This window comes from Telopea speciosissima, chromosome 4 (genome assembly GCF_018873765.1).
Source record: "Telopea speciosissima isolate NSW1024214 ecotype Mountain lineage chromosome 4, Tspe_v1, whole genome shotgun sequence".
Lineage (NCBI taxonomy): Eukaryota > Viridiplantae > Streptophyta > Magnoliopsida > Proteales > Proteaceae > Telopea > Telopea speciosissima.
The window spans coordinates 68,893,455-68,965,543 of record NC_057919.1 but is presented as its reverse complement, the minus strand read 5'-3'; the positions used below and the strand labels follow the sequence as shown (position 1 = coordinate 68,965,543).

The following is a 72,089-nucleotide window of genomic DNA, read 5'->3' as shown; positions in this document are numbered from 1 at the left end:
GTGTATCGTTTCGAGGGGATTATTTCCTACCTGCTTATGTATGTGGATGATATCATCCTTACTGGGAATAACCCATCTCATTTACGCACTCTTATATCCTCACTCGGCAAGGAGTATGCCTTAAAGGACTTGGGTCCACTTCGGTTTTTCTTGGGTATAGAACTCACTCCAAATGATACTGGTTTGCTACTCACTCAGCAAAAATATATCTTTGATCTACTCACTCGTGAGCATATGGAGGGCTCCAAGCCCCTGTCCACTCCAATGTCCTCTACTATACGATTGTCACGGACCTCGGGGACTCCCCTTACCGATCCATCGGAGTATCGGAGTATCGGAGTATTGTTGGGGCTCTACAGTATGTCACTTTGACTAGACCTGACATCTCCTTTGCGGTCAACAAGGCCTGTCAATTTATTGCTGCTCCTACAAATGAGCATTGGTTGGTTATGAAGAGGATATTACGATACCTTAAGGGTACCATTTCTATAGGTCTCCAACTTTTGTCCTCCTCATCTTTGACATCGAGTACCTTTTCAGATGCTGATTGGGCTAGCTGCCCCGAGGATAGGAAATCTATAGGAGGATACCTTATATTTTTGGGCAGCAATCTTGTGTCTTGGCAGTCTCGAAAGCAAAACACTGTTGCTCAGTCTAGCACGAAGAGTGAGTATCGTGCACTAGCATTAGCAACTACAGAACTTACTTGGCTACAATCACTTCTGCGAGAGCTTCATGTTACCTTGGTCTCTCCACCAGTCTTGTGGTGTGACAATGTGGGCGCCACTTATCTCATAGTGAATCCTGTCTTTCATGTCCGAACGAAGCACATTGAAATTAACTTTCACTTCGTCCGGGACAAGGTTGCTAAGAAAGATTTGGTGGTTCGATTTCTCTCCACCATCGACCAACTTGCGGACATACTCACTAAAGCTCTTCCCTCCTCTCGGTTTGCTTTGTTGCATTCCCAACTCAACCTCCATCATGGTACTGCCAGGTTGGGTTTGGGGGGGGATGTTAAGGGTATCACAGCCACATAGGCATTCTTGTCTGTACAACTGTATCTTCTAGATCATTCTTCCCACTTGTCTAACCACTTGTGATTGTGATGTAAGCATGGTTAGTAGTCTGATACAGATTATGTATTATTGTAATCAATTCTTATATAAATACAAAGACAGCTCTCCTGGGATCTTAAGGGGAGAATACTGTTCTTATCACAAGATGTAACCAACGACTTCTGTGAAGGATGGAGTGGGATAACGGTCTGGGCTTGGGATATGGCCCATATGGGTAAGACACAATTCTATCTTATGAGAGACATCTCTGAGAGCTAGAAAGCCTTCTTGGGAATCACTCCATTGAAGGATAGCAGATAAGGTTTATTCTGCATATCTACCTGAGATTGGCATCTCCGGTGGAGTTACTCCAAAGTTGACGTGGTCAAGGGATTTGGAAAGAGTAGGTGTTCCGACAAATCATCATTTATTGTGTATCGCATGTATATTTAAAAAAATTTAAAGGACAATAACAACTTTTGATAATGACATAATGATAAACCACTTTTAAATTAGTTTTGTTATTCTTAACTTATAAAAGTTAAATGAACAAATACCCAAATAATGATATTGTACGTGCAAATGCATGTGTAGGCAAACAAGCAAAAACACACATTGTTCAAAACCATTAGTATATGATATTGTTTTAATTCTTGAAGCCTATTTAAAGACCACCAGTGCATATAATGACTGCACCTTAGGGGGAACTGTTAAAACAAACACCAATCAAAACACGAACAAAAAATGAAAACAGAGCATGATGACACGGAGATTTAATGTGGTTCATACACCAGTATGGTGTGCTATGTCCACGGGCGAAGGCGAAGTTGTTTCACTATGTAAATTGGAGAAAATTACAATGGAAATCTCTCTCGCTGAAACCCTAAATTGAAAACCCCAAATCTCACTCACTTTACAACAAAGCGGATAAAGAATATAAATACTCTTCCATTGGATTGGGTTGATCCACCGAGCTTAGGTCCGCAACCATCACAGATCTCAGAAAAAGTTTCATTTGGGTTGCTACCAAAAATGTGGGAGCGGGTACAAGAATTCGAGACATAATAACAGGAACCACATCTTGCATGTAAATTGATTCAATGCAGTCCCCGTGCAAATTGGTAAGAAAATTTCGTACTACCCTCACTGAAACTGGATACCCCCTTGAAAATGTCATGAACATGCTTCTTTCCTCTTCTCGTTCCTTGATATTCCATTGCCTTGTCATAGCACATAAGTTTGATTCGTAGAAGGGCAATAGGGCTTGATTCATCTCCCTTTCTCTTGCATCACCCACTCTACTACTACTACTACTACCTTCACCAAAGGGCCTTGTCTGTCTTTCTCTATTATTCTCTAGTACATACACATCGTTGTTTTTAAGTTCTTTCTGAAACAAGAATCTCAGTGTCTGAACCCAACCCGAGATTTTCATAATAGTTCAAAAAGGAAAAGTGAAACAAAAAGAAAAACAGAGTTAGTAAAATGATTCAGAACTTAAAGGCTCAAAAAACAACAAAATAGAGAGAAGAAACCACCTTGTGATCAGATGTTGTAATGATTTTGTTATCTTCACCATCGATGTTGTTAGCATTGCTGGGTGTAGCCGTAGCAGGGAAAGCTTGTTCGTTGCTTATCAGTGCTAGAATGGAGAAGTTGAGTGAAGGGGAAGAAGAAGATAAATAGCCCGAAGAACCCATTCTCCTTGCTATCCTTCTCTTACTCTTCACTGCCTTTGTTATCTAAGAAGAAGGCCATCTGAAAACCTAAGAAGTTTGAACACACAATTGAAGGAAGGTATCACTAAAAGAAAATCAAGCTTTAACAAGTTAAGGTGATCAGAACAAGATAAATATACCTAGAAGCAATATTTGGAAAGTAAGCTTCCTCAAGACCACATGGACTCTTTCAACAAACTGGTGATTCTAGATCTCGGATATTTACAAACACCATCCTGGAGATGGAGCGGACCCTGCTAAAAACAATTTGACGAAGGGACTCACATCGGTTATCTTAGTCGACACTACCAAGAATGATGAGGGAAAAGGAGAAGAAACACACTTATTTATAATGGAACTTGTGATACACTTGCCATCATGCATGTAGACTTGTCAGTCTCCCTGACTATAACGAGGGAGAGCCTGTGATACACTTGCCATCATGCATTCAGACTTGTCAGTCTCCTTGACTTTAACGAGAGAGAGCTTGTGATACACTGTATGTAGACTTGTCAGTCTCCTTGGCTATAACGAGAGAGAGCTTGTGATACATTTGCCATCATGCATGTAGAATTGTCAGTCTCCTTGAACGTAACGAGAGAGCTTGTGCTACACTTGCCATCATGCATGTAGAGTTGTCACAAGACTCTCATTCATAAAGATGGCGAAATATAGTTAAGGACAATTTAGTAAACGTCATTGCATACATAGATTGAGCCATCCTGGAACTGATCCATCCCATGACTAAATGGGATAGGATGATTCTAGAATGAGCTTTCCAACGGCTCTAAAATCAGAAGGCCAATAAGAAACTGGCTGAAACTGGAACTGCTAGGACCCATTTAAGATATATATTTACTTATTTAGGTTAGTTAATACTTAATAGTTATAACTTAATAAAAATTATGTTATATTACACACACACACACACACACAGAGACAGAGAGAGAGAGATTATGTGCCAAATACTGGAACTACTAGGACCCCATTTAAGATGCATGTTTACTTATTTAGGGTTAGTTAATACTTAATAATTATAACTTATATAAGAGTTATATATATATATGACAAATAAACACCTATATTTGAGTGATTTAAATATTTGAGACTATGAGGGCCCAAAACAGTTAAGGAACTGGATCTGTACCCAAAAACAAAACCAGGTTATGTCCAAAACCTGATCATCTCATTATTAAAATGGAACCGGATCCCAGTTTTGGGACCGTTTAGTATATGGTACAAAACCATATACTAAACTATTACTACCCAAAAAAAAAAAAAAAAAAAACAAGGGATATTAAAGAAATATCCCTTAAGATCCTAGTTTTGGGACCCAAAAAAAACCAAGGGGTAATAAAAAAAATGTCAAATTCTAATACCACTAATGATGTGTCATTTAGACATTCTTTTTTTAATCATCAAGTATTTAGTTGCTTTTTACGGTTAGTTGATTGATTAGTTTGTGCCTTGCTTATCACTTGGGTTTGAGTCCCCTCCCACACACTTAGGTCGTGTTTGGCTTAAGGTGTCGAATGAGTCAGATCCCGTCGAATCTAGATTTTGTTTTTGTTTGGTTTCTTAGAACACGGTTTTGTGTTTGAATCCATAGATTTACACGAGTCCACGTTTAAGGCTATATTGAGAATCCAATAGAATTCACCCCAAGGGGTAAATTCAGCAAGGAATCCACGCGAGTCCACTTATCGAGATCGAAACTTTCCAAAACCCATCGTTCGTGCAGGTCTCCTTCAACCTCTCTAGCAGTCTATCACCCCAACCTCAAGAGATCGCCTTCAAACTCTGGATCAAGGCTTTCAAGTTTTTCTGCCACCTCCTCTTTACATCATTCAAGCTCACTTGCGAACCTCCCGGAGATTCCTCTCTCGCCAACAACCTCCTCCTTTGTGTTCAAGCTCGCCTGCGAATCCAAGCCCTTTCTTCTCTATTTGCAAACCGAATAACCAACAAGTAACTTCATTTTCAACTTCTACTACTCCCATTCCCTTTTTTTTTTTTTGGTCACTTCCATTATGAAAAACCCCTAATTTTTTCCATAAGAATAAAACCCTAAAATTGGATTTGCTATTCTGCTGGGTTCAAATTCTCTTTTTTGTTTTATGTATCATTCAATCTACATACATTCTTGTTTACTCTGCTTGCGTGAGTGAGAAATGGATTGATGTGCTCTCTCTATCTGCTTCTTATCTATGTTAATCTCTTTGGTTGGTTGAAGACTCGGGATAACCAAACAGTTTTACAGATGGATTCAGGATGATTCCATCAGACAAACTTAAGGTAACCCAACAATATTTTTTTTCTCAACGACAAATCCACATGAACCAGATTTGTATGAAGCAGATCCAAAATCAGAATCTGACTCATCTGACACTTTCCACCAAACACGACCTTAGGTGCCTAGCCAAAGCGCTCCTCCTTTCTTTATCCCCCTTAGGAAACCTGTCCTTGAACTACATGCCGGCCTACCCAGTCGTCTGATGCGCACTAGAGAGGATTCAGTTCTAGAAGGAGATGGAGCTCATCTTCAATGTCGGGGGGCAAAGAGTCCGCAAGGCCTTGTTTTTTTTTGTTTTTTTTATTATGTTAAAGGGTAAAAGAACATTACCTGGTTGCGTGGCCTCTGCTTGCGCCTAGACACAAGGGCACAAAATGACCATCCCACCCCCGGATTGAGCTCCTCTATAGCGCTAGGGTGTGCCAGACATCTTCCAGCGCAACGTAGGGGAGCCCGATCCCCTTGGAATGGCAGAAATCCCGCCCCCATGATGCTTGTACTCATGTTCCCAGTTCCCATTTGTTACACCCGCACCCCGGATCATAATTAATTATTATTTCTTCCCCGTGACGTGTGGTTATCACTGCCACGTATGCTGGTGAGCTGTTCTCACTGGTGGTCAAACCCAGCTACAAAATTATTGACCACAGTGCGGGTTTACCTGTGGAGGAAACTATTCGGGGTCATGGGGGACAAACCATGACAAGGAAATAGTAAGTTCTAGCCCTTAAGGTTATTTATTTACCCTTTCTCTTGATGCCCTCGAAGTACGGGTCAAGATTTGGACAGCCCGGGCTATTTTAGTTGAGTTGGGAATATTCCATTTGTGGGTCCCACTTATTTAAGGGAGCGTGTGATGGGCTTATAATCCCATGGTGGATGGACCCATCCCCAAGTGGGTTCTTTTCTATTTGAAACTTGTGGGCAGGCCCATTTAGTTAAGAGCCCATTTGACTCTATTTGACCCATCTAACTTAGAGTACCCATTTAACTTGGGTGACCCATTTAACTTAAACTACCCATTTAGCCTAATGACCCATTTATCTTGGATCCACCCATTTAACTCTTGACCCATTTAACTTAAACTATCCATTTAGCTATTTGACCCATTTAACTTAGAGGATCCAAGGTCCATTTTCTTTAAATAAGACAAAGGGTGGGGGGAGAAGCATTCATTTCATTTCTTCTCCCATCTAACCTAAATCGTGGAGGAGAGAAAGAGGAGAGAAAGAAGAAAGAAGAAAGAAGGAAGAAGGAAGGAGAGAAGGAGGAAGAAGGGTGGAGAAACTTGGTTGGAGGTTGGAAGAGCACTTCTTGGAGCCTCAACATGGAGCCTTCTATATTGGGGGTAGGTAAGCCATTCAATCCCATCTCTTCATCTATTTTGATTTTTGGGGTTTGGGAAATGGGAGAAATTCGACCTAGGGTTCTCTTGGAACCCAAGGAATCGATGGAACCTCTAAACCTAGACTATGGTGGAGTTATTTCACTCCATTACAAGCCCTAAGCCTAAGTAATCTCTTTCCATTTAAGAAATTTAAGGTTTCTACCATATTATGTCCTAATTTAGGTTCTCTTTGTTTTCTCTTAAATCCATGGGATTACATGGACCTAATGAGGTCTTAGAACCCTAATGGACCTAGGAGGAAGTTTTTTGAAGCCTCCCTACCTTTAAACCCCTTGGAAAATGAATCCCTAGTGAGAAACCCTTCAATTTTCGGTTCTGCAGGCATGTGGTTTTACACTCGGATTCGATTTTACAAACCACACCGCAACCGACCTTGACTAAAACTATCCTAAGCCCCTGGTTAGCTAGGATTTACATGTGGTTTCGACTGCAAGAAACCACCCCGAAATTACCTTCCCGAGAAGGATTCTGTGAAGGTCGGATTTACACTGGATTCAGTTTTAAAACCACATCCGCATCCGACCTTGACAAAACTGTCCCGAACCCCGGTTTCCTAGGATTTACATGTGGTTGCGAATTTGGGCATAAAACCACACCCGCAACCACTTCACTTCGAAACCTTATACTTAAATGATTTATGAGAGACCTTTTGGGGATCCGTCCCTTTACTTAATTAACCCTATTTACACTCTTTATTTAGGTTTAAAGTTCTCTTCTTGTGACGTGTTACTTGATTGCGGCGACAACTCATAACATCGGGACATAACACAAATTGTGAGTGGGTTTGGTTGTTTGGGCTTGATATTATTATTGCATTGTATATTATGTCATCATTATAAATTATTAAGCATGCTTACGATATTGCATACTTTTTATATATGAATGTTATGATGTTAATTGGAGATGCTTTACTTTGATGGGTCTCTTGCGGTGGGTGCCAGGTGCGAAACCCGGATAATATATATATTTATGAAGAAATTATGTTGAATGTCATGTTGAATCAGTATCGCTGCAGTCGTCTGGTAACCGGCACTAAACCGGATGAAAAGTTGATGCGCCGGGATTACCTCTCGGGGCGATAGGACTTGCATGTAGCTGTGGCTAGGATTTTACACCCTTATGCTACGACCCTTACCAACGAGGGTTTAGGTGTTGGGTAATCGATACCGGATTCGTGGAGGTGGGAGAGGCCATCATGGTAGTATTGGTTATCGTGGGTCGCCACCGAGTGGTCTTGGAGGCTTCGATCCGGCGTAGGTCCCAGGTGACAATTGAGGTTTCATTGTGGCGATAAGTTAAGTGACCCACAAGATCTCCCGAGTTGTCACAATGAGCATATGCCATTGACTTAGTTGTGATGTTAGGTGGAAAATTTACTTAACATATGCATGCATCATTGACTATGTGAATTGTGTGTTTGTGCATCCCCATCCCCTCACTGGCTCGGTGGAGAGCTAACCCCCTCGTGTACACAATTTTTAGATTATGATGCAGTACGGAGGAGCCGAAGGCGTGTTAGAGGAACATGGCAACGGGTGTCCTTGTGACAATTGCGCTACGGGCCGTGAGAACTCTAGGGGACTTGTTTCCTTTTTTTTATTTTAGGGCGTAGGCCCATGTAAAAACATTTATGTTATACCCTTGTTAATCATTATTAGATGGTAATGAAAAATGGATTAACTACGTATTTATCATCTAGGCTTTGATCATCTTGTAATTATTGATTTTATACGCTTCCGCAAAACTATGATCATTTGGAATGTAATATTTTCCTTTCCGCACTCGATATTATATTGTTTTAATATTAGTCATGATCGTGCGTGGGACACTGTGTCGGTGATCCTGGCAACTTAATAGGATGACAAGCGTTGTCCTAGTCACCCCTTATAATGTATGTCATCCCTTTGCAGGATGGGGCGTGACAGAGTGGTATCGAGCAATGATGCTCGCGCACCACCACATCTCGCGGACTCTTGATTTACTCTCCACAATTAGGTTCTAAACTAAAAATCTTCAAGAACATAAATGATTGTGTGCGGACATAGGAGAAGACTGATTGTGGTGAAACAAGAACTTAGAAGATAATAGGTAACGTGGAACTTAGGACTTGAACCATAGGTCGTTAAGCTACAACTTTGAAATTGCTTGGTTGAGCCTTAAGTAGGTCATAAATGAGTAACTATATGTTAAAATTCATAAACAATAATGAACCAATTATAACCAAGCATAATTATCAATACTGATTTAAACAAGAAAGAAGTAAGCAAATACATAGAGATACATATAAGATTAATTACAAATATTCAATCGTTCCAAATCTTCTTGGGAGGCGATCATATCCTTCCCATTTCAACATTCATGATTTCATCTATTCCAACAAAGACATATGATTCTATCCGCTCAATCAAAAGATACTTATCTAAACACTATAATTATTCCGATTCTCGCTTGGCATAATCGTGCCTTTCCCCAACTCGAAATGCAAGATCTCATCTGTTCCAACTCAAAACATTTGATTCTATTCATCTCGATTAAATATACAAGTCTATCATTTCTAAAAGTCCCCGATGGTTCATCCTAAGACAGGAACTAGAAGAAGCTGATCCGAGATAACTTCAATTTGTTGAGAGAAAGTGGGCTAGTCATTTACACCACCGCCACCACCGCAACCAAGAAAGGTGTCGATGTCACCTACCCCTCTCTCGATACCCTCTAGGCGCCAAGTCCGGTTGGAGAGTTGCTTCGTGACCTCATCGGCCATCCACCACTGCGAGTTCGGTCCCCGATGGCCGTCGAATGTCAATACCTCCCACTTGATTAAGGTATAGGGATTCCTTCTAAGTGAACAATAGGTCCTTGCTCCTCCAATGGACACGTTGATAACGCCGCCAATCGTGCTGCAATGAAGGCTATAGGAACCCCTCGACACATGAAACAACCCGATAGTTTTGTGTGCTCGTGTTCTCGGTATCCGATTTGCATAGAAATGGCGAATGAGTTTCGGTAGTATGGTTCAGAAGGTTGAGAATGTTGGTCCACCCCAATGCCTCGAATCTCTGCCCCACCATGTAAGCTTTGAGATCATCCAACACTACATCCCGCCCTTCCACTATATTTTTGAAGCGGAAGTAGTCTTGGTAAAGCTCTTGGTCCTCTATCTTTTGAAACCATAGTGAATCTAGGACAGTTGGTGCAACTTATTCAACGCATGCACGCCATGTTCTTGGAGCCATTGATTATTTTAACCTGCAGCCAAAAGCTAAGATTGATAGCAAATTAGTACCTTGAATGCTAAGGCCTAAGTAGATGATCAATGTAAGATTGTGAAGTTCAAAACCTAGCCCTTGATTTTCCTTTCAAAGCAAATTGAATTACAAGAGATTCTTAGGCTAGAAAATTGATTTTATCCAATTGTGATCTAAGAAGTTGGGAAAAAGGGAAGGCATGGCCATTATGTGAATGACATGATAAATAATGAAGATTCATGGTCATATTATGCCTAGGACATGATATTTTATACAAAGTAGTAAATTCAAACAAGAAGTAGACTTGTTCGATCATGGAGCATGCCTTAGGCTTCAAAAAAAAAAAAAAAAAAAAAAAAAATTTTCAGATTTTGTGATTGGAAGTTTGAATCTTGAGAAACAAGTAAAGTTGGCTTGTGACAACTCAAAGGATGTAAACTAAGCCCTATCTAGTAAGACCGATTCATACATGGCAAAAGAGAAGAGGAAAATTTGAGTAGGTTTTGGTTTTTTCCAAAATCCAACCTAAATCCTTGAGTTAGATGCCAAGATCGTATGCAAGCCCTTGTATAGGTTGCTTATGGTGAGAAAATGGTTAAGATTAGATTGTGAGCAGTCTCGAGTAAAGAAAGCAAAACCCCCAAGTTTCCACAACCTAAATTGTGTTTTGGGGTTTCTCCTTGAGAGAACTTCGATGGGAGAGAGAAAGATCTTACCCGAATGCGATTGGATGTTGTTGAGGAGTAATTTGGAGCAATAAAATCCACCGAGGAGGGAAGTGAGAGCAAGAACGATCGCGGCTTTTGGTTTTTCAAATGTATTAGAGTTGTGTTTTGAAGGAGGGAAATAAACCTCTAAGTCGTGGGTTTTAAAATTTTAATTTTTGGGCCATGCGGTTTCATCCGTGGATTCAATTTTGTGAAACCGATGAGAATCCATGAATTTCTAATAACAAAATTGGTTCTGTGAAAGCTTCGGATTTACCTGTGGTTGCAACTTACCAAACCACACCTAAAACCGCCAAGCCATAAAGGGTTTTCTTGCCCTGTCTTGATGAACCAACCTATGTTAGGCTTTTATTACCTCTATTTGATGTTTCCCTCGCCCTCTTGTGGCATATCTTACCCCGGTAACTTAAGCTTTATCTTGGCAAATAAAAGTATAGAAGTGAAAGTCTACAAGATGTGAAAATTGTATTGTGACAAGAGCATGTAAGGGAAATGAGACATGATAACCATAGGAAGATGTTTGGAGTGAAGAGAAATGAATAAGATCAATGCACATGTAAAATCCGTGTGAAATCCCTAGTACATGGACGTGAATAATGAGATCAATGTGAACAACATATACTTTTGGCTACTTTACATCCCAACGAATATGAAACAAGCAAGTTATTGGATGAAAATACCTCAACAAGAGACAAGAATTATTTATTTGAGGAAGAGAGGAAAGATTCTAAGGATTTTTATCAACGATCATGTATACAAGAGAATATGCTTGAAGATAAGACAATGTGATAATTTTCTATGAGATTTTATGGCATGTAAAAGGATTAGATTTGAACTTGAAGAGTTTCTTCAAAATATTGTGAATTGAGGACTTTACCACAACCAAAACCTGGCATAATCCAAGTAAAATTCAACTAGACATGACAAGATAGTGATAATCTCTAAAATGCTTGCAAAGACTTGAAAGTTTATAAAAGATGCAATAATCAAACAAGGATCCAACAACTTAGTGCCATCGATCAAATAGGACTTGATTTACACCCAAAAACCCTAGTTCCAATCGGTTTGGCATGGATTTGGTGTACATGGTCATGGTATTACAAGCAAAGTCAAGACATGATCACAACTTGAAATGATTCATCCCAAATCCAAGAAAAGAGAAAGTAGGAATGAGAAGAAAGCCATATCTTGAACAAGTGAGAGTTAAACCTTGAGGCTTAAGATTACAAGAAAACCACCCGAGGGAAGCTTGAACGGAAGTCCTCAGTAGAGCTTTTTTCCTGTGGTTATGTTCCTTTCTTTGGAGCCAAAAGTGAGTTTTAAAACTCGCGGCTCTGTTATGTTAAATTTCGCAAATGAACGAACGAGCGAATCCACTTATCGTGAATCCGCCTCCGCATAAAACTTGAAATTTTCATTATAAATCAGTAGCGGATCAACGAACGGATCCACACTCATGCATCCGTCCGTAAACCGCTTGACTTAAACCCTCTCGGCCATTGAGACTTTTGAGATTGGACAAACGAACGGATTCGCATTCCACATCCGCCCGTTAGTCCGCTCTCCCTATTTTCGTGGAGGAGCCACGAACACCCGATCTTGACACCGCTCGTGAGTCCACCCAATTTCTTTTAGGATTTTTAGCTTGTTTTGGAGACCTTTGACTACACTTATATGTGATGATTATGTGCCTATACCCTAGATCGGACACCCCAGTGTGACCCATTTGTGGGAACCACCTAAGTCTAGTCAATACCTTGAATTGAAAGAGGTTAGGACTTGTACCGATCGGGCCAGCTAATAAGAACTAGCAGGCATTGGTAATCATTGTGACTCCTCTCTTACATAAGAGGAGAAGAGTTACCTTTGAGGATGAAGACCTTTGATCCTATGAATTTAAGGACCCAAACCTTATGGGTAGGTACTAAGAAAGGAAAGTAATAGGCTGGTTTGGGCTGGTCTATGTGATTGAGCCATGAAGGTCACGTGTATTTGGAAGTCATTCATAACACCTCAAGCTAGTGACGACTCTATTTGAACTTTACTTGGTTTATCCAAACCTTGTTTAGACTCATAGAGAAAGTCCTACACCGTGATTTGACTTTCCAAAAAAAAAAAAAAAAGACTTAGTGAACCGTGCACTGAGAACTTCTTGTTCTTGTGGATTGACCTAGATGACGATATGTCCATAGGGATTTGAATGTAATTATTGAATCTATGCCTACATATTGGTGTGATAAATATATATAGATATACCTTAGAACCTTGGACTTGTGTGACTAGAGTGATTCTCGGTACTACAAGTATGACTTACCTCGACCTTGCCGTGAAACTAGTTGGAGCCCCGACCTTGGTTGACCAAACCTTAGGGTAATGAATAATGAATTTAATGACCGGATAGGTTAAATTATGGAGACCGCTTGAAGAGTTGACTTGGACAAAAGCTAGTAAAGGTTGTTGGTTCTCGAAGAGAGGATCGATGTGGATTCTTCCCTGTGGGATGACGTGTAGTAGGTTTAAAGGTTGTGAAAGCTAAAATCGAAGGATGTAACAAGACCTTCTCCAACGATGATATGAATGGGGTAATGGATCACCAAATGCGTTCCCTCCGTCGGGAGTGAACAATAGGAGATTCTATCAATATTCCAAATCATTCTAAAGTTGGGTTAGGTAATGAGACAACCATATGTGAAAGCCTTCTAATGTGAACCCTATGTTGGGGCATGGAAGGGTTAAGTCCTCAGAACCCAAGAATGACCAGAGTAGTGAAGGCTAGAATGGTATCACCGATCCTGGAAGATTTAGGGAACTCGTTCCTTGAGACTTAACTTAGTAGTTGGAACCCCGTTTTCTAGGGTTATTGTGAACCACACCCCGTGGTAATGTGACCGTAAGGAAAAGAGAATTGTGGAACCCGACTTGCTTGTGCCACGTAGGCACCGCCTCATCTTGACCCGACCTTTGACTTAGTTCAAGATGTGGGTGACTTGGGATGTTGTTATCCAACAGCCCTTCTCACTTAAGACCCTAGTTGCCTCAAATTTCGGGGACGAAATTTCTTGTAAGGTGGGGAGGATGTTACACCCGCACTCGGATCATAATTAATTATTATTTCTTCCCGTGACGTGTGGTTATCATCGCCACGTATGCCGGTGAGTTGTTCTCACCGGTGGTCAAACCCAGCTACAAAATTATTGACCACGCAGTCGGGTTTACCTGGGAGGAAACTATTCGGGTCATGGGGACAAACCATGACAAGGAAATAGTAAGTTCTAGCCCTTAAGGTTATTTATTTACCCTTTCTCTTGATGCCCTCAAGTACGGGTCAAGATTTGGACAGCCCGGCTATTTTAGTTGAGTTGGGAATATTCCATTTGTGGGTCCCACTTATTTAAGGGAGCGTGTGATGGGCTTATAATCCCATGGTGGATGGACCCATCCCCAAGTGGGTTCTTTTCTATTTGAAACCTGTGGGCAGGCCCATTTAGTTAAGAGCCCATTTGACTCTATTTGACCCATCTAACTTAGAGTACCCATTTAACTTGGGTGACCCATTTAACTTAAACTACCCATTTAGCCTAATGACCCATTTATCTTGGATCCACCCATTTAACTCTTGACCCATTTAACTTAAACTATCCATTTAGCTATTTGACCCATTTAACTTAGAGGATCCAAGGTCCATTTTCTTTAAATAAGACAAAGGGTGGGGGGAGAAGCATTCATTTCATTTCTTCTCCCATCTAACCTAAATCGTGGAGGAGAGAAAGAGGAGAGAAAGAAGAAAGAAGAAAGAAGGAAGAAGGAAGGAGAGAAGGAGGAAGAAGGGTGGAGAAACTTGGTTGGAGGTTGGAAGAGCACTTCTTGGAGCCTCAACATGGAGCCTTCTATATTGGGGGTAGGTAAGCCATTCAATCCCATCTCTTCATCTATTTTGATTTTTGGGGTTTGGGAAATGGGAGAAATTCGACCTAGGGTTCTCTTGGAACCCAAGGAATCGATGGAACCTCTAAACCTAGACTATGGTGGAGTTATTTCACTCCATTACAAGCCCTAAGCCTAAGTAATCTCTTTCCATTTAAGAAATTTAAGGTTTCTACCATATTATGTCCTAATTTAGGTTCTCTTTGTTTTCTCTTAAATCCATGGGATTACATGGACCTAATGAGGTCTTAGAACCCTAATGGACCTAGGAGGAAGTTTTTTGAAGCCTCCCTACCTTTAAACCCCTTGGAAAATGAATCCCTAGTGAGAAACCCTTCAATTTTCGGTTCTGCAGGCATGTGGTTTTACACTCGGATTCGCTTAAACCACACCGCAACCGACCTTGACTAAAACTATCCTAAGCCCCTGGTTAGCTAGGATTTACATGTGGTTTCGCACTCGCAAGAAACCACCCCGAAATTACCTTCCCGAGAAGGATTCGTGAAGGTCGGATTTACACTGGATTCGCTTTTCTCAAAACCACATCTCGCATCCGACCTTGACAAAAACTGTCCCAACCCCGGTTTCCTAGGATTTACATGTGGTTGCGAGAATTGGGCATAAAACCACACCCGCAACCACTTCACTTCTGAAACCTTATACTTAAATGATTTATGAGAGACCTTTTGGGGATCCGTCCCTTTACTTAATTAACCCTATTTACACTCTTTATTTAGGTTTAAAGTTCTCTTCTTGTGACGTGTTACTTGATTGCGGCGACAACTCATAACATCGGGACATAACACAAATTGTGAGTGGGTTTGGTTGTTTGGGCTTGATATTATTATTGCATTGTATATTATGTCATCATTATAAATTATTAAGCATGCTTGCGCATATTGCATACTTTTATATATGAATGTTATGATGTTAATTGGAGATGCTTTACTTTGATGGGTCTCGGTGCGTGGGTGCGTGCTAAACCCCTGGATAATATATATATTTATGAAGAAATTATGTTGAATGTCATGTTGAATCAGATGCGCTGCGTCGGCGTAACCGGGGCACTAAACCGTATGAAAAGTTGATGCGCCCGGATTACCTCTCTGACGATAGGACTTGCATGTAGTCAGTGGCTGGATTTTACACCCTTATGCTACGACCCTTACCAACAGGGGTTTAGGTGTTGGGTAATCAAGACACCGGATTCATGGAGGTGGGAGGCGATCATGGTAGTATTGGTTATCGTGGTCCGCCACCGAGTGGTCTTGGAGGCTTCGATCGGCGTGAGGTCCCGGTGACAATTGAGGTTTCATTGTGGCGATAAGTTAAGTGACCCACAAGTGTCTCCCGAGTTGTCACAGGTAGCATATGCCATTGACTTAGTTGTGATGTTAGGTGGAAAATTTACTTAACATATGCATGCATCATTGGACTATGTGAATTGTGTGTTTGTGCATCCCCATCCCCTCACTGGCTCAATGGAGAGCTAACCCCTCGTGTACACAATTTTTAGATTATGATGCAGTACGGAGGAGCCAAGTCGTGTTAGAGGAACATGGCAACGGGTGTCCTTGTGACAATTAGCGCTACGGGCCGTGAGAACTCTAGGGACTTGTTTCCCTTTTTTTTATTTTAGGGCGTAGGCCCATGTAAAAACATTTCTTGTTATACCCTTGTTAATCATTATTAGATGGTAATGAAAAATGGATTAACTACAGTTATTTATCATCTAGGCTTTGATCATCTTGTAATTATTGATTTTATACGCTCGCATGAAACTACACGATCATTTGGAATGTAATATTTTCCTTTCCGCACTCCGATATTATATTGTTTTAATATTAGTCATGATCGTATGCGTTGGGACACCGTGGTCGCTGATCCTGGCAACTTAATAGGATGACAAGCGTTGTCCTAGTCACCCCTTATAATGTATGTCATCCCTTGTCTGGGATGGGGGCGTGACACCATTAGTCCCCATGCTAAGGCAGGGACCAGGCGACCAGGTAACCATTTTTTTTTTTTTTTTTAATAAGAACCAAGTAACCATCTCTTGCCCTTAAAAAAGACATATTGAAGTTGTTTTTATCCCCCCCTTTTATAGGATTGAGCTCCTCTCTAGGGAGCCCAGCGCCCAGAGGGCATCCAGTCGTCGGGCTGTGCTGCTCACATCCCGATGACTGACTGGGCATGCGCCAGGAGCCAAGTAAGTGTGCGGCATAGCCCAGCCCAGCCCTTGGATGCTCCCCTGGGCACTAGGTAGGAGCCGGATTGCCTTTTATTATTATTATTTTTGGATAAAGCCGGATCCCCTTTTATAAGTTTTTTTTTTTTTATTTGATTCGTTTAAAAACAAGGGGCAATTACCATCACTACCCTATACTTAGCCTATATTTACTAAAACTACCCTACCTTAAACTTCTTTTCTGGTACTCCCCTGCTTTTAAACTTTTACATCTCTTTCTACCCTCATATTTTTAAATACCCAGATTGCCTTTCCTTTTTACCTAGTAAACTGCTAATCTATTTAACCTACCATTCTTCTTCTATTCTTACTATTTTTGTCATTAAACTAGTAAAAAATGAAAACACCCACCTGCTGCCTCTCTCTCCCGTTTTTCATTCCATTCGTTTTTTGTTTGTTTTTTTTTTCAATCTTTTTATTTAATTAATTTTTTATTCAACATTTCATCCTCATTGTTCTTCTTGCGAATAGAATAACTGATCGACTCTCTTCAAAGCACCCCACTTCTTCTGTCTCATCCTCTTTTTATTCAATTTACCTTTTCGTGTTTTTTATTTTTTATTAACCTACAACGCGATTCTCGAGTCGTCACTCTTCTTCTCCCTCTTCATATTCGCAGAAGCATAAGGCAACCCTCCCTCTCCATTACAATTGATCTCTACACGACCATCTTCATCTCTTCTCATCTTCGTAGCCATGGGATAGAACATCACAAGATCAATCATCGGATTTTCTCTACCTTCTTGGCGATTTCAATTGAGAATCCATGAAAGATGGATCGTTTTAGAGAAGGGAACGCACTTGTAATAGAGATGAAGGAGAAGAACTGGATCACGGTGAGGATCAGCTCGATCTGTTCGAAGAACAATGAGGATGAAATGTTGAATAAAAAATTAATTAAATAGACAGATCGATGAAAAAACAAAAAAAAAAATCGAATAGAGTAAAAAACGGAATACAGAAGAAGCATGTGGGTGCTTTCATTTTTTACTATTTTAATGATAAAAATAATAAAAAATAGAAGAAAAATGGTATGTTAAATAGCTTAGCAGGTTATTAGATGAAAAAGAAGGGCAATCAAGGTATTTAAAAACATTACGGTAGATGGAGATGTAAAAGTTAAAAAACAGGGGAGTATCAGAAAAGAAGTTTAAGGTAAGATGGTTTTAATAAATATAGGCTAACTGTAAGGTAGTGATAGCAATTGCCCCCAAAAAACAATAGAAAAACGAATCGTTCTGTTTTTTTTTTTTTTAAAGGCAAAAAAAAAATAAAAAACAGTGCTTTTTGACGGTGGAGGACTGGAGGGTGGACTGAATCTTATTATTATTTAAAAAAAGAGAAAAAGGACGAGCATAGATTTCACTCACACAAGGAGCAGCAAAGATTACAGTGAAGCAAAGAGCGAGCGAAAGAGGCGGAGAACCCCTTCCTCGTCTCCATTAGTTTGGAGCTGTGTCCAAGGCCAAGAGAGAAGAAGATAAAAGAGTAGCGATGGATGAGAAGAAGAGAAGCAAACACTCCTCCGATGACAAAAAATCGTCTTCCGCATCCCTTGTTTCTGGCAATAATGTTATCATCAAAAGTGCGGACATGAAGGAGGACCTGCAGAAAGAGGCGATCGATTGTGCTCTCTCCGTTAGCTCTCTCTCTCTCTCAATATAATATCATTTTCGCCCCCGCTCTTGGTTTTGTTACATTGAATTGATCCTGATCTTCTTGCACAAATGGAACTCGAATGGTGTAGGCTTTTGAGAAAAACACCGTGGAGAAGGATATTGCAGAACACATCAAGAAAGAGTTCGACAAGAAGCATGGACCTACCTGGCATTGTATCGTCGGTCGCAATTTCGGTAAACCCATCATCATCATCATCAGCTCTGTTCCCCTCTACCCAACTCCGCTCCAACTCCAAGTCAACATTATATCTCGAACCATGAAATGTTGAGGCATTTGAATAATTATAACTTATCTGCGATGATTTGTGTCGTTTTGATATATATAACCCTGTCTATGATGGTTGCGGTTAATTTATTTTGAGGAGCAATCAGGGAAAGTTAATAAAATCAGAAAGATCTTTTGCTAGTTCGTAATCTTACCATAGCCCATCAATTGAGCAACTAAAATATATATATATATATATTTAAGAAATGTTCGATATTCATCATCCACAGGACCAATTACTCCCTTTTATCTTCAGACCCTACTAACTCTAGTGAAATAATTTTCTCTTTATAAGTGTAGAGATCCATACCAGTCAGTTTCTTGATACACAAATCACGTGCTCATGTTAAATTCTTTGGTGAAACACGCAAAACTATAGAGAATGTTACAGAATCCAAGGAACTCAAAGAATCCTAGAATACCTTTAATGCAGGAGCATCTTGAACTTTAGAGCATGTTGAGTAATTGCAGATTATTAATATCACCTTTCTTTGGAACTACATTTGGAAGGTCATAACTTGTCTATTTGGCATGGTTTGGTGCCACTGGGACCTTGTTTAGTTTATTACCAGTAAGATCAAGGTTTTGGAACTTTGATCTGTTTTGGGAAATTTTCGACCAGTTTGCTGAGAAGGTATCATGCTGTGATAATAGTTCTATTTTGGAAGTCTAAATTAATTGATAGTTCTAGTTAATATTCCAGTTTAGAGCTTTATTTTCTTTATGGGAAAAGGCTGGGCAAACCGGCCAAGTACTGCAAGCTAGCGCCTGCTTTGTCTATCTGACTATCTCTCTCTTCCCCCCTTTGAAATGACCCTCCTGCCCCTCCTGTATGATGCCCCGTCCCCCGCCTCCATCGGTGCCACCTGCTAGCCTATTGTACGCGGGTGGTGTGCCTATTCCTCTCCCGTTCTTTATTTGTGGAGCATCCATGGGAGTTGCTAAATTTTTAACTTGGGTTAAAATGTTAACTCTGAGGTTCAGCACTGCAAAATAGTTTAAAAAATTAGATAATCAAAGAGTTCGGGGTTTTTAGTGAGTTTGCGGGTCTAGAAGGTATAAAATGTTTCTGTTTGTTCACAGGAGTCAACATGTTTTTGGAAATTAGTAAGTTTTGTTCTTATTTTTCAATTTTGTAGATTATATAGGAAGGGGGCAGCCAAGAAATGTAGTTATAAATTTTATTTGCTTTATGTATTTGAAGTTGAGACTTTGCTTTCTTGCTGCTCTATTGATTGGTGCCCTTGAGTTCTAGTGTTAGTTGGTGTTTCCACCAAATGCTAGGTCCTCTCTCTCTTATCTTTTAAGTATTTGGGACTGATACTTTTGTGGTACACCAGTTCTATCCTACAGCAATCTTCCAAGGTGATCTTAGAGACTCAAAAAAATGTTGAAAAGATTCCAAAGAAGATTATTTGTGGGCTCACAATTTGAAAGTAAGAGTTTATATTTGACCCATGTTTTGGAGAATTGAGCTCACACAATTGCACTTCCATGGCTGGACCGGATTGACTCAGTCTGGAGATCAAGGCCGAGAAAACCAGGTTCAAACCTGGCTTTTGGTCCGTTTGAGATAATTAGGGCTTTATTTACTTGTTAGGGCTACTTTATGTAATTTCATTTTGTTGTTTTATTCCTGTTGATATCTATTGTAGAATTAGGAAGTTGATTCAAGTTCAAAGTCAGTTTAAGGGTTCGATTAGGTCTTAGTCTTTGAATCTTTATATTTGGATACAATTTATAGGGATGGACAGATTGGAGTTGAATGAAATTTTTATTGAGTTACACTGATTGCTGGCTACCATGAGATTTGAAATCTTGGTTTGACTGCTGATTTCTTCCTTTCCCTGATCAGATTATCTCTTCCGATGATTCTCCTCCTTATCAGGCGATCTCTTGCTTAATCCATCCATTATTCTTCTTTGTATCCTTATGATCTTCCTTCCTTTCTTTATTCTTCTTTCCTGGTATTCTGGTTACTGTTGTTCCCTTTTTCCCTGTTACCTGCGGTACTCTTGGTTTGGACTGAGATTTTGGGAGCTAGTTTACTCCCCTTAGGGCGACCCAAATCCTAGGTCCTCGTCCCCAAAATCATCATCTTCTGTTAGGTCCAAACCAGCAACCACGTCTGGTTGCAATAGTACCACCAAATACAAATTTTCAGGAATGTATTTTAATTTTACAGACTGATAAATCAGATGCTTGTTAGTTGGAAGCAATTGATCTTTGAGTTTTTGACCTTCCCATAAAATTTTAGGCCAATCAGAGGCCATAAGGGTGAGACTTCTCACCTTGAATAAAGTCTGGTTGCCACTGATTTGTTGATGTTGTTAGGTTGAAAATGAATAATTCTGTTAATTACAGACAGATCGTAGTTGTTATTATGTAAAATCTCTTCCTTTCTGATTTCGATTTCTAAGTATCCCCACTGTATTAAAAAAATTGAGAAATGTCCTCACTTCAAATTTTTATTTCCTTTTTAATCATGATTCTATTTCTTGCCTGAAAGAGGTCCTGAACAATTCAGAAAATTATGAAATTAACAATACTTTTTTAAATTTGATTTTTATCACTCATTGTGGGCCTGTAGCGACCCAAAGTTGTTTTTTTTTTAAAACCCGGGGTTGCATTATGGGCCTAATAAGAAAGGGTTGGGCATGTCCTGTATCAGTGGGGCTTGCATTCTGATGTTCAAGCAAATCATCCTGCATCCAACTTCAAAACCTTCAACATTTTACTTCTTTGGCATCATATCATTCGAGAGGGCCTGTGCAACGTGAATCAAGTGATCCAACAATATAACGGTAAACTTTATAGCATAGAAAGTCTGTTAAGGAAGAAAAATATTGTAATATGTGTTAAAGGGTAAAGTTGTCATAGGGGTAATATTGTCCTTGTACCTATTCCAGATGTTCCTTCTCATATTATAAATAAAGAATGGTTGTAGTCACACTGACTAAGCCAGTATTCATGAATTTCAACATGGTATCAGAGCCAAAATTCATCCGAGAATATGGGACATAATTTTTCTTTCTTTCTTTCTCTCTCTTTTTCGTGATCTCGCCCTAGCAGCACCACCGTCCCTCACCACTCGACTTCCGCCAGCCTCCACCAGCCTTCCGCGACCCTCTCGCCCTTCCTCTCTTTCTCGCGAGAGCCCTCGTCTCCTTTGCCGCCTTCTTTTTTCCACCCTTGGTGGTGAGTTGACTCCCACCAAGGGCTGTTTTTGCCTCCCTATGCATTAAAATTTTTGGGGGTATTTTTTTCCTTGTTCTTGAGAATTTATTTTTCACTAGCCACCATGCCTGACAATTCCGAGATTACATCAGCTTCCTCTGACCCTGATTGCACGTCGCAGTGTGTCTTTCTTCCCTTTCCAGCCAGCTCCATTAAATTAAATGGAAGCAACTATCTGGTGTGGTCTTGCTCCTGCTTGTTTGCTATTGGTTCCCAGGGTCTTTTTGGATACATCTTCGGGACAACTGTTAGGCCTACTGAGGCTGGTCTGGCCCAAGATAGGTGGATGAATTTTAATTTCTAGGTCATGTCTTATCTGGTTAATTCCATGGACCAAGAGATTGCCAGACGCTACCGTCTTCTTGATACGGCTGCCAAGATCTGGAAAACAGCCCAAGACACCTACTCTCAGGTAGGGAATGCTGCCCAATGTTATGAACTCTGTTAAAAAATCCTCTCGACAAAGCAGTTGGAGTTGTCTCTTTCTCAATATTATAACAAGATGTGCACTATGTGGCAGCAATTGGATTTTTTGGGGACCTTCATTGCCACCTGTGATGTTGATGCCACGACTTTCCGGAAGTGGGAAGATGGCTTACGGGTTTTTTATTTTTTGGCCGGTCTTAATATTGAGTTTGATCAGATCCGGACAACTATATTGAATCGTGATCCTCTACCTACTCTTGAGCAGGCTTATGCAATTCTTGCGGCAAAAGATAGTCGCCAGACAGCCATGGTTAATCCCATCAATCAAGAGAGATTGGCTCTCCTTTCTGGGTCTCAGAGTGCTTCCCGTGGGAACTCTTCCCGCAGTCCTGGTGGTGATCGTCCTCCTATTAAATGTAATCACTGTGGGAAGGACTGGCATACCCAAGACCGATGTTGGAAGCTTCATGGTCGCCCTGCAGGTACCCGTGGGCGGGGGAAGGGTGGATCAAATCGTTCCAACAATGCCCGGGCAAACCAGGCATCTACTGAAGAGCAGACTACTGAACACTCTCTTTCTTAGGTTGTGGAAGAACTTCAACATCTCCGAAATATGATGACACGTTTGGACACCTCTTCCCCTGGGTCTCCTTCTTTGACTACTTCGGCTGTTTCCTTGTCATCTGACTCCACTACCACTCATTCTACAGGTATTTCATTTGGTGGGAATTGCACCTCGGTCGTACCTGATTCTTGGGTCATTACTCTGGTGCAACCGACCATACGATAGGTTCTTCCTCCCTTTTTTTTTTTTTTTCAAATATTCTACTTTATCTGGCCATGATAAAGTTCATGTTGCTGATGGGTCTCTTTCTCCAATCTCGGGTAAGGGATCTATTCAATGCACCTCTTCTCTGTCTTTCTTTTGTATTGCATGTTCCTAAGTCCTCTATTAATCTGTTATCCATTAGTAGTTTAACTAGGGAATTAAACTGCAAAATAACATTTTTTTTCCCAATCATTGTTTGTTCTAGGATTTGGTAACGGGTCGTACGATTGCATGTGGTAAAATGGTTGGTGGTTTGTACGTGCTTGACAGTTCGCCGACAGCATTGACATCTCATGCCTTTTCTTCTGATTCTACCTCTGCATTACTTGAATTAAATAAGTGGCATCGCCGTTTGGGGCATCCACTATTGAGTGTTTTATCTACTTTATTTCCTAATTTATTCAAACAATGTAATCCTAATGATTTTTCTTGTGATGCTTGCACTCTGGCAAAGCAAACTAGGAATGTTTACCCTATTTCTGATAGTAGAAGAGTGACTCCTTTTGGTTTAATATATTCTGATGTGTGGGGACCAGTCCGGTGTGTTTCTACTTCTGGTTTTCGATGGTTTGTAACATTTATTGACTGTTATAGTCGCACTACATGAGTATATTTGATGCACAACAAGAGTGATGTTTTTACTTGTTTCCGACTATTTCACAAGATGGTTCAAACTCAATTTGATGCAAAGGTGAAAATTTTATGGTCTGACAACGGCAAGGAATACATGGATGGAGCTTTTCGCAACTATTTGGACTCTCATGGTATTATACATCAGACGTCCTGCGCCGATACTCTTGCTTAGAATGGTGTGGCTGAATGAAAGAGCAAACACTTTTTGGAGGTTGCTCGCTCCCTTATGTTTGCCATGATTGTTCCTTCCCGTTTCTGGGGCGATGCCATTCTAGCAGCCACATACCTGATTAACAGGCTTCCTTCACGTGTCTTAGCTGGTCGTTGCCCTTTGGATGTTTTATTGGGATTACCTATGTTTGCTGTCCCTCCAAAGGTCTTTGGCTGTGTGGTTTTCGCCCGAAACCACCATCCTCATGGGAAATTTGACCCCAAAGGTCTTCGGTGTATTTTTCTTGGATATTTAGGTACCCAGAAAGGGTATAAGTGCTACCATCCTCCTACTAGGAAATTGTTTGTGACCATGGATGTGGTCTTTCGGGAGTCTGAAGCTTATTTTGCACCTCTGGTACATCTTCAGGGGGAGATTCCAAGTGATGAAGATGTACCTTTAATTGCTCTCTTGGATATAAATGTTCCTACCATAGAGGATGTGTCTGTTGAATTAGAGAATGGGATTACCAGTCAGGAATAGGAGCAAGGACAGAATGGGCAGCCTATAGTCCAGGAGGAGTCTGGGAATCAAAAGAGTTGAAGACGTTCTCTCGGGGAACATATTTCCCTCCTCGTGGAACTTGGCACAAAGAGACCACCACCATTGCTCCCACACAATCAGTACCTGCTCCAAGTTCTGCTCCTAGTCATCACTCTGTTAAGTCTATTCCTGATCCTGGTCTTGATTTACCCATTGCTATTCGAAAATCCGAGTGGAGTTGTACTCACCACCCAATTTCCAATTTTGTTTTGTATAATTCTCTAACTCCTTCATTCCATGCTTTTGTCTCTTTGTTATCCTCCGTTTTTATTCCTAACAATTGGCAGGAAGCAATAGCCGAACAGAAATGAAAGGAGGCAATGAGTGAAAAAATGCATGCCCTGGAGAAATAAAACCTGGGATTTGAAGGTCCTTCCACCAGAAAAGAAACCCGTCTGGGGAGGGTCATAATGTACGCAGCCTTACCCCTGCTTTCACAGAGAGGCTGTTTCCCGACTCGAACCCGTGACTACCTGGTCACAATGGAGCAACCCTTACCGTTGCACCAGGGCCTGTCCTCAGTGTCCTAATCTTACCATGAACTAAATTAAGACAACTTATTTCATAAAAAAAATAAAAAATTAAGACAACTTAAAATATGGCTGGACTTATAAAGTCCCTAATCCAGCCAACTATTTACAATAAAAGTATAATAAAATAAGATGAAAATAAACTGCTGAGTATTACAGCTTGACTTGGAGTCTTGGACAGATCAGATAAGATTCCAGGTTCATTGAACCTAAACAATTAAACCAGGATTGAACAAAAAAACTGGTTCACAATTGTATTGAACCAACCAACCCACACCAAACCAATTATGAATTACGCATTATACAATAGCTCTGTGGAGGCAGGGCAATTCTAATTCAGTTTTTGTGCTTAAAAATATTGAAGGATATGGGTATTCATAGACCCAGGGGCTGCACCTCATTTCCTTGTTCAATTACTGTTCTGGGAAATAAAATAACACTTGTTACCAGAGGAATTGGCTTTCTTTATGTTCCATTGATATAGAGAGGGGGGGGGGGGGGAGGGGGATTATTGGCTTTCTTAGGTTTTGGAGTCCACAAGATCCAGAAAGGGTTTTACCGTGTCTTAATTTGATCCAGTTGTTATGTGTGTCATGTGGCTCAAGTTGTTTAGAGAATATGTTATTTATTTTGTCATTTTTAAAATCTCCATGTGTGTACTTCTTGGTTTATCTTGTCTTCCATGAAATTTTGAGTCTTCAATTGAGATTTCTTCAGTATCATTGGGTCATTAAGTTATTTTGGGATTAAGGAGATCTGGGTGATCACAGGTAGATAGGTCTTCCAGTTTTCTCTTGTACCCCAATTACAGTATGTGTCCTAGTAGGGCAAACAAAAAGAGGGAATTTCAATTTAGATTAGTTGATTTGAAGATCGGAGTTTTCACATCTTTTGGCTTTAGTTGGAGTATTAAGGGTTTCTAGCTCCTAATTATGGTTGTTGTGCCCTATATATACTACTGCTGGTTACTTATTTTTTTTGGTTGCTGGCTTATTTCCAAAGGGATTCTTTGTGTTCTTGCTATCAAATCTCTTGCAAATGACTGTTGCAAGCACGGTCATAGCCTCGGAAACCAGCATGTTTGACAAATTCCTGGGTTTATATCATTCCCTTGAGTTGTTGTAAGTTTCATGCACAGACTTGAAATATCACCAAGCTTTGAAATGCCTCTTGATTTAAGAGTTTAGGGTTTAGTAGTAGGCTTAGAAACCTACCAGCCTGTATTGAGTGGTTTTCCACAATGATTGATCAATCAAAACTTCTAAATTTTTGCTCCAGCAGAATAGCATTGTCGACTAGACCAAAGGAGGGAAATTAAAACATGCCGTGTTCAAGTAATCCTTAGTTGGATCTCTTTCTGACTGTTGAACAAGTCAAAATTCCATTTCTCTCTGTTATAGTGTGATCATCTCAAATGGTGTTCCTGAGGGGAGTCATTCTGGTTTTTCTGCATCTGACTAAGGTTTATTAGTGGTGCACGGGTGCTTGATTATTATTCTTTGATTACTGGTGCACTGAATTTTGGGATATGGCTCTTGAAGTTCTTCCCATGTCAACATGTGTTTGACACAGAACCCCATGTCACCACAGCCGGGCACAATGTTGGGCCTGCCATTGAGAGACACAGGAAGGAGGTGGGGGAGGAGGGAAGAAAGGAGGAGGAGAGAAAGAACGGAACAATATAAATATGCACTGCTACAAGCTCAATGTGATAAGCCAAAAGCCGCTGCAAGAAGAGCATGAAAACAATAATCTGTGGGGGAGGGAAGAAAGGAGGAGAGAAAGAATGGAACACACATAAATATGCACTGCTACAAGCTCAATGCGATGAGCCAAAAGCCGCTGCAAGAAGAGCTTGAAACAATAATCTGTTAATGCATACCTGGAAATCGGCATTGCTGCCAGTTGAAACCACCAGAAGGCACTGATGCATGGTTGTGACTTGTGAATCCCATTTTGTTCAAATGAGAGAATCATCTTTTGCCACGGGGAGTCTACTCCTCTCCAACATTGTGAATCACCTTTTGTTCAGTGATTGAAGAAAACCTAACACCATAGAAGTTGGTGCCGCAGCAAGTGGTTACAACCTATTCTTCAAATGACAGAATGAATAGAACCCCAGCACAGCTTCTTTGCTTATAGTCCATTTCATTTGTGCCCATACATACTTTCACCTAGTCCCCTTGACTTTATAGGACAGTCATATGACCGGCTATGATGTATGGGGTGGAATGTTGGGCAGTTAAGAAGCGTCATATAGATAAACTCAGTGTAGTGGAGATGAGGATGTTGAGATGGATGAGTGGCAAAACTAGGAAGGATAAGGAATGATCATATCAGAGCTGATTTGGGAGTAGCTCCAATACATAATAAGTTACAAGAAAATCGTTTAAGGTGGTATGACCATGTTCAACGGAGGTCTTTGGATGCTCCAATACGGAGGAGTGATTTGATTTAGATTGAAGGAACTAAAAGAGCCAGGGGCAGACCTAAACTCACCTTAGGAGAAATGGTGAGGAAAGACATGCATAGCTTAGGCCTTGTATCAAGTATGACCTCGAATAGAGTTGATTGGAGAACAAGGACCCATGTAGCCGACCTCATTTAGTTGGGATAAGGCTGAGTTGTTGTTGTTGTATCTGTCCCTAGACACACACACACACACAATTATATTGTGCCCTCAATCTCAAAACGTACTTGTTTTTTTAAGAACATAAATAATGAAAAGATGGATAGGCTCATATTTACGTACATAAATGATGAAAAGATGAGTAGTGTCATACATACATACATTTATGCATACACATACATTTATTTATTTGTTTATTTGTCTGTTTGTTTATCCTGTTAGTCTTTCTGGTTTTCAAGTAATTGTTGTGTCCAACACTCCATGTCCATGTCCATACATCATATATGGTGCATTTGTAGGAGTGGAGGCGTATCACCTGAGATGAGTAGTGTCATACATACATACATGTATGCATACACATACATTTATTTATTTGTTTGTTTGTCTGTTTGTTTATCCTGTTAGTCTTTCTGGTTTTCAAGTAATTGTTGTGTCCAACACTCCATGTCCATGTCCACACATCATATATGGTGCATTTGTAGGAGTGGAGGCCTATCACCTACAGGATCATACTTTACCTGTGTCTAGAGCAAATCCTGGAGAATACTGTGTGATCGGTGTATCCCTTTAAAGTTTAAAGGAAAATTTTATAGGATTGTCATTAGACCAGCTATGATGTACGAGTCAGAATGTTGGGCTGTGAAGAAGTGCCACATAAATAAACTTGCTGTTGCAGAGATGAGGATATTGAGATGGATGAGTGGGAAAACTAGGAAGGATAAAGTAAGGAATGATCATATTAGATCTGGGTTGGGAGTAGCCCCGATTCATGATAAAATTAGAGAGAATTGTTTGAGATGGTATGGCCATGTTCAACGGAGGCCTTCAGAGGCCCCAGTCCGAAGGAGTGATATGATCCTGATTGAGGGAGCCAAAAGAACTAGGGGTAGGCCTAAGATAACCTTAGGAGAAGTGGTGAAGGAAGACATGCTTAGCTTAGGCCTTGCACCTAGTATGACCTCAAATAGAGTTATTTGGAGATCAAATATCTATGAGGCCTTGCTCCTAGTATGAGCTCAAATAGAGTTATTTGGAGATCAAATATCCATGCGGTCGACCCCATTTAGCTGGTCTTTGTTGTTATGAGGCTGTTGTTTGTATTACACCCCTCTTCGAGACCCAGTGCAGAATGTCGGGCAGTTAAGAAGCGGTACGTAGTTAAGAAGGGTCGATGCCCTAGAGATTGTTGATGTTGTTCCCCCCCCACCCTCCTTTTTACTTCTTTTTTACATATTGTCACATAGTTATCAAGGCGTCGCCATGGCCTCAAGGCTCCTTGGTCGCCTTGGACGCCTTGGGTGCCATGGCGGGCGCCTTGCCGCCATGGCGGTGTCGCCTTGAATTTTGCCCCTCTAAAACGCCATGGTCGCTTTCCCGCCTTGATAACTATGTCTCTTATAAAAGGACAGCCTGGGAATATCCATTCTTCGATGCCCCGTTTGGTAAAGAGAGTGTGGTTAGCTTGGCTCTGGGAATATCCATTCTTCAGAATAGCCTGCCGGAAGCGCTCAAACCATGCCTTTGGTGACTGTTTGAGGCCATACAGTGCCTTCTTGAGGAGGCATACTTTCCCTTCAGCTGAAGGTATTTTGAAGCCTGGTGGGGTTTGCATGTACACTTCCTCTTCCAAGTCTCTATGAAGAAATGCATTCTTCACATCTAACTGATATAATGGCCAATCTTTATTGGCATCCAATGATAAAAGAACTCTTATAGAGTTGTGCTTAGCCACATGAGCAAATGTCTCCTGATAGTCAATTCCATAGACTTGACTGTACCCCTTGGCCACCAACCTTGCTTTGTATCTCTCAACAGTACCATCAGATTTATACTTGATTGTGTAGACCCATCTGCATCCAACTGGGACATGTCCCTTGGGAAGATCCACCAATTGCCAAGTACCATTCTTCTCAAGTGCCATCATCTCCTCAGTCATAGCTTGTCTCCACTTTGGGTCAGACATAGCATTAGTAACATTCTTGGGAATAGAAGCAGTAGAGAGAGCAGGAATAAAGCCTAGAACTGTAGGAGAAAGAGCATCATAGGAAACAAACTGGGCTATAGGATTAGTACAACCTCTTTTCCCTTTTCTAACAGCAATAAGAAGGTCTAAATTAGACGGAGGGGAATGGATGTCACCTAATTGAGGAGACTGAATCTCAGGATGTGGATCCAAAGAGGGCTCTTGGTAGGTCTTCTTTCCCTTACTCTTTAAGCTTTCACATTTTTGGTACTGAATGTGGAAATCCTTCTCATTACCAGAGCCATTTTCAACAACCAATTCTGTTTCAACCAATTTAGTATTCACACTTGATTGATCATCAGTATCAACCACATCCACAGTCATGTGTTTGCCAATGTCAAGCATAAAAGGAGAGATAGGTAGAGGAAAATGAAGGAAATCAACAGCCTGTTCACTTCCACAATTCTCCTCCTGAAGAGGATGCTGAGAAGGGGCAAAGAAAGGGACAGATTCAAGGAAGGTGACATCTTTGGAGATAAGGCACCTTCGAGAAGAGGGCTAATAACACTTGTAACCCTTGGTAGTAGAAGAGTACCCAAGAAAGAGACACTGGTAGGCATGCGATTGATGAGAAAGGAAGCAATGAGAAGAGTTGCAGACCAGAAGGTCTTGGGAACATGCATGCCAAACAAGAGACTACGGGTGACCTCCAATAAATGGTGATTTTTCTTCTCAGCAACCCCATATTGTTGGAGGTGTGTCAACACACGCTAGCTGATGGATAATACCATTATTAGTAAAGAAGGTTTGGAGGCCACCAAACATATATTCTCCCCCTTTTTCAGACCGAAAAATTTTGATGCGAGTATCAATCTGAGTAAGGATCATCTGATAAAAATTCTTAAATGCATCACAAACATCACTTTTATGTTTCTTAAGAATAGTCCAAGTAGCTTGAGAAAAATCATCAACAAATGACACAAAGTAACGATAGCCAAATAAAATAGTAGGGGAAGGTCCCCAAACATCAATATGCAAAATATGGAAGGGAGTAGAAGTTCTATTACCGTGATATGGATAAGAAGAAAGACAGTGTTTGGCTAACATACATGGTTTATATTGAAAAGCATGAGAAGAAGCAATAGGAGAGAATAAGTGACGTAATTGTTTCCTCATTACAACAAAAGATGGATGGCCAAGACGACGATGCCATAACATAACAGACTCCACAAAACTACTATCATTACGTCCACAGACATAGGACTGAGCTATGAGCAAATAATGTTCAACAAGAACGGGGACTACCCGAGCTAATGATAGAGGTAAGAACACTTTCCGGCTAGGTCCCATTAAATGATCATAACGATATCGTGGAAATGCTGCACAGACCCATATATATAGGAACGGAAACAGAATCACCTTGATACTAAACCGGATCGAGCCTGGGATCTTCTTGGAAATGGGAAGATCTAGGATAGGCGGCCAACTTCCTAGAGAGAGTGATGTGTATGGACCAAGTGAGTAGGGATGCAGCTCCGTGGGCCGCTACTCAGGCTTGATAGGTGGTGGTATCACACCCTTCTCAAAGGAACCGTACGTGACACTCTCATGTCATATGGCTCCGTTCGGAATCAGGACCTCCCCTTTCCTCTTGGTAAAGGCCTTGCTCCTCACATCTACTACCAATAATCCTCTTTGTTACCAAATCTTGAAAAAGACAATGAGAAGGAAAAAAGTGACACTACGGTTCAGAGATTTAGTTAAATGACTCACAGATAGAAGATTAAGGGTAAGGTTAGGGACATGAAGAACAGAAGTAAGAGAAATAGATGATGTAACAGGGATCCTACCCTTACCAAAGATGGAGGAAAGGGAGCCATTGGCTACCTTAACCTTATCCTTACCAGAGCAAATGATATAGGAATCATAATAATGGGACGTACCAGTCATGTGGTCAGTGGCATCAGAGTCAATGACCCAAGACTGGGCTGCAGTAGAAGCTGAGGTGGAGACCTGCAAAGCTGAGGATGAAGAGGAGCTGGCCACTGTAGGTGTAGAAGAAGTACTAAGCTGTGACATGACTCGGCGAACCACTGCATCTACTAAAGTGGAGTCACCTGTGTAGCATCTGCCTTAGTCATCACAGAGTGTGCTCAAGCTCCCCCTCTACGACCACCATGAGTACCACCTCGTGTACCAGGGAGATGACCATGAAGAGTCCAACACCTATCCTTAGTATGTCCAGATCGCCCACAATGATCACATTTAGACCTGTCTCGACCCACTCCACTAGTACTACTTGTCTCCACTACTCTGTCTTCCCCACGGTTAGGCCCTTGACCTCTACCACCTCCATGGGTGTCATGGAAAGAACTAAAATTGAGAGCTGATCTCTTAAGGGATGATGCTAGTGGTGGATCCATAGCGACACGCCAACTCTCCTCACTCTATAAGTAGTTACAAACCTCATCAAGGGATGGAAGAGGGGACCGGCCTAAAATCTGGAACCTGATTGGTTCATAATCTAGGTTAAGGTCACCAAGTAAAGTGAAGACACGCTCCTTTTCAAGAGTGCGATACACCTTTGCATCATCCTCTGGATTGGTCAACTGAATGTCCCTGTAGTGGCCATACTCCTCCAAGAGACTAATATAAGCATTGTAGTACTCAGAAATGGTCCTCTCACCCTTCCTCATTGAATTAATTTTTTGGTGAAGCTGATTGACCTTGGCAGAGTCACCTACCCTATCAAATGTTTGGGAGACACTGTCCCAACTTGCCTTGGCAGTTTCTTTCCGCATAAATCTTCTCCCAATCTCGGGGTTTATAGAGAAGATTAGCTTGGTCATCACTGTGGAATTTTTGGTCTCCCATTTATCATAGCTAGGAGAACCAACTCTGGGGCTTTAATAGCACCTGTAATATACCCAAGCTTCCCTTTGCTCCTAACGGAAAGCTTCACTGAGTATGATCAGTCCAAGTAATTAGTGCTATCAAGCTTCACAATAGAGATCTGTGGGTGTGAGTTCTCATAAATAAACTGAGGAGCTGTTGGAGTAGGCTGTGAATCAGCCGAACCAAGCCTAGATGTAGCTGAATCAACCATATTGTAAGGGAAATAACACTTGACTATAAACAGGAGTGCCAAAGACAAATGGAGAGTACACACTCAACCCAAATATAGAACTCAACACCAGAGTCGAATTTCAGCATGGTAGAAAACACATATAACTAGAGGAAAATTTCAATCTAACACTTTCCAAGAAGAAATATCAGCTTAAACAAGCTCAAAGACTTCATACAAGCTGCTCATAACCATTCCTCAACAAAGAGTTTGACATATTGCATTTCAAATGCAAGGAAAAAGGAAACCAAACATTCCGGCTTTACATTGACAAAAACTGTTGGATTGTATGGGCCAGAATATCGTGGGGGTATTCTGGACATTTTCTTCTTTTATTATGTTTCTTTTGTTTCTTTGGTATGTGGGTTTTAGTCCCACATTGCTTATTGTAATTCTGTCCTATGTTTTCATTATTATAAATAGATGTGCTTGGTGTGATCATAATCATCCAAGCATTCATACTCTAATTCTAATCTGTTAACATGGTATCAGAGCAGATTTCGAATTAGAGACACCCCCTCTCTCTCTTCCATTCTCGATTTCAGCCTCTTCTTTCTTTCATTCTCGAGTTCTTCCCTCTCCTTGCCCCTTGTTCTTCATTCTCCCCTATTAGGGCAGCCACTGATGAGGTGATCAATAATGTAGTCCTAGATAGGTAGGAGACCTACTAGGAGCCAAAAAACAGGATCAAATAACAAAAGGGGCTGCTGGTTCGAATGGACAGCACTAGGATTTAGGTTAATTCCAAGGGTTAGGGTAGGATAATGGGAATATAGTTTATACGATTATACTAGGCAGGTTTTGGGGAGTTTAGAAAGCTAGATTTGGTTAGGTTTAGATGAGAATTCAAAATTCCAGAAATTAGGGTTAGGGTTTCAGGTTTTGGGTTTTAGAAATTAGGTCAAATTTAGGGTTTTGAAAGACAAATATGGGCAGCAGCTTGGGTCGAGTGTAGGGGGTGTTAAGGAGAGGCTGTGGTTTGAATTTGAAGTAATTCTAATGGTTAAATATGGCTGGGCAGCAAGATCTAGGGTTTAATGGAGTTAGGGTTTATGGGATTCAAACCAAGAAGGGGATCGATTGGGGGAAAGGATTAGAGGGTTAGAAGAAGAAATTGGGTGTCAAAGTTACTGGAGATTCCACTGGCAGCAGCTTGAACAGATGTGAAGGATAGAACCACCTTCGAATTGAAGAAGATACTCCCAGCCGTTACGGCATAAGGAGTCAACCGGATTCCACCAGTCCCTTTCCACCTTGATAGAACCACAAGGATGCACACTCATAAGGAGCAACACTCAACAGAGCAGGGCAGCAGCAGTGACAGCAAACAAAAGCTTTTCATTAATCAAAATTCGTATTCAATGCTGGCCTCCCTTACAAACTTATATAGAAGACTCAAAAATAGACTTAGACACTAAAAAGGAAAGGCTAACCCTATCCCTAACCTATTAGGTAACTTAAACTGACTAGGAAACTGAAATACTAAAGGAAATAGACTCAAAACATGGCTGGACTTATAGAGTCATAATCCAGCCCAACTTACATCACATGACCACTTAAGTAGTCACATGTCCACTTACCAAGTCACATGATCACTTAAATTGAACCAATTGGATGTAACCAATTTGAACCGGTTCAATTAAAAACATAAAAATAAAATGGTTCAATTAAAAGCATAAAAATAAACTAAGTATTGGGCTAATCCCGTATACAACCTATATACCCCTAGTTTGGGCTCATTAAAGTGGCCTATTACATAGAAAACCCTTGGAATCAAAGGCCTAACATATATATATCCTAACCCTAGACTTATTCCTAATAAAAGAAGCCTAGTTTGGTGATAATTCTGCATCAATCAATAGATCCAGTGGCTGCCCTCCATTACCTCATTCTATGATCAAGTTTTTTGATCGATAGGGTCAATTCCACCTCCAGTTGCTGCCTGCGATATTTGAAGATTCAGTTTTTTTTTGGATTGCTTTCACTCCCTTCCAAGGAACCAATCTACCTCATTGAAGACTCAAGACCTGCAGCAGTGTTTACTATTCTGGATTAGTTCCTATCTCCAACAGCTTTGAAGATGTCCTAGATCGATTATTCTTCCACCAAATTAGGGTTTTTTCAAAACCTTGAGCAATATCGATCTAGGGGTTGCAGGTTTCTGTTGCGGCTGATATTTGGCAGGGTGATTCAGCATTACTAGAGGGCCACTCGATCCCAATTTCAGCTCCATCTGCTGTGTTTTTGCTATCCTTCTTCCCTACATCGATTTCAGCATATTCAGGGTTTTTTTCCCTAAACCCTATAAAAATCGATATAAGGGATTCCCTTTGCTGCTGCTGCTGCTGATTTTTGGAGACCTTTATTCTACCATTACCAGAGGGCTCTCATCCAATTTTCAGCCCTTAGCTTGAAGGATTTCTTGGGTTTCTCTTCACAACAGCGCCTCTCTACGATTTGGGCTTTTCTACTATCCTCATGGGTGACTCAGTGGATTCGACTGCTATTTCTGTTGGTGATGGACTAAGCAAATCAGATTATCATACCTTTCCTCCTAATCCAATCAAGTTGGATGGCACTAATTACTTGCTTTGGTCTAGGTTTGCTTCCTTTGCCATTGCTGGCCGTGGCCTTACTGGTCATGTTAATGGCACCAGTGTTATGCCAACTGAGATTGGAGCTGCTCAAGATAGGTGGATTGCCAACAATGGAGTTCTCATGTCCTACCTAATTGGCTCTATGACAACCGATTTGCAGCATAATTTTCTTCTCCTTGACACAGCCTCCGAGATTTGGGCTGCTTGCAAGGAAATCTACGGGTAGCTTAGCAATGATGCCCATGTATATGAACTCAGGAAGAAGGTCCTTCACACTACTCAGGGAGAATTGACAATCTCCAAATACTATGCTACTTTGCGCAGCCTTTGGCAGCAATTGGATCACTTTTCTGATTTTCACCCAAGTACAACTGTTGACATTACCTCATATAAGAAACATGTGGACAAGATCAGAGTTTATGATTTCTTTGGCTGGGTTAAATATGGAGTATGATCAGATTCGGGTTCAAGTGTTGGGTCACAAACCTTTTCCCACACTTGAACAGTCCTATGCACTGGTTTCCTCTGAAGAAAACCGTAGGGCTGCCATGTTGCACCCTCCTATTACTGACAGGTCAGCCCTTCAGACTGCTGCCCCGACTGCTCTTGCACCTACAGGCACTACTTCTACCGATTCTACTACTGGTACTATTGTTTGTGAGCACTGTCACAAGCCGTACCACACCAAAGACAAGTGCTGGAAACTTCATGGGAAGCCGGCTGACTTTGAAGCTAAGAGGGCTGCCAAGAAAAAGCCAAAGAATGAAGCCAACCATACTGAGTCTGTTACCACTCCCCCTGCTACTGACACTGGTCTATCCCAGGACGATTTACAGGCATTCCTCCGTGTGTTAAGGACCTCCGCTGCTGCTGCCTCTACTACATCCGCTGCAACTGCCAACTCTTCTGCTCCTTCAGGTTCACACTTTGCCCGGTCAGGTATTCCATTTGGTGGTCACTGTGCTTCTGTAGCTTCCCATCCTTGGATCATAGATTCTGGAGCTACAGACCACATGACCGGTTCCTCTAGCCTGTTTCATCGTTATTCTCCCACTTCTGGGAAAGATAAGGTCAAAGTAGCTGATAGTTCCCTTTCCTCTATATCTGGAAAAAGAATCATCAACAACACACGACCTGTCTTAAGGAGAAAGAGGGTGAACCTATTAACAAGGGTTGTTATCAGCGATTAGTGGGCAAACTAATCTACCTCTCTCACACACGACCTGACATAGCCATTGCTGTAAGTTTGGTGAGCCAGTTTATGCATGATCCCTATTCCTCTCACTTGGAGGTAGTTGGTCGTATTTTGCGGTATTTGAAGTCTGCTCCAGGAAAAGGAATCCTTCTCTCTCCCAATGGTCACTTGAAGGTTGAAGCTTATACTGATGCTGATTGGGTTGGTTCCAAGGACAGAAAATCTATCTCTGGCTATTGTTCCTTTGTGGGTAGGAACCTTATCACATGGCGTAGCAAAAAGCAGAATGTTGTGGCAAGGTCCAGTGCTGAAGCCGAATTTCATGCAATGGCACGAGGAATTTGTGAACTTCTATGGCTTAGAGGATTGTTGCAGGATATTGGTGTTGCTGTCCATTTTCTCATGTTGCTTTATTGTGACAACAAAGCAGCCATTAGCATTGCTTATAACCCTGTCCAGCATGATTGTACTAAGCATGTGGAGGTTGACCGACATTTCATCAAGGAGAAGCTCGAAGCCAGACTCATTTGTGTTCCCTTTGTGAAGTCTGCTGATCAATTGGTTGATGTGTTCACTGAGGGACTAAGTGGCAAACTGTTTCTTCCTATCTTAGTCAAGTTGGGCATGCATGACATATATGCTCCAACATGAGGAGTGTTGGATTGTATGGGCCAGAATATCGTGGGGGTATTCTGGATATTTTCTTCTTTTATTATGTTTCTTTTGTATGTGGGTTTTAGTCCCACATTGCTTATTGTAATTTTGTCCTATGTTTTCATAATTATAACTAGATGTGCTTGGGGTGATCATAATCATCGAAGCATTCATACTCTAATTCTAATCTGTTAATAGAAACAGAGGTTCCACGAAAAAGGGTTATGCTCACAAATGGTTGTCAATCAGCAAGGGAAGGCATATGAGGCATGAGGGACACCTTTGGGCGATTCTAGTGACCCAGTCTAAGACCCAAACACATGCCGAGAGAGAGAGAGATAGAGAACCTGCAACTTGAGACTGGCGGTAATCCTTCCAGCAGCTTGGTAAGTGTCAAATCTTCAACAAAACTTCAATCCAGCTCAAGTAGCATCTTCAAATGTCTAAATAGGCTATATAAGGCCTATTTCATGCTTCTTCAACTATGGTTTACATAGAAGTCTCCTCGAAATCCTAGGGCATAAGGATTTCAAAGAGAAGAAAAAAATGGGAACAAGAGACTGATTACGACTCTCAAACCTAGTGCTTTGATACCAAGTTGGATTTTAGTTAAGAATGTAAGTAGAAAAAGGAGAATAGGATGAAGGAAAAAGAAGAAGATAGGAGAGGAAGAAGGATACAAGAGAGAAGAAGAGAGAGTATTTCGATTCTAATGGCTTGTGTGTGAGAGAGATCTGTCAACACCTATATTACTTCATTAATAGAAATGAGAATATTACATACACCTCCCTAGGGAGGTAAAAGGTAAGAAAGGTAAAAAATAGAAAATACACAATAGGGCAACTAGACAAAAGGCTAGTTCCCAAACTACCCTTATAACATAACTTCTAACAACTCTAACATATTTTTTCGTAATCCCCAAACTAACCTTGCATGCATGTAAGATGACCCTTTTACCCTAGGGATAAAAAATGATGAGAAGGCATAGAGTCACCTTCTTCCTCAGAACTTCATCTTCTCCGGCGAAGGTGAGACGCTCGACTCCGAGCTTGTGGATTCTAATCAAATCCACAGCGATTCACAGAGGAAACAACCATGACCACAAGGCTTATCGCTTCGAAGCTTTGAGAAATATACTGCAACAGAAGGGGGTGCCCTACCTGCTTCCGAGCTCTCTCCACGGCCGCCGCAGTAGTGACCATGGCAGAACCATCGCCAATTCAACAAGTAGAAACATCCGCTCTACCTGGATGAGCAAGCCAACCCTCAGTCGACCCTAGGGTTTTGGATGCCAAGCTCCCTTTCACTACGGAGGCTGAGATTGATCGCACAGTTGATCCTGTAATTCTGATGATAATTCAATGGGCAGAGTACTAATCCCCTTCGGAGCTTGAATCTCTGACAGAAACAGTGAGCTGAAAATCCCCTTCAGAGCTTGAATCCCCATTTTTAGCTGAAAAAAATCCAAACCTTTCAATCCATTTGCCATAGCGCATAATCTCTCGCTTCACCTCCAATGCACAATCTCTCCCTACTGCTCACCGCTGCTACTCACCGCCACTTGCAGAGGTCGATACGAAAAACTCTGCCATTGATCCCCTCACTGCAGGTCCAATACATGTATGCTTTATCTTCAAAGGCTCTCTGGGTTCTCACTGATCGTAATAGCTTGTATTTGGATCTACACTTTGCCTCTTTCTTGTTTGTAAGCAAAATTGCAGCACTACCTGCAGGAGTAAACAAAGTAAAGTTTTCGATTATAGTTAACTTGGGAAAAATGCCAGTTATTTTTTAGCTATTACTTGGAATGGTCATTGCTTGCGTACCATCCAGTGGAGAATTTCTGTGCAGAGAACGATGGTGAAGGAATTCTTGTGAATCTTTAACAGATTGCTAGCTAAATCAACACCAATCGCACCGGCGCTGCAACCCATTCCAGAGAGATTTAAGCTCTTAGTAGATGCAGTGGTTCGCCGAGTGATGTCATAGCTGAGTACTTCTTCTACATCTACAGTAGCCAGCTCCTCTTTATCCTCAGCTTTGCAGGTTTCCACTTCAGCTTCTACTGCAGCCCAGTCTTGTTACAAAACCTTGGGTTGCATCACCTAGTACCAACTTTGTCACTCAAATTCTGGAGAAAGATGGGGCAGAATTTGTAAAAGATTTTTGGTCCATCAGTGTGCTGCAGTGCTGGTAAGATTTTGGTAGAGATAATGCTCCCGTATCAAATGAAAACTTTGTTGGGTGTTACGCCTTTTCATTTGTTATTTATTTGCCCATGGAGCAGTAGTGCAACTCAAATGAACTCAACTAAGCTGATGTAAATTCTGGCCAGAGGAAGAGATAAGGGACCAGCCCCCGCCCCCCCCCTTCCCCCCATGAGATGGACCAGATCGAGTCAGCCCAGCAGGGCCAACTCGAGCCAGCCAAGCAGGGGTCCAAGATGCCCAACGATTGCAGTAGTCAAAGATGCTCTCCAATTTTGAGAGGAAGATGCTCCACGATTTTGCTAGGATCCTCCTTTGACCAGTCAGCTGGATTTGGTGCACTTTAGTAGTTTCCATATTTATTAGTTTCTAATTTGTTGCTGAAGTATAAAGCCAAGTAGTTTTAATTTAGTCAACTTCTATTTAATTAGGATTTAGTAGTTTCTATTTTAGATTAGCTTTTATTTTTGAGAAGTTTCTATTCTATTGTAAGCTTGCCTAAGCTATTAAAAGGCATCACATCTTAATGAAAGATCAGAATTTAGAGAAAAGAATCTTCAGGCCAATTTAGCCATCGAGTATGGGAGTTTTCCTTGTGCTGCAACAGTTGAGATAGCTGTAGGTGAGAGACCCAGGCTGAGAGAGCCATTCCCCTACCCCCTTTTCTTCTATCTTCTCTTCTTCCCCTACTCGAACTCCACATTCTCTGTTGTTTGAGACCATAATTGAGTGCTGCTGCTGCATCAGTGAAGGACCAGAATACATCCCCATATTCAACTAGAAACTGCTGCTGCTGATCACAACCACAGAAGGATTGAGTCACCCCTGCAGATCAGTTTTCTGCCCAAAATTCTCCAGCAACTTCGAGCCTACACTTCTCTGCAACCTGAGCCTTGTCTCAGTATGGCTTTTGAGGGCTGAACCCTGTCAAGGAGAGCTACACTCGATCCCTGTTTGGAGTCCAAGTTGCTGCTGGTTTGCAAGATCTCATCAAACTTTCTAATTTTGATTCCAGTTCATATCTCAGCAACCAGCCATCATAATAGGATGAAATTTGGAGCAGAATGCCCTCTCCTCATACCCTCCACTTGATCCAAGTCTGGATCCAAACTGCTGGCTGATTTGGTTTTATTTCTCTTAGTTACTAATTCTGATTTTGTTGCTAATTTGATGTTCTGCTGTAACCTATCATCAATCCTACTGTAGAGTGGTTCTTGCTTGAACCCCTTCTACATTATAAGCCTTGTAACTAAATGGAGTTAGCTACACGGATCCTATTTTGCCTTTCAACGCTATTCAGAGCCATACTTGCTGTCATCCGTAATCCATGAATGTCCTTCTCACCAGTTCTAAGTTCATTTTGGGCATCCAAGGAATGGTAATCACTAGCTATGTTAAATTGATCAAGTGTTCCCAGGCATCTTTAAAGTTATCAAAGGACCTGATTTCTAATGAGATCAGTATCATTGTTCAATCCTATTATTTAGTTTCCTTGAGAGCTTCAATGGACTGGGGTGTCAGTCTAAATGTCCATCTGTAAGTAGATTTAGCACCGGTTAACCCCCCCCTCTTTGCCTTCCTTTTAAGTTGTGCATTTTAGCAGAACTAAAGTCAGATTATAAACCATTACAGTTGATATTTTCTCCTAAAATTTGAGCTCATTAATATTGGGAGGTTTTCTGTATCAGTTTATTTTTATTCCATTCATTTTTCACTCTTCACACTGTTACGATTATGCAGTCCATCTAGTCCGGCCCTCAGTTGCGTAAAGTATCAGCTGTGATGTTACTATGTGAGGAATCTGAATAGGCTCCATGTCAAAAAGTTTAGACATTGACATGACTAAATTCACTCTTTCGTACCTCTCATTTTCTTTTGGATGCAAAATTTATTTCACATTTTGTGACATATAACATATACGTTGGATTTCTGAGCATTTAAATTAGACAATGATTAAAAAAAAAATTTGTGCAAGTGAGTCTGTCAGCTGCATCATCTAGTAGATATATTCAAAATGTTATATTTCTTTCATTCATTGTCAAAATTAAGTCTGACATCATTTCTATTGGCAAATACAGTTCAATGCTCTGACTTAGCTATTTCAATTGACTGTTTACAGGTTCATATGTCACTCATGAGACAAACCACTTTGTCTACTTCTATTTGGATCAAAAAGCAATTTTGCTATTCAAATCTGGTTGATGGTGGGGGTTTACTGTGGTAATAAGATGTTGGTGAGTTTATGATTAGGTGACTAAATATAGCAAATATGTGTCAATTGAATACTTCTCAAGCAAAATCTCTTGCAGGATGGTGTGCACAATCTGTATATTGACTTGCATCCCGGATTGGATTGGAACACTAAATCTATTGATTGATTGACCACTAGGTTTCTTTTCTTGTTCATGATTTTGTTTGTTTAAATGTGTGGCTAATACAGGTGGGCGAGCCTTAGCGCCATGGTTAAGTTGTGCCATTGCAACCTGTTGGCTGCAGGTTCAAAATTCGGAAACAGCCTCTGCTGCAAAGAAGGGGGTAAGGCTACGTACATTTGCCCCTCCCAGACCCTGCAGTAGCGGGAGCCTTGTGCACTAGGACGCGCTTTTTTTTAAAATGTGTGGTTAATACGGGATGTTAAAAGCAGGTCTACTGTCTGCTGATTTAGCACGTAGTGCTCTACTTAGGATGCAGGGTGAGGCCATTTGTGCAATGCTGCTGGATGGATAAACCACCCCGAATCCGAATCTGGATTGGTTTTGGCCGGTTGGCGAGGAATCGGTAAGAATGGCCTCAAATATGCCATAACCCTAGTTTTTGGAAGGGGATCGGGCCTCAACCAATTCAAATCCGAAATCCTGATTTTGGAAACCCTGCTGGAAACCCTAATACATTTCGTTGGACCTGTGACACTCTTGCTTATTAATCAAATTTCTAATTGTTAGCATACAGATTGATAAGTTTGAACAATGCTAATGGTAGGGTCCATCATGAATCACGGATCTTTCAACTTTTGTATCTGTGATTGATAAGTCATGTTTGGATGTTTATAGGAATTTTTCTCATGTGCCCTTTATTAATTGCTTTTTCATCGGCTTCAACGAAAAAATATCTACATTGACGCATTTTTCTATTTTCGGTGAGTGGGGAGACCCGCATGGGACCTAGCTGTCTCACCCGATCATATCAAATGACAGAAAGGGAATTTAGGGGTCTCTTTGATAATACGGGTGGACTAAGTGAACTAGCTTGGCTCAATGTTTGCCCACCTCGGTATCAGTGGATATTCGTGGCTGTATCGATCACCGTTGATACCGATATGATATAAATTGAGCCCGGATTAGGGATTTTGTTCTTTAAACTGAAATCAAGGGTAAGCTTGTCTGATATCTTATCGGTTGAGTTTTGAAGGTAACCGATACCCGTAAAACCATGGATTATAATGATATCAAATTGGAAATGATTTTAATCCGCTTGACTATGTGCTCTATAAACTACAAGGGTCCGTTTGTTTGCCAAATAAAAGTGGGATATGTATAAAGGAATGGAAAAAGTGTATTATTTTCCTATAAAATATCAAGGACGTGTGTGTTTGTTTGTTTGCCGAATAAAAATGGGATAGGCAAAAAGAGGTGAAAATAATGGACAATTTTTCCATAAAATATCAAAGATATGTGTTTGAGTACATGGAGTGAGAAATTTCCAGACAAGCCATTAAATGCATTTATTCTTATTTAGTGAGATGACATCTCATTTTTTGTGCTATTCATGAAAAAATTACTTTTAAGTCTATCTCACATCTTTCTGTTTATTTTCTTTCTTATATCCATCCTCTTAAGTTTTCCATCCATTTTTATCAAATTAACAAACGGGACCTAAAATTCACCACTCACAGCGAAGCGAAGGTAAACGGTAGGCATGAATATTTTTTTTTTTTTAAGGGTTGGTAATAACTGTAGGCATGAATAGATTTATAGAAGGAAACATCGGTTGTGATAGTGCGAGCTGTCACTATGGAGTTGTCTTTTCAACACGTAACCATGTACGTAGTACGTACGCCTCTAAAGACGAAGAATTGTCAGATCAGCAAACAAATCCCATAACGTTGTGCGTGGCACTAAATTTTGGATAACTATCAATTTGCCACTTGGCAAATATCTAATGCGTGTGGGAAAAATCATCTGAACTGACTTGTAGAACTGTAAAACTGTGACAACTGTACACAGCAACATCAAGAGTTGACCCCGATTGACCCGACTGACTTGCAAAGGATCCAACGGTTATTTCTCACCCATTGGCCGGTCCCTCATGCAGATACTACGGTGGGCCCAAAAACTCCCAAGTGACGACAAAAAAGTGAATTTGGACAAAGACACTCACCAGCAATAGGTTAGGTCACAGGTAGTGGAGGGGAACGGGGATGGGGTGGGGACCCCATGTGGACCCCATTGGATTAGGCAATTAATCCATCTTCGTTTTCTGGTGCGAGTAATTATAACCCACTTTCTCACTCTTGCTTTCCTATTTCCACGTGGCTTCTTCGCTTCTTTATGCTTCTTTATGGTTAAAGCTTAACACGAATCATGGCAAGTAATCACAATCATTATCTCTCTCACCTTCTGGATCAATTAAAACGTAATTATTACTTAACAGTTCTACTAATTGGTTGATTACAAGTAAACATCTCCACCGCCGTCAAAACAAAACTTCCCGTTCCCGGCCACCCATTCCGGCGGCGAAGTTTTTTTTTATAACGCACAACCACCGCCGCAAAGCTTCACGGTTTCTTACTTTCTTACATGGAAGCCAAAAAAAAAAAACGACGAAGGGCATTTTTTTGTCTCACACATGAACCTACAGGAACGTCATTTGGAGATTACCCATAATCTATAAGTCTTACTACGCAAATCCACCTGCTCGGTTTCTGGTCTCTCTGCGATGAGAATGACGAGACGAAGTCGAAGAAGGCGAAGGCGATGGCGATGTCAACGATGTGGGTTTCACTTTCACATTAATGGCTGTTAGAGAGCAATTCTTCCTCTGGATACTCTCTTCATCTATGAAAATCTGTCTACACCTGCACTCCACGCTGCAGAAAGCTCGATCTCCTCTGTAGGGGAGAGAAGAGAGTGAGTTTGAATGTAAGCGAGAAGAGAATGAACTATTCAAACTTAAAAAGTATTCAACAAGAGAGATTAAGAGATCGATCCATGCTAAAGAAACCCTCTTCCCAAAATACTAAGGTGTAAGTTAAAACAGGCATTTTTAAGTACCGGAGAAAGAAAACAAAGGCATGTGAGCTACAGGGCAAAGAATCTCTCCCTCCCCCGCACCAAAAAATGGATCTTGGAAAAAAGAAAGAATGGGGTTTTACTCACTTGTACATGTAGATGTCTTGGCCAGGCAAGAGTCTCTGTTTACAGAGAAAACAGGAGTCCAGAAAAGTGATGGCCGGAAGAGGTGACGGAGAATACAGGGATGAGGGTGTCGAAGTAGCCGACAACGAATTAGTTAGTGGCGGAGAGGTTTTGATCATGGTAACTTTGTTGATGACTGAGCCTTGGCCAGTATTCTTCTGGGCTTCAAGCAGAATACTCAAACCCACCATCTCTCATCGTCTCTTTCTCACACATACACAGAGAAGGCGGCGGCTATGATTTTGTGTGCTTGATTCTAAATAGAACAAACAAAACTAAAAATCTAATTTAAAAACAAGGGAAGAGGAGGACTGGGAGGTTGGACCAGAGAGAAAGAAACAATAGTTGCTGCTTGGTGGGTCCTCATCTTTAACTTCTAGTTCTTCTTCCTGCCACGTAATTACAATTAGCTGACCTGGATCGAAAACGTAAGGTTTCGAGGCCCTGCAAGACTGCAACTGCAATTGTTTTTGAGAAAATTTGCTTAATGGCTCGTGTAATGTGTGTTACTATCCATGGTGAATGGCTTTTAGGGGATTCCAATCGTGTGGCTATTACACGCTCGTAGTGATTACATGGTTTTAGTACGCGGTATCGGAACGGGTATCGTTTAATCCAGAAATCGATATCGTATCGGCACGGATCGACTGTATCGAACATATTTGCTCCTGATTCTCCTTTAAAAACGGGTTTTTGATCATTTTATGGATTCAGATCCTCTACTGCCGAGCTGCCCGGTAGGACCATACTGCCAAGACATTGCAAGGCGATAAATGACCACCTTACCCCCACTCGGGCAAGGTGCTCAAGCAAGGGTAAGGCGGTCATTCCTTGCCTTGTTATGTCTTGGTAGTAGGATCCTGCCGGGCAGCTTGGCAGTAGAGGATCCAAATTGTCATTTTACCCTTTTTCTCTACCTATCACTGATACAACATCGACAAGATATCAGGATCGATCACTTACAAAACTGATACAAGCGATATGATACCGATATCTCAAACCATCTCCTATGGTCAACACAATCAATATTGTTGGAAACACCTTGAATGGTAGCTATCACTGTAACTTCATAGTTTGGTGAGAGATCAAATTCATGGAAAATTAAGTTGTGTGCACGATCAACCTGTAATAAGTTAAGTTTGACTTCTAAAATTTAAATACAAAAATTTGTTTAAAGTCAATTCATTTAAGTAACACTAATACATCAAAATATCAAATGTTCATACATACATGCTAAGACAAATGGTTGAGAGGCAGCAAATTGATTTTAGATATATGACTTATAATTAATAACCAAATCATCCATCCACATCAGGGAAATACCCACCCATCATGTAAGCTATTCTAATTCTCTATGGTTTCTTTACTTGTAAAGTATCTTATATTTTCTTAAAATTTTGAACCAAGTTGTCATTCACCTATGGTGAGAGAAAAATCAACTGATGAAAAGGCATTTCAGACATTTGATGAGAAGGTGAGGGTTAATGATGAGGTTTACTGCTTGATGAGTCTAACCTTAGGTCAAATCATAATGGATTAAGAGATTCTCTCTTCACCTTAGGTGACGAAAAAGTTAGACCTCAATTCTTTTGGTGGAATAACAAATTTTTTCTTTTTACATTTGCTTTTGGAAGATATGGCATGTCAAAGTGATTTTTGCTTATTCACCATGTGGAGAGATGAGTTATATAATTATGAAAAAAAAGAAAAAGATAAATGAGAGGTGAAAAATAAAAGAAAAATGAAAGATGAAAGTAAGAGGAAAGAGGCACAACCTAATAAGTCAGGAGAATCTCAGTTAGATGGGGTCTGCTACATGGATTCTTGCTTTCTATTAGGCTCTATCCGAGGTCATACTAGGTACAAGACCTAATTTATGCATATCCTTAGCTCTTTTTGCTCCTTCAATTGAGATCATAGCATTCCTCCTTATTGGAACGTATGTAGGCCTCCTTTGAACATAGCCATACTACCTCAAATGGCTCTCTCGGAGCTTATCATTGATCGAGGTGACTCCCAAGTCAGCTCTAATACGATCATTCCTTAATTTATCCTTCCTAGTTTTTCTGCACATTTATCTTAATATCCTTATTTCAGCTATATATATCTTCTTAATATGACAGTTCTTAACTGCCCAACATTCTGCCCCATACATCATAGTCGGTCAAACAACCGTCCTACAGAATTTTTCTTTAAGCTTTAAAGGAATGCAACAGTCACACAACATTCTGGATGCACCTCTCCACTTCATCCATCCCACTTTAATTCCTTGTGATACACCATCGTCTATATCACCGTCTTTATTTTTGATTGACCCCAGATATCGAAAATAATCTCTTTGCAGTATCTCCATTTCCTCAATTCATACTATGTTAATGTCCATTATAGTATGACTAAAATTACACATCATATACTCCGTTTTCATTATACTAATCTTAAAGCCTCTTGTTTCTAAAGTTGATTTCCATCATATACCATGTTCCTTTAATGAGCTAAGTTGTTTCAAACATAACGCTTTTTTTCAAATACGTTTCAAAGCATTATCTCAAGGCAAAGCAAAGTTGGATTAGATAAAAATTAATCATAATTAGATGATGTAAAAGAAAAATCCACATGAATGCTAATGAAAGCTAGTTTTAGCTTGCCATAAAGGTTAGATAAGAGTTAACATCATAGAATGGTTTTTCTTGAATTGTAGTTGTTGGAACTCGTTCATCTCTTTTATCTTTGGTTATAATTAAATGAAAACCATATTGAAAGATGAAGATATGATTTTTTCCCCCTTAAATGTAAACATAAACACGAAAAAAAGGCGTATCAAATGCACGAGGCTCTTGTCACTGCGGGATCTGCGGATGATTATAATGTACATAGCCTTGCCATCGTTTCATGGAGAGACTATTTCCTATCTCAATCCAAAGACCAATATGGTGCAATGGAGCAACCTTAATGTTGCGAAGAGGTACACCCTCTAGAAAAACATAAACATAATTTTATAGAAAAAAAAACACCTCCTAAAAAGTGGTTAGAAGCTAATCATGTAGATGCAAGGTTGGGTACAAAGTGTCAAATGATTCCAATCTGATTATTATTTAACTAAGGATAGTGATTGCATCATCTCTAGGGAGATAGCCAACTTATCGATCAAATCACATGCCAAAAAAATGTACATTCAATAAATGGAAAATCTTGTTATAATAAAAGTTGATGAAAAATAAATTGTAATCTTACATTTTTTCCCTTTTTAATATAATACTTCTTTTTTCAATGAGGTTAAATTCTATCATTTCACATGAGACAATGATAGTTCATAATGATAAATCACTTTCTACTTGTATTGAAAACTGTTTTTTGTTTTTTTAACCTCTACCTTGAATAACTATTTAAAATAAGATATGGGGACATTCACGAGAAGATTACAACTTCTCGATTCACCACTTTGGTGCTAACAAGTTACACCCTAATATAATACACTAGATGGATGAGTAAATACTTTTTCCAATTATTTTGCTCATGAAACTAATCAAGTGAATCATTCGTGGGTGAGACAATCATTCTTTTAACTAATTTAGAAAAATGGGAGGACAATTGTTAGCGCAGTTGGCTTGAGGCTAGTGCAACTAAGCCTAGCCCCCTAGGAGGTCTCGAGGAATCCTTCCCTCTTCACCATAAAAAAATTTAAGAAAACTGGAATGTCCATTCTACTTTTTTCCACAATAAATAAAATAAAAAGTGGCAACCCATTGAATATTTTTTTCTTTTAGATTTTGGGAAGGGAGAGAGGGGATTGGGGATTCTACTTCTTAGTGACTTGGAAAGTTTAGATATTGAATAGTTTTTTAATTTAAAAAGGGGAAAAAGAAAGAAGGGACTGTTTAATGTTTAATGGTTAACTTTAGAGAACTTGATGATAGTAGAATTTGAAACTAGAAGGTCCCAATCATGGGAGAATAGAATCTCAAGTTGGAGATAACCATAATAGAGGACAATTCAAATATATATTTTTTATACACAATGATTCCTATTCCCAATTTAATAATATTCTTGACAAATTGTAAATAAATGCCAGTCAAAAGCTTGAACTTGACTTTCTAACGAGAAACACTTATGGGTGATAAAATGATATTGATTTCACAAGCATCCGGGCAAAATGCTAGATATTTTCCTCCACTTGGGTGTCCTAAGCTTTGCTTACAAATATAAAAAGTAAGAAAGAGTTGTCATTTTGATGAGTCATATAAAAAAGAAAGATTAACCCATAATCATGCATAATAATTAAACACAAAATGGTTTCGTAGACAGTCACCAAGGAATGCCTTATATATGATAGAAAAAGTGCATCAAGTTCACACCATTGGATGAAGTTTCTTCCACGTGTCGAGCTCTCAAGATACACAGCCAGATGCTCGCATTATAGAGGATTTTAATCTATATATGACCTTAGTATCTGTCATGTGATGGATCAAATGAGGCCAATTTTTATAGACAAAATAGGACCAAAGTCCTTTACCCACGAATAAGTTTTAGCCTAGATGGATTTATTAAAGTGTCAAAATAAAGATCCAAAATTTAATAAAATTTATTTTTGAAATACCATTGAAAACAAATAAACAATTAAAAATACATGAGAAAATGAAAATAGATGAAAACTATATGATTCATTTTGATTTTAAAATTTGACACATGACCAATGTTGATATTCCCTTTTTAATTTTTCAAGTGGCATAATCAAATGGGTCCATTGGAAGTAGAATACCAAGAATCTTTAATCATAATTTACATTTATTAATAAAAGAAGAAAAATAATACATTAGTTTTTTTTCCATCAAACCCTTTAAATGCACGTGTCTCATTGTTAGGTTGGCGAGAAAAATCAATAGAAAAAAATTTAAAAAAAAATATAATAAGACAAAAATAATAGTGAAATGTATTATTTTTTTCTCCTCCTCCTTTCGCCAATCAAAAACACTACTAGCATGTTTACACATACGCCGTGAAAGTAGGCAGGTCGGACGCAGGAGTGGGGGACCGCAGGAGCACTTGGCGTGTCTGTGTTCTTCAATCCCCACCCCACCTGTCCACTCAGCCACTTGGCAATGCGTTCAATTCGGAAATTTTCCCACTCTGTCATCGCAGCACGGGGTCACAGTCCTCGATCTAGTGTAGAATCAAAGAACTACCACCGACAAAACCCAAGAAATCGAGGGAATCTTCACATTATACATTTAACATTTTTGGCTTCTACTTCCGAGTTCGTTGGCATCCGTGAACTCGGGACTCGTTGTCTCTCTCTTCTCTCCCTCTCCCCGCTCTTGCAGATATGTTCAAGAAGTGAGTCTCTCTCTCTCTCTCTCTCTCTCGCTCTTTCTGTAATTCGCTTCGTGTTCCCAATGCTAAGGTTTTGAAACTTGAAAGTATGACTTACTGGGTAAGCTTTTCATATGAAGGAAAGATGTAAACGGATGTACGATTGATACTTAGATTTGTGATGAGAGAAACCAATTGAATTGTCTCTATATTTTTTGGATTTTCATCTAGAGATGGTTCACTGGCTGGTTTTGTTGATTCTGTAACATCTTGACAAGTCTGTAACTCTAGTTACGTATTTGTTTATGGAGGCCCTTTAATGGTGGTATTGCACTGTTATCAATTTATCTGAAAAAATTATGAATTTTTTGGTTGTTAATTGTTATGTTGCCATTTTGCCTGTCCAATCCATTTCCCGGGGGATTTGGGTGGGGGTAGGGGAGGAGAGACGGAAATTGCTGCTAGATTGATAAGAAAGGGGGTTCGCAAATGAAGAGGATTGAATTTTTTAGAAATAAGTATGTATTAATTTTGGTTGATTGTTGATAAATGGCTCTAGGTAGGGGCTTAACGGTTGACATGGATTTTGTTTGTGGGTTAGCACTAATGTTTAAGCTCCTGGAATTCAATGATACGGTTTCTTCAATTCCTAAAATTGAAGAATAGCAGGAAAATGGAACAGGACTGGATAAAAGATGACGGGGTAATTAAAAAATTATGATTTATTTGGTCTTGCCATTGGAAAGGATCCCTAAAATCTAACTGCAGCAATAATAGAGACAAGAAACCCCCCCCCCCTTTCTTCAAAAAACACTGTGGATCTTCCAATTTGCCTTGCATGATTTTTTTTTTTTTTGGGTATTTGGGGTGGGGGCTGAAGTGGGGGAATGGGTAATGCAGAGGGAGTAAGCAATAGAAGGATTTGGTAGAAAATTCCTCTTTGAATGAGGACTTTAGCCTAACATCTAACAAAGAGAACAAAACAGTTCCTAGCTAGCTAGTTAAAAAAAGCAACCTCCTTAACTTCATAGTTATCAAGGCGGGAAGGTGACCATGGCGTTTGAGAGGGTAAAAAATCAAGGCGACACCGCCATGGTGGCAAGGCGACCAAGGAGCCTGGCCGGTTGCCATGGCAACGCCTTGATAACTATGCTGAACTTTAATCTCCCTTCAATCCGGTCTAAACCCAAAACCTGATTTTACTATTATAAAATCTTGCCTTTGTCCTCCTCCCAGGCTCCCCCCAACAAAAAAAGTAATAATTAATAAATAAAAAAGAAATCCCTACCATTTGAAAATGAAAAGGATCCAGTTGCTCCCCCCCCCCCTTCCGCGTCTTAGTTTAATCATCTCATACTAAAGTTACTTTCATAGCTAATTCTACTCTGTAGTCTGTCCCATAGCAATATCTGCCTATCAGGTTTTCTTTTCTGAGACTTTCTTCTATCTTCTTAAACCATACTGTAATGAATTTATTTATACAAACAATACACCCTATTCAAAATCCTAGTTTATTTTTTATATTCTTCTCTTCTTTGCTGTTTCCTTAGTCTGTTTTGAGCCATAATCTCTCTCTATGTCTTTTTTCTGCTTCGAAAAGTTTTACCACAACTTCCTTTTAGTTCAGCCTTACAAATCCAAACCGTAGGCCTATATCAGAACCTGACTTGTTTGGTTTAGACTTGTTTGCTTGGCTAACAATGTGTGCATATTGTGTGTAAGAAATCTCCACTGATTTCTAAGCTTCTTTTCTAATGGTCTATCTGTAAGGAACTTTTAATAGTATTCAACATTGAGCTCAGTGGTGCATTGGACAAAGGAAAGGGAGTTTCTAGGACTCCAATCTATCTAAAACTTATCAAGTTCTAAACTTAAAAAACTAAAAATATTGTAGTAGACCTGTTAACAAGTCTAAAAGACCAAATCAGCGTAACTCAATCACTTGAAATGCATTTTTTTTTTTAATTGAATACCATTATTTATTGTGAGTGTTCATGTTGTCACTTAATTTAATTATATTTTGGTTTGGGTTAGAGAGGGTGGGCCTTGGTGCAACGGTAAGGTTGCTCCATTGTGACCAAGAGGTCACGGGTTCAAGTGTGGAAACAGACTCTCTGCCAAAGCAGAGGTAAGGCTGTGTACATTATGACCCTCCCCAGACCCCAGCAGTGGCGGGAGCCTCGTGCACTGGGTACACCCTTATTTATTTGGTTTGGGTTATGATATATTAAACTTTTGATCTAATAAGAAAACGAAACTGGTGAACCTTTTAAGAACCTTTATTTAATGAGCTCTCTCACCAGAGAAATTGCTTCATGGGCAACAATGGGTTAATGCCCTGCCTCCTATTTTTTCCGGTGATCCTAACAATCTTCTTTCTCTAATTGTCACTTTTTGAATCTTTTTCAGGTTCTCTTCTGAAGGTTTATCTTTACAAAATCAAGTGAAAATGTCTGTCCAGTGCAAGATCCGGCAAAGTATTGCAGATGAGGTGTGGATTGAAACTGGCTCTTAATTTCCCCTTCCTTTAGTTTCAATGCATCTAAGGAACAGTAGAAGCATTAATGAATTTACTTCAACTGCATCTGAAATATCTCTCACTTGCATGTAATACCCAGGCCTGGAACCGGTATAAGATGATTTGCTATCGAAGAAATCACCCCTCATTGTTGCCAAATGGTTTGTTCACAATCTTCTTTACTCTTTTTTTTTTTTTCCCTGTTAGTCCTAAACACTTTTATTACCAATTTTTTTGGGTGACATAATATATCAGTTGCTAATGCATTAACTGGCATTTGGAAAGCAAATGGAATGTGGCATTTATTTGATATATGTTTTTTGGTAGCATCTGAAGACCTGACTGCATAATGTTATCGACCTAAATGGATTCATTACCCCTCTGATTTAATAAATAACAATTTTTTATTACCTTTTTTTAATAAAAATACTAATTAACTCATTTAGAATCTGGATTGTTTTGATTTCTATCTGGTGCTAAAATGCCTCCAAATGATTATGTCCAATTAGGGGCTAGCAAACCCATTCATTTTAGTAAAAGAATGCTAAATTGCTAATTCACGTTAGTTCCAATTGAGTTTCTTAAGTTACGTCACATGGATGTCGTTTTCTAGTTGATCTGATGAGTATTATTAATCTTATGGAGGTTTGTTTGATTTGCTGGCAGGTAATTATCATGATGTTTTAGGCTTTGTAGTAGTTGAGAGTTTATTTGTTTCTGTCTTTTTGAAGTTATTTATGTTTGGTTCCCGAAGAGCCATATTTTTCATACACAAGACATCTTTTGCTATGTTCATTACATGACTTGTGTGTTGTTTCCCTTTGAATTTGATTTAATACTGATTTTCCATTCTACCTCTGAGTTGTTTCTGACAAATTTCTGTACCCCCTTTATTGTCTAGTCAAAACCATCTGAATCCGGTTGTGGTGAACAATGTGCCTTTGTTTTTCAATGTTCGTGATGGCCCTTGCATGCCTACACTATGGCTTCTTCATCAATGTAAAGCACTCCTTATGCTTATAACGTAGTGAAAATTGGTCTTTCTACTGGGACAGATATGTTAACATACTGATGCAGTGATATATTGATCTTATGTTTCTGGATAATGCTGAAATTCCATTACCTTTACAGTTCAGAGAAATGCCCGTGAAACAAAAATCATCATCCAATAAGATCTCAAAAACAGTTGTTTAATGGAATGTGGTTAATATCTGCCTGCTTGTTTTTATACTCTGTTTTGCAGATCCAACTATAATGAAAAAGCTGCAAGTGGATAGAGGTGAATAAAATTTTTTTTTGCTGGTGCGAACATAATGTGTCCTGGCCTTACATCTCCTGGTGGGGCTTTGAGTGATGATATGCTGGAAGAAACTCTTGTGGTATGCTGTTCACTTATAAAATCTGTTGTTATTGAACTTCAATGCACTCTGAATAATCTTCATTCTTTGATCTGAAAACATCTCGTGGGACTTGCAGTTATGTGTGCTATTATTCATTTACCAGAGACCTTAGACCAATTTTCTAGGCTGTGGCCTCATGTATAGCCACTCCCGTATTAAGCTCAAATATTGTTATAACTTTTTAGCTACATTAGGTTACGAGTTATTTAATATAATAATATATGTGGTGATGGAATAGCTTGAAGTTTATTATGCTTATGACTTAATACATATCTATAGTTGATGTTGTCGAGCCTTCTAGCCGTGAAGTTGCAGTCAGGCCAGGCCAGTCATGGGTCAAGCTAAAATCACTGCTATGTTAGTGAGACCAGTCCTGTCATCAATTAGTCACCCCTAATTTGTACCTGATCATGAATTTGGACCACTATTGGGTACTTGATGAATGTATGAATATAAGAAAAAAAAAAATGTTTCAGTACATCACAAATCATGAACAGGATCTGCCTTATGGGCTTGTATATCCTTATTCTTTAGTTCTAAGGATTCAGTATCTGGTGAATAAATTATGACTATGTCATCGGAGTAATGATTAGTGAAACAACTTTGCTATTTGGATCACGGCAGCAGAAGATTGCTCCCAGCCAGTGTTCGCTACCATTTCATTTAAAAGCTCAATTATTAGGGAAGGGCAGCGTCAATGTATACATCAACACTCCCCCGCACGTGCAGGCCAAGATCCCATAGTCCTTGCACGTGGAGTTCATGCAGCACCGAGTGAGAAGAAGTGTCGGCCCTTACCCGATTTTTGCACTTCCCAGGAGTTGATCACTCGACCTCCCTGCCCTGAAACCATGTTCGCTATAGTTTCACCTAAAACTTCGAACTGTTAGGGAAGGGCAGCATCAATGTATACATCAACAGCCAGATGACCTATCACCTATTAGTTGATAGTTGAAAAAAAGAGATTGAGAGAATGGATTGGCTTGTCTAGAGTGACAAAGCCTTTCTTATTTATAGTGTAGAATGGGGATTACAACTTTTGACAAATAAGGTACGCTAGGTAAGAGTGAGTCAGCTCTTATCCTAACATACAATGAACCTTAACGGTCTAGTCAACCCAAGGAAAATAAAACAGAGAGCCCTCAGATCTAATTTGGATCGAGAGGGAGAGGAATTATAAGCAAAACATACACAGCCGGATACCCTGGGAGGAAGATGAAAAGCAAGAGAGGGATCCGGAAGCAGACTAACAAGGATTTTGAAGTCTAGAATATTGGAAGGGACCCGATTAATGAGGAAAGCTGCAGTAAGAACTGCATTACCCTAATAGAATTTAGGAACATGAGTGGTAAACACTAAGGAACGAGTGACTTCATGAAGATGTCGATTTTTTCGTTCCAGAATACCATTTTGTTTAGGGGTATAAACACAAGAGGCTTGAGACAAGATATCCTATTTGTCAAGGTACTGGGGGAAAGAGCCATCTATATGTTCAGTCCCATGATCGCTTCGTAAAATCTGAACCTGGACATTGAACTGAGTCCAAATCATGGTATGAAAAGACCGGAAATAGGAAAACGCTTTGGATTTAGACCAAAGGAGATAGACCAAAGTCAAACGAGTACAATTATCAATAAAAGTGATAAACCATCGAAATCCACCCTGAGCATGATATAGATAAGTCACTTAGAGGGCATATTTTAGTGGAAACAAGCCTTGGGTTGGGTTATATATGTATTGGGCTTTGATCCCGTGGGTTTATTTTGTAATTGGCCAATTTAATAAGCCGAAAATATGGGTTAAAATTAGGAAAACGGGATTTACTTTTGTAGTTTCGTTAGAGTCATGTTTTGAGTCTATTTCCTTTATTATTTCACTTTCTTAGTCGATTTAGGTTACCTTATTAGTTAAGGATAGGGTTAGGCCTTTTTTTTTTAGTTGTTGAGAATTAGGGGTAGTTTAGTCTTTTTACTTTTGGTTCTTTGGGTTTTTATTGTATTTTCCTTCTTTTCTGTCCTTATTTGATAAGTTGTAATAGGTGAGGGCTTAGGGGTAATTTCAATATAATCTCCTAACTCCACACCTAATTTCGTTAGACTTTAATATAAATATATTTTCAGGTCCTGCGATAGAAAATTAATTCTTATTGCAGGCTGCCTTCTCTTCTCTCATGGCAGTGTGCATCTCCTCCTCTTTTCTCTTCTTATTCGTATCTTCTTCTCCATCATTCTGCTGATTAGTTAGTTTCTGAACTGTGACATGGTGTATGATCTCTATGAAAAACTCTTTCAGCTCCGTCAGTCAAACCAGTCACTCCAAGACTACTATAGCACTTTTAAGGGACTTGTTGAGGAATTTAATATGTTCCAGCCACTCACCACCGACATTGATATATTAAAAGCTCAGAGGAATGAATTTTTTGTGTCTAAATTTCTGGCTGGTCTAGATTCTGATTTGAAGTTTGTTAAGGGACATATTCTTGCTGGCGAAATTGTCCCTACTCTTGCTGACATTCTCCCACCTACAGCGTATCACCTCTCTTGGGAAATCTGACTCTTCTCCTAAGGAAAATTTTGCCTTTGTGGCTGGTCGTGGATGTAGCTTAGGGGGAGGACGTGGTGTTGGTGGTGGTGGTGGTCGTGGACCTGGTGGTCAGTTAGGTGATAGACCTTTTCGGAAATGTACTCATTGTGGGAAAACTGGTCACATTGTTGATTTTTGTTGGGACAAGCAAGGCAAGCCAGATTGGGCAACTCAATCTGCCAATCATGCAGCGTCTGAAGGAGGTAGTGATGGTGCTGCCCATAGTGATTCTCCACAGGTTTCCCTACCAGGTAGTGGTACTACTGCAGCTCCTCACTGTGATGATCTCTCCCAGATATTACGATGTTTGCAACACTTGGAGGCATCCAGTCTTACATCCACCGGGCCTTCTTCTTCTGCTACTCTAGCTCATGCAGGTACACTTTCTCTCCTTACCACTACTACTCCATCTTGGATTATTGACTCCGGAGCTTCTGCTCATATTACTAGTGAGTCGTCTTTATTTACCACTTATTCACATACACATTCATCATCTCCTGTTATCCTTGCAAATGGTTCTTCTACTCCTGTCTCTCTCACTTCCTCTATGAGTCTCTCCTCTGTGTTGCATGTTCCTCAGTTACCATCGAATCTTCTTTTTGTTAGTCAGATAACTAAAGATTTACATTATGCTGTGATTTTCTTTCCTTGTTGTTGTGTTTTTCAGGACCTTCACACGAGGAAGAAGATTGGTGGAGGGTGTGAAAAAGATGGGGTCTACTACCTTGACCATGGTGCTCCTGCCTCGTCTGCTGCTACTGCTTCTATTGGTGGAGTGACTCCGTTCCAGTGGCACTGTCGTTTAGGCCATATGTCTTTAGTTAGGTTAAAGTTTTTATTTCCTTCTTTTAAGTATGTTTCTCGGTTAAAGTACGAAGCCTGTGAGTTGGGAAAACATCACCGTGCCTCTTTCCCTTCTCGTACTGTGGCTTGCAGTTCGTCTTTATTTTCTTTAGTCCATTCGGAAATTTGGGGTTCTTGTAGTGTTAAGAATCAGAGTGGTTTCATGTATTTGTCACCTTTGTGGACGACCATTCTCGTCTCACATGGTTATACCTCTTGAAGGATCGTTCAGAGTTTCTTCCAAAATTTTATAATGAAATAAAAATCGTTTTGATAATGCTTTGGAGTATGTACAACGTGATATTTCTGGTTTTTGTGTTTCTCATGGAATGATTCACCAAACTAGCTGTTCCTACACTCCACAACAAAATGGGGTGGCGGAACGTAAGAATAGACATTTACTCAAGGTTTCCCGCACTATTATGTTCCATATGCATGTTCCAAAGCAATTTTGGTGTGGAGGGGTGCTTACTGCCTGTTACTTGATTAATTGCATGCCTTCTTCTGTTCTTACCAACAAGTCCCCTTTTTCCATTATTTTTCTGGTCAGCCCAGTTTTCATTTACCTCGTGTTTTTGGGTGTATTTGTTTTGTTCACAATCTACATGCTCATTCTGATAAACTCTCTCCCCTGTCCATTAAGTGTGTTTTTCTTGGATATTCTTGTACCCAGAAAGGGTACAAGTGTTATGACCCTGTCTCCCATAGGTATTTTGTGAGTGCTGATGTCACCTTCTTTGAGGACCATTCTTTTTTTTCTTCCTCCTCTGATTCTGAGGATAAGTTTCTTCCTCCTCCTCTCCCTGCTCTTGTCCCATTCCCTACTCCACCAATACAGGTTTATCGGCGGCCTGACAAGATAGTACCCCAGGAAGAGGTTCCAACGGCTCCACCTGTTTCACTACCTCTGCCAGCTTCTTCGTCTAGGGAAGCTCCACCTGATGACTTACCTATTTCCTTGTGTAAAGGTACTCGCTCTTGCACTCAAAAGTCCACTTATATTCTATTGATAAGTATGTGTCCCTTTCTTACGTACCCTCTTCTATTCATACTTTTGCCTTGTCCTTGTCTTCTAACCATATTCCCAAAAATCATATTAAGGCTCTTCGTCTTCCTGGTTGGAAAAAGGCCATGGATTTGGAAATGGATGCTCTCTTAACTCATCACACTTGGAGTTTGGTTGATCTACCTCCTGGAAAGGAACTTGTTAAGTGTCGTTGGGTTTACACCATCAAATACCTTCCGGATGGTTCTGTTGAGCGGCTTAAAGCCTGTCTGGTTGCTAAGGGGTATACACAGACTTATGGTGTGGACTACTTTGAGACTCTCTCCTGTTGCTCGGCTGAATTCTGTTCGCCTACTTATTTCTATGGCAGTTAACTTTGATTGGCCCTTGTTTCAATTGGATATTAAAAACGCCTTCTTGTATGGTGATCTTCATGAGGAGGTGTATATGGAGCAACCTCCTGTGTATGTTCCTCATGGGGAGAATAGTACTCAGGTGTGCAAATTGTAGAAAGCAATCTATGGCCTCAAACAATCACCCAGAGTATGGTTTGAGAAGTTCAGTGCCACAGTTGTATTGTGCCTTTTTTCACAGTGTTACTCTAATCATTCTGTGTTTGTTCGTCGTCGTGGTGGCAAGGTGGTTGTTCTGGTTGTTTACGTTGATGATATTATTGTTTCTGGTAATGATGTGTTAGGCATTGCTGAGGTAAAAGATTACTTACAACAGAATTTTCAAATCAAGGATTTAGGTGACCTTCACTACTTTCTTGGCATTGAGGTTGTGAGAAGTAAGAAGGGTATCAGTCTTTCCAAGAGGAAGTATGTTTTAGATCTTTTATCTGACACTGGCATGCTTGCATCTAAGCCAGTGGATATTCTCATGGATCTTCATCAGAAGTTTGGGGTAGATGATGGCGGTCCTCTCAAGGATGTGCACCAATACAGGAGTTTAGTTGGAAAGTTGATTTACCTTACTATCACAAGGCCAAACATTTCTTTTGTTGTTGGCGTTCTGAGCCAGTTTATGCAAACTTCTCAGAAAGTTCACTGGGATGCTGCTATTCGCATCCTTCGTTATTTGAAGGGTGCTTTTGGTAGATTGGTTTATCGTGCAAATCGGCATATGGATCTTGTTGCTTACTCTGATGCAGATTGGGCTGGGTTGGAGAGTGATCGTTGTTCCACTACCGGTTATTATACGTTTGTTAGGGGTAATCTTGTCTCGTGGCGAAGTAAGAAGCGAACTACTGTTGCACGGCCGAGTACAGAGGCAGAGTACCAGGCTATAGCCCATACTACAGCTGAGTTGATGTGGGTCAGGTCTTGAGATGGGATTTTCTATGCCTACTCCGATGAAGATGTATTGTGATAACCAGGCAGCTATATATATTGCTAGTAACCCTGTTTACCATGAGCGGACTAAACACATTGAGGTGGACTGCCATTTTGTTCGCGATGCCGTCTTGAAGAAGCTTGTTGAGACCCCGTTTGTTTCTTCTTCAGATTAGCTAGCTGATATCTTCACCAAGTCATTGTTTGCCCCTAATTTGCACACTTGTTGTAACAAGCTGAGCATGGAAGATTTATATGCTCCAACTTGAGGGGGAGTGCTGAGAATTAGGGGTAGTTTAGTCTTTTTACTTTTGGTTCTTTGGGTTTTTATTCTATTTTCCTTCTTTTCTGTCCTTATTTGATAAGTTGTAATAGGTGAGGGCTTAGGGGTAATTTCAATATAATCTCCTAACCCCACACCTAATTTCGTTAGACTTTAATATAAATGTATTTTCAGGTCCTGCGATAGAAAATTAATTCATATCGCAGGCTGCCTTCTCTTCTCTCACGGTAGTGTGCATCTCTTCTTTTCTCTTCTTCTCCATCCTTCTGCTGATTAGTTAGTTTCTGAACTGTAACATTAGTGTTTAAGTCTATTTTTGAGTCTTCTCTCTAAGTTTGTAAGGGAGGCCAGCATTGTACACGAATTTGAATAATAGAAAAGTTTGCTTATGCAATGTTGAAATCTTGAGATAGGATAGGTGAGAGGTCTAGGGTGAGATGCCCATTCCATTCCACCATCTCCTTCTATTGGTTCTTGATCCCAAACCCTAATTCTGCCCTTATCGATTTTATGAATCTACAAAGTTGCTGGGATTTCTTTCAACTAATTGTCACATTGATTTCTTGAAGATTACCCATCAAGATCATTACTGCTTCAACGGGTTACAAATTTGTGGGCTTTTATTTGTTACATCAACCAAGGAAATTGTTCCCTCATTTGAGTTCTCGTTGTTCTCTTGGGTTTCTCATATGATTTCTTATTTATTGGAGGCATAGTTCAAAATCTCGCCAAATTTCGTATATCTCAAGCTGTCCGAGATACGATACCAATCCGAAATGGAAAAATACCATATTTCGACGATATCTTGTGAGATATCGACGAAATATCGTGGACTCACGATATATTGCGAGATATTGAAAAAGTCACTAAAAGTGTCACGTGCAATATTTCGAATATTTCGGTCATCTCATTTCGGAAATTTCGGAAATCTCGGTAATCTCGTTTCGAAAATTTCTGAAATCTCGGTCATTTTGGCATTTTACACCCATAGAAAAATACCATATTTCGATGAAATTTCGTCGAAATTTCAGTATCTTAGAAATTTCGGTCAGACCGAAACACCGAAACGAAACGAGATTTAGTACCATGATTGGAGGTTTTTCTATTTGATCCTGCCTGGGATTAGACCTATTTTGGTTCTAGTCTTACATTATTTGGTAGCAAAGTGATGCAATCAAGATTCTCCAATTGGGTCAATTGGGCCTCATAAAACTTTATTTTGGCCCATGGTTGGGTTCTATAGACCTTGTGTCTTATTTTTGGGTTTGTTGATGTAATGGGCCTAATTTATAAGCCTATAAAGTGGGGATAGTGTTAATACACGAGATTAGTGGTTAAATTGAGTGTTTGAGTTTGATTAGGATACTTAATAGCTAGATAGAATTCTGTTTTAAGTGTATTTACTTTATTGAGTGTATTAGAGTGATTAGGAGTCCTTTTATGAGTCAAACTAGGAATTTTAGAAGGTCTATATATATGTAATACATCCCCCATCAATTAGAGATGATTTGAATAAGAATGAGTTTTTTTTTAAAGAGTTTTGGTGCTGTTGAGCAGTGCATACGGGATTGGTATCCCAAATCTGATTTCTTCTCTTTTGTTATGTTCTCTTCTTCTTTCTTCTTTCTCCCAAGAATATCGATCTCATCTCTCTTCCCTCCCCTTTCATCAATCCTATTTCTTCCCTTGACAACTCAGTTGCTTCCTTTATCTCAGATTTGATTATTGGGCCTACATGCATCTGAGATCCTTAATCTGGATTTTCAGAATTTTCAGATTGCATCATAGAGCTATGGCTTCTCCAAGTACTAGCCCTATAGATGACCAAGTTACTCTTCAGATACTGGTTGATATGGCCAAAAGCTTGACTGATGAGATGAATTCGATGAAGCAACAAAATGAACACGATGTCTCAGCAGGACAATGTTGCACCACCACAACAAACATTTCCACAAGTTGAACATCCACTGGCAACTGCTATGTTCCACACTACCAATCAGAATCAAAGAAGGTTACCAGAGAGGGTTCCAACACTGCAGACACAAATGACCATCAACAATCCAACCTTTCAAGAGGACGATGATGCAGTACTTTATGTTTGTGATTCAAACCAACGACAAGATGATAGGCACAAGGTAAAGCTGAAATTGAAAGGATACAATGGGAGGCATGACCCAGAGGTGTTCCAATGATTGTTTGTGTGCATTGAACAACTATTTTGATTGGTTCAACTTGTCAGAGGATCGAAAGATGAGGTTGGCACGAACCAAATTAATAGGTACAGCAAGGAATGGTGACGTACACATGAAGACAAGTTATATTGTCGTCGAAAAGAATCCACTACTTGGGAAGAGATGAAGGAATTTTTGAAAGAGAAATACCTGCCTCCAACCTTCAAACGGAGATTACATGATCGGCTCAATACTATTCGACAAGGTATGTTGACAGTTGTAGAATATATAGATAAATTCAATGATTTGCTATCTCGTATTAGTGTTGTTGAAGAAGATGAACAACTCATATCCCGTTTCAAATTGGGATTGAGGGCTGATGTTAGAGACAAGATGGGTGTGGTTGAGTTATACAATTTAAACAATTGTTTTGAGAAGGCTATGGATGCTGAAGATTTACTCAAAGATGCCCCACGAAGATTCACTCCACAGCCAGGTGATGGTCACTATGCAAAATTCTGCCCGCAAAGAGGGAAGGCAAACTCAGTGATCACAACAATTGAATCCAATCTGGAGATGTTCAACTTGACGGTTTTAAATCAATGAAGTTGCAGTAGCTGATCTCCCCTCCTTGCTGCTGACTTGGTTTCTAAATAAGACAAAATAGGGAATAGATTTCATCTTCAACTTGGGTCCTCTAGAAGGATTTCCACCAAGGCAATATTGCTGTGACACTGTTCACGTGATACTAGTCCATGTGAATAGTATCACGTGAACAGTAACTTTGTTCTGAATTTGATTTTGGTTCCTCTCTTCTTCATGCTTCGATCTACATCATGCATTGCTTTTTAGATAACTTGAAGTGGCTAGCTAACGGAGTACTAACTGGTTTTTCCTTTTCCATGTTGAAACGCTCTAGCATCTTTTCAACATACCTCTTCTGCGTTATCCAAAGTTTACATGCACTTTTATCTTTAAGGATTTCCATGCCTAGGATCTTTTTCGTAGCACCATGATCCTTCATCTCAAATTCAGCACTCAACAACGACTTTAGGGAGATAATATCATGTTCGTTCTTGGTAACAATGAGCATGTCATCAACATAAAACATCAAAAGAATAATAGAATTATCACCTGACACTTTATAATACACATAACAATCATTGTCACTTCTTGTGTAGCTGATCTGCACAATGCAGGAGTCAAAGCGCTTGTACCACTGCCTAGGAGATTGTTTAAAACCATAAATCGAAAGTAGGCCAGCAAATAGGATCTTCTTTCTCCTGCACCTGGAAACCTTCAAGATGTTCCATGTAAATCTGTTCCTCTAAGTCACCATGAAGAAACGTCGTATTTACATCAAGCATAACTACCAAAGCAAGTAGTAACAGAATAGAAGTGTGCTTCACCACCGGAGAGATTATTTCATTGTAATCCACCCCCTCCTTTTGTACATAGCCCTTGGCTACAAGTCTGGCCATAAACCTTTCACGCTCCTTTTACGTTGCCTCTTTTTTATGAAAGACCCATTTACACCCAATGATTTTTCTTCCCTTGGGGTTAATCTCCCAAGTCTTATTCTTCTGCAAAGACTCCATTTCCTCCATCATAACCGTCATCTATTTATTACTTTGCTCATTGTTTAAAGCATCTTGGTAGGAAGATGGATCGAATGTACCTACAGTGAGGGCATAAGCAACCATGTCCTCAAACCCGTAACTCACAGGTGCTTTGTGAGTACCCTTCCCTCTACCCTTTGCCATGGTATAGGGATCAGCTATTGTTTCCTGCAGTTATGATAAACTACTGGATGACTCTTTCTCTCCTGTTATTTCTGACTCACCTAACTCCACTTGCACATTAGATCCTTCTTTTTGTCATCTGCTTCTGTCCTGCAGTTTGATTTCACAATGTGAGACTCATCAAACACGACGTCCCTGCTGACGATAATTTTCTGTGAACTAGGATCCCACAGCTTGAACCCCTTTATACTTTTCTTAAAGCCAAGAAAGATACACTGCTTAGACTTTGAATCTAACTTGGAACACTGCCCACTTTGTACATGAACATAGGCTGGACAACCAAATGTTTTCAAAACAAAATAGTCTATTGGTTTTCCTATCCATACCTCTTTGGGAATTTTGCAATCAATTGCTTTTGACGGAGGCCTATTGATGAGAAAACATGCCATGTTCACTAATCTGCCCAAAAAATCTTGCTAAGTCTTGCATTCAGCCTCATGCTCCGAGCTCTTTCTAGAAGTGTCCTGTTCATCCTCTCAGCTACACCATGTTGCTGTGGTATATCTAATACCGTAAAGTGACGTGTAATCCCTTCATCCTTACGCAGTTCTAGAAATGGTTTGTTCCTGTACGACTGTACTCCTTTCCATTGTCTGTTCTCAAGCATTTAATTTTCTTTGTTGTCTTCCTTTCTACCTCAGCCTTGTCACTCCTTAAATTTAGTGAACACCTCACTTTTATGCTCCATGATGTAGACCCAGACTTTCCTTGAGTAATCATCAAAGAAAGTTACAAAGTATTCTGCCCTACTCTTTGATTTGATCGGGGAAGGACCCCATACATGACTCTGTACATAGTCAAACACGTCCTTACTCATATGTTTTGTAGTTCTGAAACTAACCTGGCCCTGTTCCCCGAACACACAATACTTGTAGAAGGTCAGTTTGCATGTTTTCACCCCTTTCAACAACTTCCTTTTGTGAAGCTCTATCATACCTTTTCCTTCCATATGCCCCAACCGTATATGCCACAGATGAGTATCATTTGTATCAAACTCTGCATCTGTAGTCACAGATACTCCATTTGTCACTGTACTCCCTATGAGTCTCTATAGGTTTCCTGTTATCTACCCTTTCATGACACCATAGCTCCCTTAATAACTTATGAATTCCACTTCTTGTTGTATACCTGAAGCCATTAGAGTCTTAGTGCCCCCAAAGATACTAAGTTTTTCCTTAGTTCTGGAACATGTCTCACATCTGATGAAGTTCTTACCATCCCATCAAACATCCTGATTTTTATAGTACCTATCCCAATGATCTTGCATACCGCATCATTCCCCATTAGAATAGACCCATCAATGTATGATTGGCATGTATCAAACTAATCCTTGTGTGGACACATGTGATATAAACAACCAGAATCTAAAATCCAAGAATCAGAGAGTGGATTCTTACCTGATGATAAAGAGAGTACATCTACATCATCTCCTTCTAAGCTATCAGCCACGATGGCTTTCTCAGATGCTTTATCTACACCTTTCTTCTTTAAGTCCGCCTTCTTCTTCATACAATCTCTCTTCAGATGGCCTTTCTTTTTACAGTAGTAACAGGACAACTTTGTTTTCCCCCCTTTTGATTTCAATCGACCTCTGCTCCCAGATCTCTTCTGATTTGATCTCTCCCTTTCCTATTCCTTGACATTCCCAAAGAGACCTTCTCATTGAAATTTAGTACCGCTAGCCCTCTTCCTTGTTTCATTATACATCAATTTAGTCGTGATTTCATCAGTCTCAAGGGTCTCCTTTCCGTACAAAAGAGTCATTACTAGGTGATCACACGATGCTGGAAGTGACGGTAGCAGCAATAACGTTTTATCTTCATCCTTAATCAAAACCTCCAGACTTGCAAGTTGGCTTATGATCTGATTGAACATGGTGAGATATTCTAACAGATCCGTACCTTCCTCCATCTGTAGAGAATACAATTGCTTCTTCACGAACAACTTGTTCGTCAGGGACTTCATCATGTAGAAACTTTCAAGTTTCGCCCATACCTCTGGTGCAGATTCGAGATCACCATATATCGTAGGGCATCATCTGATAGATTCAAACGGATGACGCTTATCACATTATCCTCCATCTCTTCCTAGTCTTCATCACTCACTTTTTTAGGTTTCTTCGACTTCCCCAACAGAGTTTTTGCCAAACCCTGTTGTATCAGAAGATCCTTCATCCTTTGCCGTCAAAGGGTGAAGTTGTTTTTCCCATTGAACTTCGTGCTTGACACTCGATATCTCTGCCATCATGATAGAAAATCCTAGGAAACAGAAAATTTGGAGGCTCTGATACCAATTTGTTGAAACACAAAATTTATAACGATGCAAAAAAGAATGGAAATCGCAAACAACAATCACACAGACATAAGGATTTACGTGGTTCGACAAGATTGCCTACGCCCACTGTGAGATGAGATCTGTTTCACTATCAATAGAGAATTGGGTTACAGCTGCTCGTCCTCACACCTCTCTCAGATTGAATTTTAGAGAAAGAACCCCCGCTACAAATTTATAGCGAAACTCTATACAGGAATGTTACTGAAATACCCATATAGTCCTTAAAGTTGGAATACAAGACATCGTACCCCTAATAGCTTGGGATGAAGGTTTTAGTAATAAAGGTACAACGGTGTAGTTTGAAGCCTTTTCTTGTGGTTTACAAAGCTCTCCTCAGCAAGTTGTGCAGGTTTGGGGAGAATACCTGTAACATTATAGCAAAAGTATTTCTGCCTAGCTTAGGTGCATCAATGGGGTATTTTTGTAATCCTGTAGAATGTTGGAAATTTTAGAAGAAAATTTAGGATATTCATGGAAAGCATAAGGATATTTGAAATTTAGGAACATCCCTTAGCTTTCTTAATCCATGAATTTTGGCTCCTGAACTACCAAAAGGTTTTCTGTTCATTAGTGGAGGGACACAACCATGGGTTGATAATGGCATCCAACCCAAAAGCCCGAGCTTCAGTGTGGAGAAGCCCTTCCAAGGTCATAAGCCAAACTGCCGTACACTACTCGACCGATGTGGGACTAAACTCCCCTCCCATTCCTGGCTATGGAGCGCATTCACTGCATCAACTCCCCCCAGCTTTAGGCCATGGGCCCCACGTGGCCTGTGTACAAACAACCCACTATGATACCACTCAATAGCGTTCAACCCAAAAGCTTGAGCTTCAGGGTGGAGAGGCCCTTCCAAGGTCATAAGTTAAACTACTGCACACTACTCAACCGATGTGGGACAAAATTCCCCTCCCATTCTTGGCCATGGAGCACATTCACTGCATCAATTGACCGACCTAGATTAGCCGAGAAGAATATGATCCATAGTTTGGTGGCTAGAATGAGGCACAAACCTTAGTTTTAAGGTGTAGAGAGTTATAAACACCTGGAAGGCATAGGGGAAAGTCATTGATAATACTTATCTAACTCCCCCCTCCTGGCCCAAAAAAAAAATTTATACTAAGCAGCCGGAGCATGGAGTGAAGCAAGAGCGTAGGATTGTCAAATATGGTAAGCCCCAAAAGGAAAATAAATTAGGGGGGGGGGAGGAGGACAAAAAGAGGGTGAAGCGGAGGATGGGGGAGAGTGAAAGAGAGATAAGGATGGCTGGGTGGTGGCATAGAGAGGGAGAGGGGGTAATTTCTTCAAAAAAGTGTAAATGCATTTAAATAAGTGATTTTAAAGGCTTGGTAGGGAGGTGGAAGAGAGGCAAGATGTATGTGGTAGTGACACCATTGGTTCATCTGTTGCCAGTGGAGCTGCAAGATATGGATTTGGCTCCCATAGGAATGAGACATCTAGCTACCCCACCAACTTACTCTATTTGAATGAATCAACGCACCGAACAACACCCCCCTTAAATGGTATGTCCATAGGTAGATCAAATTTGGGTGTTTTCCCAAATTCTGAACCATGATTCCAAATTTGAGATTGTGGTTCATGTTCATATTTTTCCATTATATTCAGAAAATTGAGATTTTCTGCTTGCCTTCGTCCTAGTAGGATGGTCTACGGATGAGTGCCTTCCTGTTGCATCTCTTTGTTACTTCATATGTCTTGAATGATAGTCCTGTATTAGTTATGTAGTTCTAGATGGAAGGGATCGAACTAGAAGCCAATAACCAGGATCTGCTATGACTGGTAAGTTCAGCTAGGTCAAAATAGGATTTTTAGGTCAAATTAGGGTTAGGGTTTGGTAGGACCCAGGGTTTGATGGTAGGGTTAGGTTATGTTGATGTAGGGGAGTCTATCAGTGAAGGTTACGTTAAGTTTTAATGGTGGAAAATGTGCTGGAATTGAATTGGCATTAAGTTAGGGTTAGGTTTCTGGGTTTTTGAAAAGAAAAAGATGAAGGAATCTAGGGTTTCTAATGGTCAGAAAGGGCTGCTACTGCATTGTTAAGGGAAGAAATCAGATTGATGGAAGGGAAGGGAAGAGATATGAGATCAATCTTCTTGGGAGGAAGAAGAGAGAAGAAGAGAATGGAAGAGAAGAGAAGAAATCAGATTTGGAATGTCAATCCCGTATACATTGCTCAACAGCACCAAAACTCTTAGTAAAAACTTATATTCTTTACTCAAATCATCTCTAATTGATGGGGGGTGTATTACATATATATAGACCTTCTAAAATTCCTAATTTGAGTCATAAAAGGACTCCTAATCATTCTAATACATTCAGTAAAGTAGATAAACTCAAAACAGAATTCTATCTAGCTAGTAAGTATCCTAATCTAACTTGAACACTCAATTTAACTACTAATTCCATGCACCCACATTACCCCCTCCTTTTGGGCTTATATATTAAGCTCATTACATCAATAAACCCAAAAATAAGAAGCCTAAGGCCTATAGATTCCAACCATGGGCCAAAATAAAGTCTACTGAGGCACAACTGACCCAATTGGACAATCATAACTCGACAATTAGCTGCCAATATGAGGAAGAAAAAAAAAGTATTGTTAAAATTTGTTTTTTTTTTTCCTCTCCAGATTGGTGAATTTTTTTTGTGCACTGCCAATAGCTACCTTCTTCATCTTTCTTATTTGGTTTTGCAAGTATGGTCCTCTTTTTCTCCTTTTTAATCATTGTTACCATCTTCATTATTGGTTATTGCAGAAGAGCTATCAACAAAGGAATTGGTGTTGATAACATGCATTCTCTCAATGATGGTCTATGGAAGGTACTTCAAAGTCTTTGCTGTTTCTTTTTTTCATAAGTATTTCACAGGGATATAAGCTTCTTGCATAGAATGAACTGTACATGCTATTGTTGGTGGGAATTATTGGACTAGCTGTGATCTATTTCAGAATTTATAGTATAAAAGTCCTTGAATCCAAATGTCTCTTCCTTTTCTTTTTCAGATAAAAATCATTTTAATAAGAAAAAATTGTTTAGTTTTCAAATAAGTGACTGAAAATAATTAAAGAAAAGAATTTATTGAAAAAACAATTAAAAAGAAAGTAGGATACTTAAATTGAGGTACAGATACGTCGATGCTTCAACCGTTGAATTGTAAAACAAAAAATTGGGAGAGGCCTAGATTAAGATTTACAGTTGTTAATTGCATAGTAACAAGAGATTGTTAATTTATAACAAAATGTGATAGTAACAAATGTATTGTGCACTGACTGAATCAGAGAGGTGATGGTTTCTAGAGTGTTGCGTGATTGATGGGTTTGAATAGAACTTGTGAGGTAATTTTTTAAGATGGCCGTATGACCAGACATTGAATATTTTTTAAAACAGACGGCTTGAAAAAGTGGGTCTGTTCTACTATAGAACTGAAAGTTATCCCAGGGAAAGGGATGATATGAGGATTACATAAACACTTCTTGGGCTGCCATGTATCAGTCATTTAGAAACAGAAACAAGTGCCTGCCTGGTCATGATATTAGACCTGTCCTGTATTTTAAAATGAATAACAAAGCATGTTTATTTTCTTAGCTGCTTCCTACCGAAATAAAGGATTGCTAGAGTGACACTGATAATTCTGGATTAATGGAAGCACATATGGCTCTAAGTTTCGAAGTGTGAGTTTGCCCACATGAGTGCCTCACATTTGCAATTGAGGCATTAAACTTCAAGATTATTAGATTTAGCCTCTAGGCATTTCCCTTGATCCTCACTTTGAGGTGAGCTGGCCTTGTACACTTATTAAATCAGTGTAATAATTGGATGGCGTCTGTAGTGGACTATATAGCAGATTGGGATGGATTGATTTAGACACCAGATGATTTTATGCATGTATATCATATTTTATAGTTCAATAATTTAAGTTTCATACCTTCACATCCTAAATGGAAGGGCAGAAGTGGTTTCATCACTTTCACTCTGTCAAGTTGCGTGAGCAAGGCAAGTCCTATTATATCTTTTGAGTTTTATGGTGCAACTCTGTAGGAAAATTTCCTGGGATCAATTCCCGAGGAACCCATAATGTTTGAATAGCTTCAACATGCTTGTACTCGTTTTAATGAATTAGTAAAGGTAAGAGGAAAACAAAAAGAAAGTAGAACTTAATGAGTAAAAGCAAGGGGAAAACAAAAACAAAGTAAGGGGAACTGTGTTATATTCATAAAGGCCCTTTTGGTTAGAAATGAAGTGAAATGAAAAGAAGAAAAAGGACACTTTTCAATGGTGTTTGGTTGGAAGTATGAGTGAAAAATATGTTGATTTTACTTCAGTGGTTATTTTCACTTACTTTAGTTCTAACCAAATTGACCCTAAGTATTGCATTTTTTTTTTATGTTGCAGATGGAAGGGTTAGACAGAGGATGAGTCAAGCAACTTGATCAATGTAAGAATGCAATGTTGATGCCATGTACTTCTAAGTTGATATACTTGTGTAGTGTTTGCTGGTCCTACTTCAGGGTTTGGAGGGGTTGGGAGTGGGTTTTTCCTCTTCTAGTGATCAAAGCATCTGGTTACATTGAATGGGGGTAGTAAATATTCATCTTAATTTTCATTCTCCTTGGAAATGGTTAAAGAGGATATTGGCTTGGGAGGGTCTTCCCTGTGTGAACCTTTTGCTTCTGTATACACTTGAGAGTGCTCTTTAGCTGATCCTACAATGAATCTTCGTTCGTATCACATACAATCCCTGCTACTACCTCTTGGTCTATGACAATTGACAGATATCCAGTAGATAGTAGGTGGTATGTGGTAGATTGTATTACCATTTGTTTTTAGGTAGAGAGAAATTCACTTTTAAAGAACGTCTCTGATTGTGCTCGACTGTTTTTCGTTGCAGCTGTGCTGTTTCAGCTTATTGTCAAGGTATCTTGTTGCCTGAGTCCATTGTCACCAAGAGTCTCATTTCTTCAGGGTGTCCATCTTGATTCATGTTGGGCTACGCCTTTGGCTTAAACCCTCTGTCCTCTCAGGTTGGAGATCTTGCACCAATTTAAGACCATACAATTGTTGTGCAAACATGGTTGGTCCTTGGGATGAATATTTGCCCTCCCAACCCCCCCCCCCCCAATGAAAAAAACCCCCTAATATGTAAAGTTTATATTTGTACTATGGCATTAGTTAAGTATGGTTTCAGAATTAAGATTTTGTGCTTGTTGTAAATCTCTATCCAGGGTTTTAAGTATCTATTTATTGGCCGATAAGATCACTTATTTTTCAAAAAAAAATGTATCGATTGATACGAGTCGATACAGTTTGATTATTGATATGCCCTCTGCCCTCCCCTTCCCGTCCTTTCTATTGGGCCAGAGATGTGCCCAACCCTCTCCCTTACCGTTATAACCTTTTTCTATTGAAAATGGAAGACAAGAAAGAACCAAGCAAGTGGGCAACATAGACTAAGGCTGGAACCTGAAAAACCCCTATTATCATTTAAAACAAAGGCAAGTGGGCAACATAGACTATGGGTGGAAACTGAAAAACCCCTATTATCATTTAAAACAATACAATAAAAGTTGCTCTGAGGAAAATCCTTAAAAGTTGCTTCCAGAAAAATCCTCTATATCTTAGGCCTACTTCAGACATGAGCCAAATGTAATGCTTGATTCCCCCCCTCTTATGGTGTGTGGAACTTGATCTTTCAAAACTTCCTTGTTGATGCTATTCATTAGAAATCTATGC

General features: G+C 40.0%; 2 protein-coding genes and 2 long non-coding RNA genes across 5 annotated transcripts; 3 read left to right on the top strand and 1 right to left on the bottom strand.

The window, feature by feature from the left end:
* The first annotated feature begins 17,978 nt into the window (after positions 1 to 17,978).
* LOC122660464 (dynein light chain 2, cytoplasmic) lies at positions 17,979 to 41,747 on the top strand. The gene is made up of 3 exons (XM_043855777.1): positions 17,979 to 18,260; positions 18,370 to 18,475; positions 41,464 to 41,747. Exons 1-3 carry the CDS (start codon positions 18,117 to 18,119, stop codon positions 41,544 to 41,546), a joined length of 333 nt encoding a protein of 110 aa, XP_043711712.1. The 5' UTR covers positions 17,979 to 18,116; the 3' UTR covers positions 41,547 to 41,747.
* A 2,460-nt stretch (positions 41,748 to 44,207) lies between these two features.
* Positions 44,208 to 45,071, bottom strand: LOC122660463 (FCS-Like Zinc finger 15). The gene is made up of 2 exons (XM_043855776.1): positions 44,720 to 45,071; positions 44,208 to 44,451 (listed from the first exon to the last, which is right to left on the bottom strand). The coding sequence occupies exons 1-2, from the start codon at positions 44,947 to 44,949 to the stop codon at positions 44,241 to 44,243; spliced, it is 441 nt and encodes a 146-aa protein (XP_043711711.1). The 5' UTR covers positions 44,950 to 45,071; the 3' UTR covers positions 44,208 to 44,240.
* A 4,908-nt stretch (positions 45,072 to 49,979) lies between these two features.
* Positions 49,980 to 53,956, top strand: LOC122657763. Of its 2 annotated transcripts, none has more exons than XR_006332351.1 (3): positions 49,980 to 50,089; positions 52,475 to 52,744; positions 53,827 to 53,956. It is a non-coding gene; the product is annotated as an uncharacterized LOC122657763 (long non-coding RNA). The 2 variants fall into 2 exon arrangements; XR_006332352.1 differs by lacking the exon at positions 53,827 to 53,956 and adding an exon at positions 53,485 to 53,639.
* Positions 53,957 to 69,005: 15,049 nt separating this feature from the next.
* Positions 69,006 to 71,007, top strand: LOC122657764. Its single transcript, XR_006332353.1, has 2 exons — positions 69,006 to 69,180; positions 70,752 to 71,007. It is a non-coding gene; the product is annotated as an uncharacterized LOC122657764 (long non-coding RNA).
* Positions 71,008 to 72,089: the final 1,082 nt, after the last annotated feature.

What these genes read in the sequence shown, in the direction of transcription:
- LOC122660464 (XM_043855777.1), top strand. Translation starts at nt 18,117, where the DNA reads ATGGATGAGAAGAAGAGAAGCAAACACTCCTCCGATGACAAAAAATCG. An exon ending in CGATCGATTGTGCTCTCTCC is followed by an intron (nt 18,261 to 18,369) that starts GTTAGCTCTCTC and finishes CGAATGGTGTAG; the next exon opens with GCTTTTGAGAAAAACACCGT. An exon ending in TATCGTCGGTCGCAATTTCG is followed by an intron (nt 18,476 to 41,463) that starts GTAAACCCATCA and finishes GACTGTTTACAG; the next exon opens with GTTCATATGTCACTCATGAG.
- LOC122660463 (XM_043855776.1), bottom strand. Translation starts at nt 44,949, where the DNA reads ATGGTGGGTTTGAGTATTCTGCTTGAAGCCCAGAAGAATACTGGCCAA. An exon ending in CAAGACATCTACATGTACAA is followed by an intron (nt 44,452 to 44,719) that starts GTGAGTAAAACC and finishes TCTCCCCTACAG; the next exon opens with AGGAGATCGAGCTTTCTGCA.